The 72,089-nt window shown below is 48.2% G+C and overlaps 1 long non-coding RNA gene across 1 annotated transcript; it reads left to right on the forward strand.

The window, feature by feature from the left end:
- Positions 1 to 21,396: 21,396 nt before the first annotated feature.
- On the forward strand, positions 21,397 to 57,719 carry LOC140393203 (uncharacterized). The gene is made up of 5 exons (XR_011935592.1): positions 21,397 to 21,504; positions 37,615 to 37,708; positions 55,421 to 55,622; positions 55,745 to 55,939; positions 57,476 to 57,719. It is a non-coding gene; the product is annotated as an uncharacterized lncRNA (long non-coding RNA).
- Positions 57,720 to 72,089: the final 14,370 nt, after the last annotated feature.

Below are 72,089 nucleotides of genomic sequence, written 5' to 3' on the forward strand. Positions count from 1 at the left end.
AGAGCACCCTGTCCAAGGCCACACCTCCACCCTATCCCCATAACCCAGTAACTCCACCCAACACTAAGGGCAATTTTGTAGTGTCCTGTCTGGTGATTGGCTGCACTGTGTTGTGAGCTTACTGGTCATCCTGTGTGTCAATCACTGCCTGTCTGCATCTCATTATATACATGCGTGGATATTATGACATCTCTCCCCTTTTTTTTTAGACAAATAAATACAAAGGTGTGCGTGCGTATATATATATATATATATATGCCTGATTATATACAAAAGGTGTCTAAATGAACGTATATACATAGGAAGGTATCGATAGTGCAGATACATGACAAACAAAACAATATTTACAGAGGTTAAATCGATGAAGTCACAAAATGTACAAAAGTTCAGCCTACAGATTCAGTGTGGTGTGCGACAAATTCCTGTCGATCGCCGCAGAGGTGGATCAGGAGCCACCTGCATGTGGAGAGGCGGGATCGCTGCCGTTGCTGTGGTCGCATGGGCTGGCAGAATTGCTGGTAGATCGGTGGCCTCGTGGCAGGGTACGTCCGGAGGAAGCATCGTAGGCGGCGGGGCACTTCGGTCAGGTAGCGGGCGTGGAACTCTTCGCAGGGCCCGTCTGTTGGGCCATAGCAGGGAGCCATCAGCCATGCGGACAAGTAACAATCTTGGGGCCACTTGTTTGATCACACAGCTGTGGCTGACCAGCCGCCGTCAGGCAACTGGACACAAACATGATCAGTTGGGGCCAGCTCGGGTAGATCCATGGCATGAGCATCGTATGTGGCCTTCTGTTGGGGCCGTGACTGCTGCATTTTCTGTAAGGCCGTGGGGTGGTCAAGGTCTGAAAAATGGATGGCTGGAACTGTGGTCCTCAGAGTGCGATTCATGAGCATCTGCGCTGGAGACAACCCAGTGGACAGTGGGGTTGCCCTGTATGCCAGCATTGCCAGGTTGAAGTCGGAGCCTGAGTCTGCAGCTTTGCACAGCAACCGCTTTACAATATGGAACCCTTTCTCGGCCTTCCCATTTGACTGCGGGTAGTGGGGACTGGAGGTTACGTGACGGAAGTTGTAGGACTGTGCTAAATCAGACCATTCCTGGCTGTAAAAGCAAGGACCGTTATCGCTCATTACCGTGAGTGGAATCCCATGCCTGGCGAACGTTTCTTGGCAGGCTTTGATTACCGCCTTCGACGCGAGGTCGGACAGTTTCACCACTTCTGGGTAACTGGAGAAGTAGTCGACCAGGAGTACGTAGTCACGCCCCTTGGCATGGAAAAGGTCTACACCTACTTTGGACCACGGAGAGGTCACGATCTCGTGCTGTTGCAGCGTTGCCTTGGGTTGAGCTGGTTGAAACTTCTGACAGGTCGGGAAGTTGAGGACTGTGTTGGCAATGTCCTGGCTGATGCCCGGCCAATAGACCGCCTCCCGAGCTCTGCGTCGGCATTTCTCGACCCCAAGGTGACCCTCATGGAGTTGGCCCAGCACCATAGCCCGCATGCTCTGAGGAATTACAATCCTGTCGGGTTTCAGAAGGATTCCCTCCACCACCATCAGGTCATCTTTTACGTTATAGAACTCGGGACATTGTCCCTTCTGTCAGCCATTGGTAAGGTGCTGCAGCACAAGCTGTAGTAGAGGGTCCTTGGCCGTCTCCTCATGAATTTGGACCACCCGTTCGTCAGAGACCGGAAGGTTGGTGGCACACAACTGCACTTGCGCTTCGATGAGGCAGATGAAGTCACTTTGTTCACACGGTGTGGTAATGGACTTGGATAGGTCTTTGCCTGGCATGTAGACAAGTTTGAAGTCGTAGCGGCATAGCTTAAGAAGAATTCGCTGTAACCGAGGTGTCATGTCGTTTAAATCCTTCTGGATTATATGGACTAGAGGCCTGTGGTCCGTTTCTACCGTGAATTTTGGCAGGCCGTAAACGTAGTCGTGAAATTTGACTATCCCTGTCAGGAGGCCCAGACACTCCTCAATCTGAGCGTACCGTTGCTCAGTGGGTGTCATGGCCCTGGAGGCATACGCCACTAGAGCCCAGGACGAGGAGTCATCTCGCTGAAGGAGCACCGCCCCAATGCCGTCCTGGCTTGCATCAGTCGATATCTTGGTTTCCTTGGTTGGGCCGAAGAACGCTAGAACCGGGGCTGTGGTGTGATTTGCTTTCAGCTCACGCCATTCCTCTGCATGCATGGGCAGCCACTGGAATTCCGTCGATTTCTTGACGAGATAGCGGAGGGCCGTGGTGTGGGATGCAATATTGGGAATGAATTTCCCGAGGAGGTTGACCATCCTGAGGAAGCGGAGGACTGCCTTCTTGTCCTCCCGGGTCTTCATGGCGTTGATTGCCGAAACCTTGTCAGCATCTGGCCGCACGCCCTGCTGCGAGATGTGGTCTCCCAGGAACTTAATATCCGATTGACCAAATGAGCACTTGGCCCTGTTGAGCTGGAGACCATGTTCATGAATTCTCTGGAAGACCTTCTTGAGGCAAGCGATGTGTTCCTGGGGCGTTGTGGACCAGATAATTACGTTGTCAATGTATACTCGCACCCCCTCGATGCCCTCCATCATCTGCTCCATGATGCGGTGAAATACTTCGGAGGCAGGGATGATCCCAAAAAGCATCTGGTTGTAGCAGTAGCGACCGAACGGGGTGTTGAACGTGCACAGCTTGTGACTGGACGTGTCCAGCTGTATTTGCCAAAAACCCTAGGAGGCGTCCAGCTTAGTAAAGAATTTGGCATTAGCCATTTCACTGGTCAACTCTTCACGTTTTGGTATCAGGTAATGCTCCCGCATGATGTTGCGGTTTAGATCCTTAGGGTCAATGCAAATGCGAAGCTCCTCTGACGGCTTCTTTACGCAGACAATGGAGCTGACCCAGTCTGTTGGCTCTGTGACCTTCCTATATGATGCCCTGGTCCTGGAGGTCCTGTAATTGCTTCTTCAGACGATCCTTGAGGGGTGCCGGCACCCAGCGTGGTGCATGAATTACAGGGGTGGCGTTCGGCTTGAGCAGGATTTTATATCGGTATGGGAACGTGGCCATTCCATCGAAAATGCTGTGGTACTGCGTGATAATGTCATCTATGTCAGCTTGCAGGTTTCCATCAGGCGAGGCCGTCGCCGGTGATGATGACATGGTGTGGACTAGCTGAACTAGGTTCAGGAGCTTGCAGGCTCGAGCACCGAGCAGGGACGCTCTGTAAGGCCCGACGATTTCAAACCGCAGTGTTGCCTTGATTGCCTTGTTGGATACCCCTAGTTGACAGGAGCAACTCGCAGCTATGGCATTGCCATTGTAGTCAAGGAGCTGGCAGGCCGGTGGAAGAATGCTTGGTCTGGCGCGGATGGTGTCGAGGTCGGGTTTTGAGATGAGGTTCGCTGATGCGCCGGTGTCCAGTTTAAATTGGATGTGAGCCTTGTTAACTGAGGACAGCAGACCACTCATCGTCGGGATCCACACTGAGGATCAAGAGGCGTTTCGCCATTGTGGTGGAAGGCAGCGCATGTGTAGTTATGATGCCCACCCGGTATGGGGACTTGAGGCACTCAGCATCAGGGTCCGTTGGGCTGTCGGGATCAGAATCTGGCATGCCTTGTTGTATTGAGCGGACACTTCTGCGTCGCAGCTGGGATTGCTGGCTGCTGAGCGGTGGAGCAGATTTGCAAAGGGCTGCGTAGTGGCCAAGCTTGCCACACTGTAGACCGGCGTCCTTTTGCCAGACATTGCCGCTTTAAATGGGCGGAGCCACAATTCGGACACGTCATGACGCCGACGCCAGCGCGTTCCGTGCGCCATCGCGCATGCGCAGTGTGGTCGGTCGGCGTACATACCTGCGCAGTCAAGTTGTTGGGCTCATCGTCCACTCGGTTGTGGCACACATGCACAGGGACCCAGGAAAAGCACCGAAATGGCCACGCTCCTCGATGCTCAGGCCCTGCATTTGTGCAATTGCCTGCACCCGTTCCGCCTCGTGGGAGACCAGTTTTGCAGTTGCTGCCGCCCGGATGTGGGAGTAACGATTCTTAGCATGCTCATGGACAACGCACGTCTCGATAGCGACAGAGAGGGTGATGGGTCACGAAGGACTGAAAAGGTTCATCCTTGCCCTGAATCCTCTGCTGGAAAATGTACCGTTCAAAGCTCTCATTCACCTCAATGTCGCAGTGGCTGTCGAACTTCAGCAGGACTGTTTTGAATTTTGTTTTGTCTTCGCCGCCAGCGAACGTAAGGGAGTTGTAGATGTGGATGGCGTGGTCCCCCGCGATGGAGAGAAATAGCGCGTTCTTCCTGGCATCCGATGCTGCTTCGAGGTCAGAGGCCTCGATGTACAGGAGGAACTTTTGCTTGAAGATTTTCCAATTGGCGCCGAGGTTGCCGGAGATGCGGAGCTGCGGAGGAGGCTGGATGTTTTCCATTTCACCGGATGGCTGCTTGCTGGTCAATGCTGATTCACTCGAGGTAGGTCCGTCAAGATCAGTATCACTCTGGTACCATGGTGTGTTTGGCAGGTAGGTTCGATGTGGACTGCACGCGATGCAGGGAAGCTTAAACAGACATCTAACACAGGAGAAGATCCAACACTGTTTAATTCAACAATAAAATTGATGTACATATTCAGCTGTGGGTCGACACTATATTGAACTGACTGGAGACCTTGTACTAGCCTGACCAGACTTACTAGCTACCGCATGGTGTTTACACTGTGCTAGCTCGTGGACTCTGACTGTCTCAGTGGCTGGGTCCCGAGAGAACGGGAAACCTAGTGCCCTCTGGCTTTATAGTGGTAGTGTCCTGTCTGGTGATTAGCTGCACTGTGCTGTGTGCTTACTGGTCATCCTGTGTGTCAATCACTGTCTGTCTGCATCTCATTATATACATGAGTGGATATTATGACAGTCACATCCCTTAAAAGACAGGTGCAGAAATCCCAGAATCAATGATCCTGACCTTTTTCCAGTGGGTTCCACTGGAATCCTGACGTCATTCTGTAGTCTAGCGGAACTCTCAGATATGTTTAAAATGTGCACTTTTAACATAAACATTCATACTTTCCTCCGGGAGTCCATAAGCACCCACCTCTTGATTTGCATTTTTGTCACATTTCGGCATTTTAAAAATAATTTCTTTTCTTCACAGAAAGGAACATGAGACTGAGTTCTTCTCAGTCGCTGAAAGCAAAGTATATCTGTCCATGTTTAATTGGACTTTCTTTTAGGATGGGAATAGAGGGATACGGACCAAGGAAGTGTAGAAGATTGTAGTTTAGTCGGGCAGCATGGTCGGCAAGGGATTGGAAGGCCGAAGGGCCTGTTCCTGTCCTGTACCTTTCTTTGTTATTTGTTCTTTACAAGCATTGGAGAATATGTTTTAAAACGAGAGGATCCAGGGTGACCGGGAATGTTCAACGATTTGTCACCTCATAGTACGTTGCCAAACATTCGCACACATTGTGGTGACCGATGATTCATTTCATGTGGGTAGGGATGAGGTAGAGGCTAAAATTACAGGAGGTCAGTTCTTGTATTTGGAAATACCCACAAAGATAAATACCAAAAACAATTCATCACCCGTGGAAAGGGGAAGGACATTTCATGAATTATTTTTCTCATGGTTTTGAGCGTTAGTAAGACTGCTCTAAGAAGTGCAATGCACTTTGACTTTTATAAAAGAACCCAAACTTACTTAATGTCAGTCATGATCTAAGCTGTCCCAAAATGTTTTATAACTAATTAAGTATTTTTTGAAGCCTAGTAACTGCTGTAATGTAGAGACATTAACTTGTCTGTGAAATCAAATAACTTAATAATTCATTCCTGGCCTCATCTCAGCAGGTTTTTCAGTCTGCTTTTCAATCGATTGGAAAAGCTCATACCAAGTCATGTGTGAAAGACACACTATCCAGTTCGGATCATAAGGGTTGGGATGTTTTGATTATGTCCCTGGTTTTGTTATAATTCAGAGCATATGGACACACCCAGATGGTCAATTCACTGAGAGGAATGGCCATCACCAATGTTCCGAAGAGAATATCTAAAACAGACCCAAACCTTGTACAGACTTCACAGCTCTAGGGACCCAGGTTCAATTCTGGCCTCGGGTGACTATCTGTGTGGAATTTGCACATTCTCCCCGTGTCTGCGTGGGTTTCCTCCGGGTGCTCCGGTTTCTTCCCACAGTCCAAAGATGTGCAGGTTAAATTGCCCCTTAGTGTCCAATGGTTAGGTGGGGTTACAGGGACAGGGTGGAGGTGTGCGCTTAAGTAGGGCGCTCTCTCCAAGGCCCGGTGCAGACTCAATGGGCCGAAGGGCCTCCTTCTGCACAGTAAGTTGTGTGATTCTATGATTCTGTAATTTGTATTTCCCCTTCAGATTTTTATGTATTTCCAATTGATTTTCTTTCAATGCAAGTGGAGCAGTATTATTCATATATACCAACCATGAACAGCAAATCTTTCCATAAATCTCTTCCATACAATTATTCCCAATACCTTCAGTATTCGATGGCAATATCTCATCTGTTCCAGTCATATTTATCATAATTATTCTATGCGAATGGGATTAAAACACCATGGACAAATTTCTCTGTTTGGGAGACTAAGTGTTGATGCTAGGAGGTGCAGGAGAGCGCTATCTCCGAGGTGGACAACCAGGTGAGCTCCCAATATAGAGTGATGTCCCAATAGCAAGTGAGTCACCCCTCGCCACCACATCGCTCCTTCCCAAGATCTTGCCATGTGTCATATGTTTTGTCTTGCAGGATCACCAAAAGACCACGCTGGCCCATCTGGGGCACCTCGCCCCAAGCCACAACCCAGCACACCCCTGAGGCCCAGTCCGGGGACGACACCGACTTCTCAGCACTGCATTCACCTGCACCCTCCACCATCGCAGAGATATTGAACGCGGTGGGGCATTTTAGTGATGAGGTTCCTGGGTCACCTTCTGGTGCGCACATCACACATGCTGTAGCACATCAGGTGGATGTAGGAACACCCTAGGGAGCAGACAGTCAGAGGGCTGTCCGATCCCAGGAAACAGCTCTGGTTCAGGCACGTATCGTGTTTCTGGAAAGTCCGAACCCATCACTGGTGGAGATGCAGACGCAATGGCTTATTTTCAGGAAGGGGTGTCAGCAACTTTTCAGCAGCTTCAAGTGCAGCTGGAAGAGTCCAATGACCTTCAGGTGCAGGAAATCATGCCAATAATACATGGTTCCCAGGCCAACACTGAACAGGTGATGTCCACGGTGGAAGCCGGGAGCTGACTGACCTGGGCCAGTCACAGGGAGTCATAGAGTCAGAGAAGTTTACAACATGAAAACAGGCCCTTCGGCCCAACTTGTCCGTGCCGCCCAGTTTTTACCGCAAAGCTAGTCCCAATTACCCGCATTTGGCCCATGTCCCTCTATACACAGCTATCCCATATAACTATCCAAATGCTTTTTAAAAGACAAAATTGTACCCGCCTCTACCCACCTCTGGCAGCTCATTCCAGACACTCACCACCCGCTATGTGAAAACATTGCCCCTCTCTCCCCTCTAGTTTTAGACTCCCCTAACTTTGGGAAAAGATGTTGACTTTCTACCTTATCTTTGCCCCTGATTGCTTTATAGACCTCTATCAGATCGCCCGTAAGGCTCCTACCCTCCAGGGAAAAGAGACCCAGTCTCTCCAACCTCTCCTTATAATTCAAACCATCAAGTCCCGGTAGCATCCTAGTTCATCTTTTTTGCACTCTTTCTAGTTTAATATTATCCTTTTTATTATAGGGTGACCAGACCTGTACGCGCTATTCCAAATGTGGCCTGATTAATACTTTGTACAACTTCAGCAAGACGCCCAACTCCTGCATTCAATGTTCTGACCAATGAAACCAAGCATGCCGAATGCCTTCTTCACCACCCTGTCCACCTGCGACTCCATTTTCAAGGAGCTGTGAGCCTGTACCCCCAGATCTCCTTGTTCTATAACCATCCCCAACTCCCTACCATTAACTGAGTAGGTCCTGCCCCGATTCGATCTACCAAAATGCATCACCTCACATTTATCTAAATTAAACTCCATCTGCCATTCATGGGCCCACTGGCCCAATTGATCAAAATCCAGTTGCAATCCTAGATAACCTTCTTCACTGTCCAATATGCCACCAATCTTGGTGTCATCTGCAAACTTACTAACCATGGGCGTCATTCTCCGACCCCCCAGCGGGTTGGAGAATGGCCGTTGGCCGCCGTGAATCACACCCCCGCCGGTTGCCGAAGTTTCCGGTACCAGAGATTGGGCGGGGGCGGGAATCGGGACGCGCCGGTTGGCGGGCCCCCCCGCTCGATTCTCCGGCCCGGATGGGCCGAAGTCCCGCCAATAAATTGCCTGTCCCGCCGGCGTAAATTAGAGTAGCTATTTACCGGCGGGAGCAGGCGGCGTGGGCAGGCTCCGGGGTCCTCCGGGCAGGGCGATCTGATCCCGGGGGGTGCCCCCACGGTGGCCTGGCCCGCGATCGGGGCCCACCGATCCGCGGGCGGGCCTGTGCCGTGGAGGCACTCTTTCCCTTCCGCCTCCGCAACGGCCTCCACCATGGCGGAGGCGGAAGAGACTCTCCCCACTGCGCATGTGTGGGAAACTGTCAGCGGCCGCTGACACTCCCGGCATGCGCCGCCTGGAGATGTCATTTCCGCGCCAGCTGGCGGGGCAACAAACGCCGTTTCCGCCAGCTGGCGAGACGGAAAACTCTCCGCCGCCGGCCTAGCCCCTCAATGTTGGGGCTCGGCCCCCAAAGATGCGGAGCATTCCGCACCTTTGGGGCGGCGCAATGCCCGTCTGATTGGCGCCGTTTTGGGCGCCAGTCGGCGGACAACGCGCCGTTTGGGGAGAATTTCGCCCCATGTCTCCTAAATTCGCATCCAAATCATGAATATGAATGACAAATAATATTGGACCCATCACTGACCCCTGAGGCACACCGCTGGTCACAGGCCTCTACAGCCACCCTTTGTCTTCTGTCGGCAAGACAATTCTGTATCCAATTGGCAACCTCAGGACCCTGGATGCCATGAGATTTAACCTTATGCAACAACCTACCATGCGGAACCTTGTCAAAGGCCTTGCTAAAATCCTTGTAGACAATGTCAACTGCACTGTCCTCATCTACCTTCTTGATTACCCCTTCAAAAACTCAATCAAATTTGTGATTGATTGAATGATTTTCCACTCACAAAGCCAAGCTGACTGTCCCTAATCAGTCCTTGCCCTGCTCAATGCCTGTTGATCCTGTCTCTCAGAACACCTTCTTACAACTTACCCACCATAGATGTTAGGCTCACTGGTCTGTAGTTCCCAGGCTTTTCCCTGCAGGGACCTCACCTGTAGCTGTCGACAATCCAAATATCTCTGCAATTTCCTCCCTAGCCTCCCACAACCATCTGGGATACATTTCATCAGGTCCCAAGGATGTATCTACCTTGATGTGATTTAAGACTTACAGAACCTCCTTCTCTGTAATATGTACACTCCTCAAGACATCACCATTTATTTCCCCAAGTTCCCTAACATCCATGCCTTTCTCAACAGTAAATACCAATGAGAAGTAATAATTTAGGAGCTCAACCGTCTCTTGTGGATCCGCACATAGTTGACGTTGTAGATCCTTAAGAGGCCCTACCCTCTCCCTAGTTACTCTTTTGCCTTTTATGTATTTGCAGAAGAAATGTGACACAGTCCCAGAGGGACATGAACGACGCAGTGAGGCACAGAACTCACTCACTGAGGGACGTGGCCCAGCCTCAGTGTTCCATGGCTGAGGGCATCGAGACCCTGGTTGAGACAAGGGTGAACCTCCAGGACTGGTGGTGCCAGGTGGTGGTGAAGCCTCCGGAGCACATCTCTGTCCCATGGAGTAGACTGGGGGCATCGAGCACCCCGAGGGAGGAGGAAGTGATGGGGCCAATGCCGGTGCCTCCTGTAGGGTTGGTTCTGGAACACCTCAACTCTTCTGAATCCCCCCAACTGACAGTGGCGCATCTGTTGGGCAGCAGGCAGAACAGGGTGGCACCTCATCACATGTGACACCTGAAAGTCGGCCGGGCCCATCCAGGTCCAAGCCCTCCAGACGATGGCTGCCAAAGGCATCTCAGGTCAGAGGGTGAGATACGCAGCAAGCCTTCTCCACGTATACTGTGCCATCTAGGGTCACACCTAGAAGGAGCAGTAGGCCACGTATAATAAGGAAGTTAAACACCGGTTAAGTTGGCACGGGTACAGCACATAAGTTAGAGATAGGGGTGAGGGCACAATAATGTATATAGTCACTATTAAAGACCTTTTCACCAACATTCCGCCCTGACTCAATCCTCTGTCTGAAGGGTGTGAGGGATGGGCAGGGCTGGGTGTAGAGGGTGTGCTGGGTAAGTGGTGTAGGAGGTAGATGATGTGGGGTGTGGGTGCTGGAGGATGACATGGGGCAGAGTCCCCAAGATAATTGAATGTTCCACCCGGGGTCACTCTCAGAGGTGGTAGGGAACCAGGCCAGAAATGTGAGGCTGCCTTGTAGGACAGCTTACCCAGTGAGTGACCCATGACTGCTCATCATCTCCATAACCGTCCACCCTACCCACCCTCCCCCAAAGGATATATGGGCCTGTGAAATGGAATGGCCAGCACACATGTCGAGATCACCACACAGACAGTGGAAGGTGATCCTGAAAACAGGAGTCAGACTTTGTCAAACGATGAGGAGCACTAGAGCTCATCTCACAGCGAGTCGTCATCATCCTCCGTCCCATGGACAAGACCCGCTGATACTGTCTACCCTGGACCAACAACCTGTAGTGATGCTGGCATGGACCCTTGAAGGGCAGAGGGGGAATTGGGATGGTGGGATGGAGTGAAGGGAGAAGGGACGGGAAGGATGTGAGGAGCTATGAGGAATGGGGCACCACTTGGAACAGGGTGGACGGAGTGGGGAGAGTATTTTTTTATTTTTCTCTTGGGATGTGGGCGTCGTTGGGCTGGGCTAACATTTGTTGCCCATCCCTAATTGCCCTTGGACTGAGTGACTTGCTAGGCCATTTCAGTGGCAGGCCAGTTAAGAGTCAGACGCATCACTATGTGGGTCTGGAGTCACATGCAGGCCAGACCGGGTAAGGACAGCAGATTTCCTTCCCTATAATAATAATCGCTTATTGTCACAAGTAGGCTTCAATGAAGTTACTGTGAAAAGCCCCTAGTTGCCACATTCCGGCGCCTGTTCGGGGAGGCCGGTACGGGAATTGAACCCGCGCTGCTGGTCTTGTTCTGCATTGCAAGTGAGCTGTTTAGCCCACTGTGCTAAACCAGCCCCAAGTGAACCAGGTGGGTTTTTACGACAATCAAAATGGATGGGAAACCTAGCACTTTGGGGTATTGTTAAATAGTTGTTTTGTAGAAGAACTACCGGGAAGGGTTAAAAAAATAAGGAGACTCGTGACAAGAATTACCTCAGAAGAAATTATCTGAGTTTCCTGTTAGAGGATAGATTCGTCAAGGAAATGGCCAGAAGTGAATCCTAAATAGGAAAACAAATGGCTTTAAACCTGTCCCAGTCAAATCATTTGACTGAAAAAATTGATTTATTGTGATAGTATTAGAAAAAGAATCCATCGGGGAGCGGAGAGCTGAGGTTAAATGGGTTTGTTCTGTAAGTGTAACAATTCAAATCTTTACATTTGATATATTATAAATATCTTTGGCAACATGGGGTGAGGTGTTAAAAGCTTGTTTCCAACTCCAGGTTTCATTTTGTTGGAATGATTCAAATCAGACTGACCAGAATTTCAGCTGGATATTCCTCAGTTAAAAAATTGCAATATCTCATCTTGGAACAATTATATATTTTTTAAATTATATTAAATCCAATACTTACTGATCAGTCAACTTTTATTTATTTATTTATTTATTTATTACATTTTAGAGTATCCAATTCATTTTTTCAAAAAAAGGGCCAATTTAGCGTGGCCAATCCACCTACTCTGCACATCTTTGGATTGTGGGGGCGAAACCCACGCAAACACGGGGAGAATGTGCAAACTCCACACGGACAGTGACCCGGAGCCGAGATTGAATCTGGGACCTCGGCGCTGTGAGGCAGCAGGGCTAACCACTGTGCCACCATGCTGCCCTATCAGTCAACTTTTATGAATGGTAAATTGCTGCCTTACAATATAAGGTAAGTTAACATTTGGCACCAGGTCCATGATTTATCCAGTTGTGGCAACATTGGTAGAATTGTGGATGGCAAAAAATCTTGTACAGAATTAAATAGAAACTGTCCTGTTTTTTTTGTGTGTGTGAGGGAGAGGGGGGGGGGGGGCGGGGGGGGGGGGTTGCGGGGGGAGGGGGGGGGGGTGCTTGTACTTAATTTTATCAAACATAGGTAAGAAGCAGGCCATTTATCCCCTCAAGCCTGTTCTGCTATTCATTTGTATCGTGGTCGATCTGTATCTTTGATCCATGTCCCTTGATAACTTTGCCGAACAAGATTCTCTATGGTCGGGATTCTCCATTGTGAGTCCGCCTCGCTATCACTGACAGTGTGGACGGAGAATTTGGCACTCAGCCAAACCTCCATTCGCTGCGTTGGGAACAGAGAATCCCGACGGCGTGAAGGAACAGAGAATCAAAGTCAATATCCAAAATGGTTTAATTGGCAGCACATATCCTGTGAAATCTTCAGGGCTGCTAATTGGTTTGCTTGATTTTCTTCAATTAAGCAGTAGACAAAGTGAAGTTGTCACTTCCCATCTTTTCACTATCTTGGAAACTGCATTGCAGCAATCAATTGAGTGGACCGACTTGATGCAGATGTTTACAAAGTAGATGATTATGGTTTCCACCCCACCAGTTCTCCGTGGCCTGCTTAGTTGGAAGAAACAATCTACTCCCTTCAAGCAAATCAACCTTCAATTTAGGCACCTTGTAGAGTTCCAATCTCAAACTGGGAATTAATCTTGTGGCTCTCCTCTGCGCACTTTCAAGACATCAATACATTGTAATCTCTCAAAACCTGAAGGTAGGCATTCCTGGATTTTGTACATTTTTCAGATTGCCCTTACACAGCGGTTCCTAAACTGTGAAATGCGATCGACTTGTACAGGTAGTTTTGGGCCTGTGAGCCTTTAAAAAAAGAACAAATCCTGTTGTTTGTGTCTCTCATTACTTAAGCAAATTCCTAGATTTTCTTGATTTCTTAAAACAAACTTAAGCCAATTCCGAATTTCAACATTGCTCATCTCCAGCACCAAAACCCAAGCCAATTATTAATATAAAAATAAAATACTGTGAATGCTGGAAATCTGAAATAAAAACAGAGTGCTGGAAATGCTCAACAAGTCAGTCAGCATCTGTGAAGAAAGAGACAAAGATAGTCAAATATAACTCTTCTTCAGAGCACGTCCCATCTAATTGTTTCCTTTTGTATTCTCGATTTTTCTCAAACTCATATTATAGCCACATTGATTTATATATTAAATTGTAAACTTGCGTAGAAAAAATATGAATTTTTCTATAATGGGGGCTGAGTTACAGATCTTGGAATATGATGAATCTAACTTCTACACTCTGGTAGCTTGGCTGTCAATGGTCTAGAAAATACATTTTGCAAAGTGAAAGTTAACCATTGGCTGAGCTTCTGTAATCGTATTTCTTACTGTAAGATGATATGAAAAGCATGACAAGCAAGGCCTCTGCTCCCGCTCGCCACATTCAGATGCATAGAATTCTAAAATGTCTCAGTGCGACCACCATAACACAATGTTGGGATGGGATATTTCCTATCATGTTGCAAATTTGCAGCACCACAAGTGGCCAGTCGTGGAGTTACATGTGTGCTCAAAAAACTCCTGGAGGACCAGTGTTTCTGGATTTGAGAGGTTACAGTGTAGCATCTACCTTGCAAGGAAATCAAAGCGGGCACAGTACTCTAACTGAGGCCTGACCGTTTTGAGACAAAATAATATGCTTTGTCTTATAGTGAATTGGCCTATATAATGCATCCCAACATTTTATTCTCTCTAGTGATTTTGCTCATGAATTGTTATAGATCTACGCACTAGAACACCCTGATCTCTTTCTTTCTTCACTTAATTTACTGTAATTCCCTGGAAGGTGTAATGTTCATGCAGCCACTCTACCTATACGCATACCTCTGCAATTTTCTAAGTTCTAATTTTGAGCTACAGTAGTTTTCTTATTATAGGTTTGGCTGTAGGCCATTGCATAATTTGCTTTTCATGACTGTTACCTTTGGTTTGCATCAACTTCCATTATTTCAGTGTTTCAGAGATTTACAATGGTAGAAATGTACAGAGTTCACTCATCTATATCTATGGCGGTAATAGAAACTGTCTATCAAACTACATCTAGGAGAAAGGGGCAAGTCCTGATATGCGTGTAAGGCAGATGTCGTAATACATGAAGATCAGTGCTGTACAAGGCAGAAAAAGCCATCTCTTCTGATTCTAGCTTGCCTCAGCCACAAAATAGCTTAAGGACCTGGACTGATTGGATGTACGCCAAATATTGCCTCCTTCAGAGATAATAAAAGAAAAAGTGTCCTACTTGCTATGAAATAGAGCCTTTAAAATAAAATTACTTTTTAGTGCAGTCTTTCTCACCAAAATTACTAAAAATAAACCCAGCCCCATAAGTAAATGATTGTAGGGCAGACAAGTGCCAGCAATACATCTGAATTGCCACTTGAAATTATCTGCCCCATGCTAATGAGGGATCCCACTACTGCCCCACAAATTCTACTGAGATTGGTACTGGAGGTCACCATCAAGTGTGACCTTGGCAAAATTGACACAAACCAACTCAAGGAATTTTGAAATCATTGGGCAGAATCTTCCCCATAAAGGTGGGAAACGAGAGGAGGAATTATTTTCAGGTCCAAAAGCTGTAACTGTTGGGAATGAACTGATTAAAGTTGAGATTTTCACATGGGTAAGCCATGGCCAATGGCCAATCTGAGACCTTCCCACTTCAGTGGACCACCTGCCTGCAATGCAAGCTAAGTAACTGAAAATATGTAGATGCCCTCACAGACACGTGATTGAAAAAATTAATTTGAAAAACTCAACAGAAAAGCCAGGCCAGAACCCTCTACATGGCAGCCTGAGGCAATCAAGGAGGCCTGTAGGCCGGTCAAGAGCAGTGGCACTGCAGCCCACTCTAAGGCAGTTAAAGTACACCCAACGTGCCACATTGCGTTGCATCAGGAAAATCCCGACTACTTTAATCTCTACTCAATGTGGCTCTTAATGAGTCTGATCGCCTACCCACCTTGTAGGGGCTGGCAGATTTCCCAGGCCCCAAACCTGCATCTGCCATCGTGATGAATGTCGGGAGCAGGGTTGGGAAACTGGCGTGCTGGCCAGCCTTGAAAGTTTCAGACCCCCATCCACCTCAGCTCCTGGCTTCAGCAGGGCCCTAACATTTGGCCCAATATTACGTTTGTGTTGATATTCGTATCTGTAGTTACATTGCACAGGCTCTGGGCTGTGCGTCATTCTTAGATCACACTGAAACTTGTGCAAATTCAGATCCCTAAACATTTACATGATGCCTTCCCCTGAGTTTTTTTTGTTTGTCCTGCCTGCCGGATATGCTATTTTACAGAGCTGATACTGGCAAATTTGTTTTGTAAGCTCTGATTTCTGGATTCATACGAGCATAAACTTGGCAATATAATATTAGATTAGGCTGTTGATTTGCCACAATAATTATATGATTAATTTTCTCACAGTTATCATATACAACCTTGTGCATTGGCTGCTGGCCAAGCTCGCAATGATGGCAAAATTGGAGGTGACAACTTCACACTCAGTAGCTATGTAAGGTTAACTGGGTTAAAGATACTTTAATCCTGTAACAACTGAGCTGCAAACTATGAGTCAGAATATAGTGTAACTTAGAGGCATTGTTGACACTTATTATTGACTAAGATATATTAAGCATGTGCCTTATTTTTCTTTCATACATTCTTGATATGAGTAAGATATTTTATGTCTCTTCTTGTTCCTATACATATATGGTATGCATCATACCATATTGGTTAAACTTGCTCTTATTTTGGGTGCTAAGAAATATATCCTTTGCCCAGTTTGTCTGCTGTTATTGGAAAGAACACTTTGTTTCTGTGCATTAGTTTGCACATTGGCATTGCTGAAAGCGAGTAATCGCTGGGGTAGATGTTGATATTGTGCGATGATATAAAACAGATGGTAAATGAGTCCGAAGCTCTCTTCACATCTTCCCCCCATTTTCATTCCCATTGACCTCATTGGGTTCAGTAGCCTAGCCCCTGTTTCCATATCCAGTGTCAGTATGCCTGCCAATGGCCTTTAATTTTTAAAGGTGGTTCATCAACAGTCTCTATTCAAAGCAATTTATAGGTCTTTTATAGAAGCATCGCAGGAGAGGGATTAGAATGGTGACGATTATATGAAAAGGCCAAAGTCAGAACAGCAGATGGCCATGCAGAAGTAGGTAGGGTACAGCACTCAAAGCATTTACAAGTACAGATACAGAATTTAAACTCAATCCATTGGAGAAGCTAGATCACAAGCCGATTGTAAAACATAGACATCTTTCATTGAAATCAGTGGAATGAAAACCGGGAGTCTTTTATAAAGGGCAGGCAGTTTTCTGCTAGTTAATGGACCAGATGGCAAAAGTTAAAAATTGCTGCCAGAGGACTTTATGTAGGGTAGGACATTGCAGACAATTGTGGAAAGTCAAGCGAGGAGATAACAGGGGTGTAGATAAGGCTTTATCTTATCTAACATCAGTGGATAGAGGCAGGGCAATGTTGCGGAGATGGAAATGGGTGTCTGAAGAGATAGGAAAAAATGGCTTGAAGATGAGCTTATTGCAACTTCAGTTTTTGCCTGAGCCAACAACCATATAGTAGGGTGGAGTCAGGGGGTTGGGTGCAGAGTTTTGCTGGAGCTATAACAACATGGAGGAAAAATTAGTCTGCTCCGTCCTTTGGACTTAGACTCAGTATTGTGTGAGTGGAATAGGCCCAAGCAAAAAATGCCCAAAGTCAGCCTGAAATTAGACTTTTGCCCTTAATTAACATAGAACATAGAACATACAGTGCAGAAGGAGGCCATTCGGCCCATCAAGTCTGCACCAACCCATTTAAGCCCTCACTTCCACCCTATCCCCATAACCCAATAACCCCTCCTAACCATTTTTGGTCACTCACTAAGGGCAATTTATCATGGCCAATCCACCTAACCTGCACGTCTTTGGACTGTGGGAGGAAACCGGAGCACCCGGAGGAGACACGGGGAGAACGCGCAAACTCCGCACAGACAATGACCTAGTGGGGAATCGAACCTTGGACCCTGGCGCTGCGAAGCCACAGTGCTATCCACTTGTGCTACCGTGCTGCCCGTTAACTATTGTGGACAATCTTATGTTGCCTGTTGTGCCCCACCCACCCCCAAGTCAATTCCCCTTTGGCAGGATTGAATTTTGAGGCAATGCCAGAGGGCCCTGAGGTAGGATCGGGAGGAGAATTTGGAAGTTGTAGTTGGCAGTGAGCTGGGTGAGGTCGGGGCGAGTGGGGCCTGCTCACCGTGTCTCCTCAGAAAGGTTTTAATTAATCAAAAATAAACAGAACAACGACAGCCAATAGAGAATCCTGAGTGCCTAAATTTTTCTTTGTTCTGGGAATCCCTGCAGTGCAGAAAGAGGCCATTTGGCCCATCGAGCCTGAACTGACCCCTGAAAGAGCACACCACCCAGGTTCACTCACCTGTCCTATCCCCATAACTCCACCTAAAGTGCACATCATTGGACACTAAGGGAGTTAACATTGCCAATCCTGTGGGAGGAAACCAGAGCATCTGGAGGAAACCCCACACAGACACGGGGAGAATGTGCAAACTCCAGTCACCCAAGGCCAGAATTGAACCAGGTCTCCTGATGCTATGAAGCAGCAGTGCTGACCACCGTGTCACTATGATGGGCAGGTCATTAACAGCTAGTTGATGCAAAATGTTTCAAGTATGTAACAGGTGTGTCTCGCAGTCACAGGTTACTGAGATGAAGCGCAATCGGAATGGGTTCTTCCTCCGCTTCATTCTTCCTCCTACCCAAGTCTGAAAGAGCACAAATGTCACCAGGTTGAGCAGCAGGTGGCGAGGATGCATCATTCAAACTGTCATCAAGGAGCTCAGAACTGGCACAACATTTTCAGAATGGCAAAATGCATCATTCCTATCTGATCCAGTTTGTAAAGAACTATTCCAGGACAGAGTTGAAAACCAGGTAAAACAGGGTATTCAATAGACAAGAGCATGAGTGAATCAGCAAACTGCTGGTTCAGGCTGGAATAACAAACACAATTGTGTTCCCCAGGAGTCAGTATGCTCTTTTTTCTTAAATTACTGACCTGGAGTTGAACATACAGGGCATAATTCCAATGCTTTAGCATGACAGAGATTGACAAGATGGGTAGACACACAGCTCATTAAATTTAAGGTCGTAAAGTAGTGCACAAAATGGGGGGTTGAGGCAGAGTGATGCGAATGGCACATTTGTACAGAGGCACAGTGGTTAACACAGTCGCCTCACAGCTCCAGGGACCTGGATTCAATTCCAGCCTCTGGTGACTGTGTGGAGTTTCCACTTTCTCCCTGCATTTGGAGGATTTCCTCCAGGGTGCTCTGGTTACCTCCCACAGTTCAAAGATGCGCAGGTTAGGTGGATTGGCCATGATAAATTGCCCCTTAGTCTCCAAAAGGTTAGGTGGTGTTACTGGGTTATGGGTCAGGGCGTGGGCCTAGGTAGGGTATAATAATAATAATCGCTTATTGTCACAAGTAGGCTTCAGTGAAGTTACTGTGAAAAGCCCCTAGTCGGAACATTCCGGCACCTGTTCGGGGAGGCCAGTACAGGAATTGAACCCGCGCTGCTGGCCTTGCTCTGCAATACAAGCCAGCTGTTTAGCCCACTGTGCAAAACCAGCCCCTGACTCTTTCTAAGGTGCAATGCAGATTCAATGGGCCGATGGCCTCCTCTGCACTGTAGAGATTCTATGTTTCTAGGGTGCAGCACAGCATGCGGAGGGGGAGAGAGAGAGAGCATGGGATGGAGCAGAGGGCGCGGAGGGGCAAAGAGCACGGAAGGGGCAGAAAATTTGATCTAGAGAGGTAACGTGGCATGCCTATTTTCACATGTTTAATAGAAAAACACATATATCAATTTCTAATCCCAGTTTTAATATTAATGGTGTTAGGTTGGCGAAGTTCAATGATTTAAGTCCCAATATAGCTGTATTCACTAACATTCCTCCCAAAGGAAATGACCTAATAACTGGAGCAGGACATTGAGTAGGAGGCCGATGCCACCGGACACCTGAGAAGTGGTCCCCGAAAACTGCTGGCAATGGTCTGCTCCATCAGCAGTGGGCTCCCTCTTGGTGAGAACCTTGCCTGGCGCTGCTCATAATTTATCCATTGATGCTGGAAAAAGTCTTGGGATGGTGGCAGTATTGAGGCAGCTGGCAGAAGTCAAACCCCCCACTCCACCATTCCCCAAAACCCTCACCTTTACCCAAACCTCCCAGAGCAGAAGAAGGAGAATACAACCTTGTATCACTCATTTGTTCCACTGAACTAGATCCCAGCTAATAAAACTGGCTGCTGTCTTCCTTTGACACTGAATAAAGGCATTAACAGCAATACAATCAGATCCCGTGCCTAAGCCATTTGTAGTGAGTAATTTGTCAACCAAGTAGTGGGTTTATGTCATCCACTGACTCAGTGGCAGTGACTGTCACCAACATCACTTCATGTTTCCAATCGATCAGCAGCAAGTCCAGGCTATTTTTTTAAAAAGCCTTCCTTTCAAAATCTGCCCTATTCGCCTGGCATTGTCATCACTTTTGCATGGTACCACTTTGTTCCCTTAAAAAAACGGGTGACATCACCTAGTTACTCATTAGCCAGCACTATCGTGTCAGCCAAATATTACAGAAGCGCTGTTCAAGTTGTTGTTCCCACATTGCTTGTTACCGACAAATATGTCAGTCAGGAGCCTAATCACAACCTTATCCAACATTGGCAGGAAACGGATATTCTCGCCACTGGCATCTGCATGATTTGTAATCACTATTTAGCCACTAATTAAAGATCTAAAGTGGTAAACGATTAACCATTTCCTGCCTGTTACAACAAGGTCCATAGCAAAGCTATTAGCTGATTGCATTATTTAGAAAAGCTTTTTCCCCCTGTTTCTTCTGTTTCCATTATATCCATTGATATTTCTCCACACCAAAGAAAAACCTTTCACATTAGTGCAAACATGTTCATATTTTGTTTAGAGCAATAGTTATCTTTTCAGAAAATTCATAACAAATAATTCTGCCCGACTCAATGGCTTGCGGGAATGTTGATGCGGAGTTAGTGCAGTGCACAATATTATGGGAACAAACTCTCAGCGGGTGGGATTGACATAAATTCCTATTTTCCCATATAAATTTTACAGCTGTCCTGATCTCTTTCACACTCTGAATGATGTCTGGTTCAACGTGTGCAGAATACTTTTGAGAAGCTGCAAAACACACCACAGACCCTGACCCACAATGAATAGAAAACAGATCGGAAAGGCTTTTCAACCCACCCCCTTCTGCTGGGGGTAATGTTAAACCAAACTAAACTGCTAATCAGCGGCAGAGAGTTCCCGAAATCCTGGTTTGTGCTGGACAGTCAGCACTGTAAATGTGTAATATTGATTTAGGTCTGATATCTATAAAAGCTGTCATCTGTATTAGAGATGACAATCAAACCCTATACATGTCGATCTTGAAGTGATGCACTTTAATTACGATTGGAAATTCATAAATAGTGGAATTACGTTTAATCCCGAAACCCCAAATCGGAATTGAATTGACAGTGGTAACAATGGCTAATATGAACATAAATCGCAGTGCTTTCCTGTGGAGCTTCAATGCACGCATTTCATTGAAGTGAATTTTAAAGAGCCTTTAATGGAGCCCATAATTAGCACTTCAAAAAGAGTTTGAGGAATTTGAATGGAATTATTTGAAATGTTGCCCTCGAATTGCTGGAAGGAAGAGGGGAATAATTGCCTTTCATGGCCAGCCAGTTTTGTAGATTATCAAATCATGCCCTGTGATGCTGCGACAATCATTTGTTTGATAGTAATTAAACTAATCAACGGGCCAGATTTTCCTACAGCGCAGTTATCAACAATGTACACGGCAACTCTGGCCGTCTGACGTGCTGATCTTGCCGTGGCCAACTTGCTCCAGGTTTTGCTGGTTTTCTGATTAGAATTCATTGCAGCAAGCACAACAGTGAATCAGCCCCTCAGCACCAAACTGAGAGCTGGTATGACAGCACATTCACCGAGGCAAGACTTTCAGTGACCCAAGTGGAACTTGTTTAAATGATATTTAATCCACAATTATTATAAGGTGTGTATGCTTGTTTTCAAGTTTGGGGATTTTTGTGGTTTCATTGCTTTGTGGGTGATCCAAATGACAGCATAACAAATTACGTCAGTGGACCCGTAGTCCTGAGGCCTGGAATAAATATCCAGAGTCAAATCCCACCAGCTGGGGAATTTAAATTCAGTTAATCAAATAACTCTGGAATTAAATGCGAGTATTAACAGCAGTGACCATGGGACTACCAGCTTGAAAACATATTCGGCTCACTAAAGTCCTTGAGGGAAGAAAATCTGATGTCCTTATCCCTGCTCTGTGACTCCAAATTCACAGCAATGTGATTGCCTCAAACAGCCTTCTGAAATGGACCAGGAAGCAATTCAGTTGTACCAACCACTAGAAAATGCACAATAAGACAAAGTGGCACAGTGTCTAGCACTGCTGCCTCACAGCTCCAGGGACCCAGGTTCGATTTCGGCCTTGGGTGACTGCGTGGAGTTTGCAAATTCTCCCCGTATCTGCGTTGATTTTCTCCCGGTGCTCCAGTTTCCTCCCACAGTCCAAAGATGTGCAGGTTAGGTGGATGCTAAATTGCCCTTAGTGTCCAAAAATAGGTTAGGTGGGGTTATGAGGATAATGGGAAGCTGTGGGCTTAAGCAGGATGCTCTTTCCAAGGTGTGGGCTTAAGTAGCGTACACTGTCCAAGGGCCGGTGCAGACTTGATGGGCCGAATGGCCTCCTTCTGCACTTTAAATTCTATGACCAGTGACAGTGCTATCAAGGGGCTTTTACTCACTACAGGTTGAGAATCCCTGATGCAGGGGTGTCTCGGATTCTGGAATTTTTCAAATTTTAGAATACCAAGCTGCAAAGACCCTCAGATGCTGCTCGGAGTTGCCAGTCAGTGCCATGTCCGACGGGGGGGTACGCGGCTTCCCTCCCAACTGGGAATCAGATATCGGGTTCCACTCTTGCAGTGCAACAAACTCATTCCATCAATGGGAAGGATACACACATGCACATGTGTTTGGCCACAGGAACGGGACACAGTGTTGACAGTGAAAAAGTGGGGATTTCACCGTTTTTCCAATTTCGGAATTTGGAGTAAGGGATATTAAACCTGTAATAATTTTCTCACTAATATTTCATTTGAGTTCCTTCAGGACAACTCAACTGCCGGCCTCATCAAAGCTTTACAAAGAACAAAGAAAATTACAGCACAGAAAAAGACCCTTCGGCCCTCCCAGCCTGTGCCGATCCCGATCCTTTATCTAAACCTGTCACCTATTTTCCAAGGATCTACTTCCTTCTGTTCCCCGCCCGTTCATATATCTGACTAGATGCATCTTGAATGATGCTATTGTGCCCGCCTCTACCACCTCCGCTGGCAAAGCGTTCCAGGCACCCACCACCCTCTGCGTAAAAAACCTTCCACGCACATCTCCCTTAAACTTTCCCCCTCTCACCTTGAAATCGTGACCCCTTGTAATTGACACCCCCACTCTTGGAAAAAGCTTGTTGCTATCCACCCTGTCCATACCTCTCATAATTTTGTAGACCTCAATCAGGTCCCCCCTCAACCTCCGTCTTTCCAACGAAAACAATCCTAATCTACTGAACCTTTCTTCATAGCTAGCACCCTCCATACCAGGCAACATTCCGGTGAACCTCCTATGTACCCTCTCTACAGCATCCACATCCTTCTGGTAATGTGGCAACCAGAACTGCACGCAGTATTCCAAATGTGGCCTAACCAAAGTCCTATACAACTGTAACATGACCTGCCGATTCTTGTACTCAATACCCCGTCCGATGAAGGCAAGCATGCTGTATGCCTTCTTGACCACTCTATCGACCTGCGTTGCCACCTTCAGGGTACAATGGACCTGAACTCCCAGATCTCTCTGTACATCAATTTTCCCCAGGACTCTTCCATTGACCATATAGTCCGCTCTTGAATTAGATCTTCCAAAATGCATCACCTTGCCTGGATTGAACTCCATTTGCCATTTCTCTGCCCAACTCTCCAATCTATTTATATTTTGCTGTATTCTCTGACAGTCCTCCTCACTATCTGCAACTCCACCAATCTTAGTATCATCTGCAAACTTGCTAATCAGACCACCTATACCTTCGTCCAGATCATTTATGTATATCGCAAACAACAGTGGTCCGAGCACGGATCCCTGTGGAACACTAGTCACCTTTCTCCATTTTGAGATACTCCCTTCCACCACTACTCTCTGTCTCCTGTTGCCCAGCCAGTTCTTTATCCGTCTAGCTAGTACATCCTGAACCCCATACGACTTCACTTTTTCCATCAACCTGCCATGGGAAACTTTATCAAACGCCTTACTGAAGTCTACGTATCTGACATCTACAGCCCTTCCCTCATCAATTAACATTGTCACTTCCTCAAAGAATTCTATTAGGTTTGTAAGACATGACCTTCCCTGCACAAAACCATGCTGGCTATCACTGATAAGTCTATTTTCTTCCAAATGTGAATAGATCCTCTCCCTCAGTATCTTCTCCAACAGTTTGCCTACCATTGACGTCAAGCTCACAGGTCTATAATTGCCTGGATTATCCCTGCTACCCTTCTTAAACAAAGGGACAACATTAGCAATTCTCCAGTCCTCCTGGACCTCACCCGTGCTCAAGGATGCTGCAAAGATATCTATTAAGGCTCCAGCTATTTCTTCCCTCGCTTCCCTCAGTAACCTGGGATAGATCCCATCCGGACCTGGGGACTTGTCCACCTTAATGCCTTTTAGAATACCCAAAACTTCCCCCTTCCTTGTGCCGACTTGACCTAGAGTATTTAAACATCCATCCTTAGCCTCAACATCCGTCATGTCCCTCTCCTTGGTGAATACCGATGCAAAGTACTAATTAAGAATCTCACCCATTTCCTCTGACTCCACGCATAAATTCCTTCTTTGGTCTTTGAGTGGGCCAATCCTTTCTCTAGTTACCCTCTTGCTCCTTATATACGAATAAAAGGCTTTGGGATTTTCCTTAACCTTGTTAGCAAAAGATATTTCATAACCCCTTTTTGCCCTCTTTATTGCGGTTTTGAGATTTGTCCTACTTTCCCGATATTCCTCCAAAGTTTCATCAGATTTAAGTCGCCTAGATCTTATGTATGCTTCCTTTTTCATCTTAGCTAGTCTCTCAATTCCACCCGTCATCCATGGTTCCCTAATCTTGCCATTTCTATCCTTCATTTTCACAGGGACATGTCTGTCCTACACTCTAATCAACCTTCCCTTAAAAGACTCCCACATTTCAAATGTGGATTTACCCTTAAAGAGCTGCTCCCAATCCACATTCCCTAGCTCCTGCCGAATAGTGTTGTACTTGGCCTTTCCCCAATTTAGCACTCTTTCTTTAGGACCACTGTCGTCTTTGTCCATGAGTATTCTAAAACTTACGGAATTGTGATTGCTATTCCCAAAGTAATCACCGACTGAAACTTTAACCACCTGGCCGGGATCATTCCCCAATACCAGGTCCAGTATGGCCCCTTCTCAAGTTGGACTATTTACATACTGCTCTAAAAAAACTCTCCTGGATGCTCCTTACAAATTCTGCTCCATCTACGCCTCCAGCACTACATGAGACCCATTCAATGTTGGGGAAGTTAAAATCGCCCATCACGACCACCCTATTGCTCCTACATTTTTCTATAATCTGTCTACATATTTGTACCTCGACTTCACGCTCGCTTTTGGGAGGCCTGTAGTAAAGTCCCAACAATGTTAGTGCACCCTTCCTATATCTTAGCTCTACCCATATTGCCTCAGTGCTCGAATCCTCCATCGTGCCATCCTTAATCATAGCTGTGATATCATCTCTGACCAGTAATGCAACTCCTCCACCCCTTTTACCTCCCTCTCTATCCCTCCTGAAGCATCTATACCCTGGGATATTTAGTTGCCAGTCTTGCCCTTCCCTCAACCAAGTCTCCGTAATACCAATAACATCATATTCCCAGCTACTAATCCAAGCCCTAAATTAACCTGCCTTACCTTCTACCCTTTTTGCATTGAAACAAATGCACCTCAGACCACCTGTCCCTTTGCGTTCATCATCTCTTCCCTGTCTCCTCTTCCCCTTAGTCACATTGAGTTTATTATCTAGTACCTTACTGGCTTCAGTTGCTGCCTCTTTAGTGACCTCTAACTTCCTAATCTGGTTCCCATCCCCCTGCCACATTAGTTTAAAACCTCCCCAACAGTGTTAGTAAAAACACCCCCTAGGACATTGGTTCCAGTCCTGCCCAGGTGTAGACCATCTGATTTGTAATGGTCCCACCGCCCCAGAACCGGTTCCAACGTCCAAACATCTGAACCCCTCCCTCCTGCACCATCTCTCAAGCCACGCATTCATTCTGACTATTCTTGAATTTCTACTCTGACTGTCTCGTGGCACTGGTAGCAATCCTGAGATTACTACCTTTGAGGTCCTACATAGAACATAGAACATAGAAAATACAGCACAGAACAGGCCCTTCAGCCCACGATGTTGTGCCGAACCTTTGTCCTAGATTAATCATAGATTATCATTGAATTTACAGTGCAGAAGGAGGCCATTCTGCCCCCTGAGTCTGCACCGGCTCTTGGAAAGAGCACCCTACCCAAACTCAACACCTCCACCCAACACCAAGGGCAATTTTGGACACTAAGGGCAATTTATCATGGCCAATCCACCTACCCTGCACATCTTTGGACTGTGGGAGGAAACCGGAGCACCCGGAGGAAACCCACGCAGACACGGGGAGGATGTGCAGGCTCCGCACAGACAGTGACCCAAGCCGGAATCGAACCTGGGACCCTGGAGCTGTGAAGCAATTGTGCTATCCACAATGCTACCGTGCTGCCCTTAAGAACAAATAAATCTACACTATATAATTTTACCGTAATCCATATACCTATCCAATAGCTGCTTGAAGGTCCCTAATGTTTCCGACTCAACTACTTCCACAGGCAGTGCATTCCATGCCCCCACTACTCTCTGGGTAAAGAACCTACCTCTGATATCCCTCCTATATCTTCCACCTTTCACCTTAAATTTATGTCCCCTTGTAATGGTTTGTTCCACCCGGGGAAAAAGTCTCTGACTGTCTACTCTATCTATTCCCCTGATCATCGTATAAACCTCTATCAAGTCGCCCCTCATCCTTCTCCGTTCTAATGAGAAAAGGCCTAGCACCCTCAACCTTTCCTCGTAAGACCTACTCTCCATTCCAGGTAACATCCTGGTAAATCTTCTTTGCACCTTTTCCAAAGCTTCCATATCCTTCCTAAAATGAGGTGACCAGAACTGTACCCAGTACTCCAAATGTGGCCTTACCAGAGTTTTGTACAGCTGCATCATCACCTCACAGCTCTTAAATTCAATCCCTCTGTTAATGAACGCGAGCACACCATAGGCCTTCTTCACAGCTCTATCCACTTGAGTGGCAACTTTCAAAGATGTATGAACATAGACCCCAAGATCTCTCTGCTCCTCCACATTGCCAAGAACTCTACCGTTAACCCTGTATTCCGCATTCATATTTGTCCTTCCAAAATGGACAACCTCACACTTTTCAGGGTTAAACTCCATCTGCCACTTCTCAGCCCAGCTCTGCATCCTATCTATGTCTCTTTGCAGCCGACAACGGCCCTCCTTACTATCCACAACTCCACCAATCTTTGTATCGTCTGCAAATTTACTGACCCACCCTTCAACTCCCTCATCCAAGTCATTAATGAAAATCACAAACAGCAGAGGACCCAGAACTGATCCCTGCGGTACGCCACTGGTAACTGGGATCCAGGCTGAATATTTGCCATCCACCACCACTCTCTGACTTCTATCTGTTAGCCAGTTTGTTATGCAACTGGCCAAATTTCCCACTATCCCATGCCTCCTTACTTTCTGCAGAAGCTTACCATGGGGAACCTTATCAAATGCCTTACTAAAATCCATGTACACTACATCCACTGCTTTACCTTCATCAACATGCTTGGTCACCTCCTCAAAGAATTCAATAAGATTTGTAAGGCAAGACCTACCCCCCACAAATCCGTGCTGACTATCCCTAATCAAGCAGTGTCTTTCCAGATGCACAGAAATCCTATCCTTCAGTACCCTTTCCATTACTTTGCCTACCACTGAAGTAAGACTAATTGGCCTGTAATTCCCAGGGTTATCCCTAGTCCCTTTTTTGAACAGGGGCACGACATTCGCCACTCTCCAATCCCCTGGTACCACCCCTATTGACAGTGAGGATGAAAAGATCATTGCCAACGGCTCTGCAATTTCATCTCTTGCTTCCCATAGGATCCTTGGATATATCCCGTCAGGCCCGGGGGACTTGTCTATCCTCAAGTTTTTCAAAATGCCCAACACATCTTCCTTCCGAACAAGTATTTCCTCGAGCTTACCAGTCTGTTTCACACTGTCCTCTCCAACAATATCGCCCCTCTCATTTGTAAATACAGAAGAAAAGTACTCGTTAAAGACCTCTCCTATCTCTTCAGACTCAATACACAATCTCCCGCTACTGTCCTTGATCGGACCTACCCTCGCTCTAGTCATTCTCATAGTTCTCACATATGTGTAAAAGGCCTTGGGGTTTTCCTTGATCCTACCCGCCAAAGATTGTTCATGCCCTCTCTTAGCTCTCCTAATCCCTTTCTTCAGTTCCCTCCTGGCTATCTTGTATCCCTCCAATGCCCTGTCTGAACCTTGTTTCCTCAGCCTTACATAAGTCTCCTTTTTCCTCTTAACAAGACATTCAACCTCTCTTGTCAACCATGGTTCCCTCACTCGACCATCTCTTCCCTGCCTGACAGGGACATACATATCAAGGACACGTAGTACCTGTTCCTTGAACAAGTTCCACATTTCACTTGTGTCCTTCCCTGACAGCCTATGTTCCCAACCTATGCACTTCAATTCTTGTCTGACAACATCGTATTTACCCTTCCCCCAATTGTAAACCTTGCCCTGTTGCATGCACCTATCCCTCTCCATTACTAAAGTGAAAGTCACAGAATTGTGGTCACTATCTCCAAAATGCTCCCCCACCAACAAATCTATCACTTGCCCTGGTTCATTACCAAGTACTAAATCCAATATTGCCCCTCCTCTGGTTGGACAATCTACATACTGTGTTAGAAAAGCTTCCTGGACACACTGCACAAACACCACCCCATCCAAACTATTTGATCTAAAGAGTTTCCACTCAATATTTGGGAAGTTAAAGTCACCCATGACTACTACCCTGTGACTTCTGCACCTTTCCAAAATCTGTTTCCCAATCTGTTCCTCCACATCTCTGCTACTATTGGGGGGCCTATAGAAAACTCCTAACAAGGTGACTGCTCCTTTCCTATTTCTGACTTCAACCCATACTACCTCAGTAGGCTGATACTCCTCGAACTGCCTTTCTGCAGCTGTTATACTATCTCTAATTAACAATGCCACCCCCCCCCCACCTCTTTTACCACCCTCCCTAATCTTATTGAAACATCTATAACCAGGGACCTCCAACAACCATTCCTGCCCCTCTTCTATCCAAGTTTCCGTGATGGCCACCACATCGTAGTCCCAAGTACCGATCCATGCCTTAAGTTCACCCACCTTATTCCTGATGCTTCTTGCGTTGAAGTATACACACTTCAACCCATCTCCATGCCTGCAAGTACTCTCCTTTGTCAGTGTTCCCTTCCCCACTGCCTCATTACACGCTTTGGCGTCCTGAATATCGGCTACCTTAGTTGCTGGACTACAAATCCGGTTCCCATTCCCCTGCCAAATTAGTTTAAACCCTCCCGAAGAGTACTAGAAAACCTCCCTCCCAGGATATTGGTGCCCCTCTGGTTCAGATGCAACCCGTCCTGCTTGTACAGGTCCCACCTTCCCCAGAATGCGCTCCAATTATCCAAATACCTGAAGCCCTCCCTCCTACACCATTCCTGCAGCCATGTGTTCAACTGCACTCTCTTCCTATTCCTAGCCTCGCTATCACATGGCACCGGCAACAAACCAGAGATGACAACTCTGTCTGTCCTGGCTTTTAACTTCCAGCCTAACTCCCTAAACTTGTTTATTACCTCCACAACCCCTTTTCCTACCTATGTCGTTGGTACCAATGTGCACCACGACTTCTGGCTGCTCCCCCTCCCCCTTAAGGATCCTGAAGACACGATCCGAGACATCCCTGACCCTGGCACCCGGGAGGCAACATACCTTCCGGGAGTCTCGCTCGCGACCACAGAATCTCCTATCTATTCCCCTAACCATTGAATCTCCTACAACTATTGCTTTTCTATCCTCCCCCTTCCCTTCTGAGCCCCAGAGCCAGAGACCTGGCCGCTAGGGCCTTCCCCCGGTAGGTCATCCCCCCTAACAGCATCCAAAACGGTATACTTGTTTTGAAGGGGAACGGCCACGAGGGATCCCTGCACTATCTGCCTGTTTGTTTTTTTTCCCCTTGACTGTAACCCAGCTATTCTTGTCCTGTACCTTGGGTGTGGTTACCTCCCTGTAACTCTTCTCAATCACCCCCTCTGCCTCTCGGATGATCCGAAGTTCATCCATCTTCAGCTCCAGTTCCCTAACACGGTCTTTGAGGAGCTGAAGTTGGGTGCACTTCCCGCAGGTATAGTCAGCGGGAACACCGGTGGTATCCCTCACCACCCACATCCTACAGGAGGAGCATGCAACTGGCCTAGCCTCCATCCCCTCTTACCTGACAGAATATAGCTGCCCTGTGGACTAACTAGATCTCCGCCCTCAGACTCTGCTCCCAGTCAGCTACACTTTCTGTAAACTCCTGGCTCTCTTCTCACTCTTTGCGGAAATGTCGGAAACAAAATGAAAGGAGCACCTTACTCCCTCCTCTCCTAACTCCCTCGGTCACCAAACTCTTACTATAGCACTCAAAATGCACCAAATTCAGCACTCAGTGCAAGCAGAGTCTGCACTGTAGGGGATCACTTTTATACTGTGAATCTAGCCTCTGAAAACTGGCCTAATCCAATTAACTAATTAACAAGCTCCAGCTGCAAGTGCCTACAAGTAGAAGCTTGTTTAAAGCTGATTGAAAATTCACCTTCTTCTAAACCAAACAGCAACTTTTAAGTTAATTAACTAAATAAAAGAAAGACTAAACTTTAGATAAAAATGAAGCCTTATACTCCCTCGGTCACCAAACTCTTACTATAGCATTCAAACTGCACCAAATTCAGCACTCAGTGCAAACAAAGTCTGCACTGTAGGGGATCACTTTTATACTGTGAATCTAGCCTCTGAAAACTGGCCTAATCCAATTAACTAATTAACAAGGTCCAGCTGCAAGTGCCTACAAGTAGATGCTTGTTTAAAGCTGATTGAAAATTCACCTTCTTCTAAACCAAACAGCAACTTTTAAGTTAATTAACTAAATAAAAGAAAGACTAAACTTTAGATAAAAATGAAGCCTTATACTCCCTCGGTCACCAAACTCTTACTATAGCACTCAAACTGCACCAAATTCAGCACTCAGTGCAAACAAAGTCTGCACTGTAGGGGATCACTTTTATACTGTGAATCTAGCCTCTGAAACCTGGCCTAATCCAATTAACTAATTAACAAGCTCCAGCTGCAAGTGCCTACAAGTAGAAGCTTGTTTAAAGCTGATTGAAAATTCACCTTCTTCTAAACCAAACAGCAACTTTTAAGTTAATTAACTAAATAAAAGAAAGACTAAACTTTAGATAAAAATGAAGCCTTATCCTCCCTCGGTCACCAAACTCTTACTATAAGACTCACAATGCACCAAATTCAGCACTCAGTGCAAACTTTTTAACTTATCTCCTAACTCCCTAAATTCTGATTGTAGGACCTCATCCCGTTTTTTACCTATATCGTTGGAGCCTATATGCACCACGACAACTGGCTGTTCACCCTCCCCCTTCAGTATGTCCTGCAGCCGATCTGAGACATCCCTGACCCGTGCACCCGGGAGGCAACATACCATTCGGGAGTCTCGTTTTCGACCACAGAAACGCCTGTCAACTCCCCTTACGATTGAATCCCCTATGACTATAGCCCTGCCAGTCTTTTTCCCGTCCTTCTGTGCAGCAGAGCCAACCACGGTGCCATGAGCCTGGCTACTACTGCCTTCCCCTGGTGAGTCATCTCCCCCAACAGTATCCAAAACGGTATATCTGTTTTGGAGGAAGATGACCGCAGGGGACAGCTGCACTGCCTTCTTGCTCTTTCTCTGCCTTTTGGTCACCCATTCCCTGTCTCCCTCACCAACCTTAATCTGTGGTGTGACCAACTCGCTGAAGGTGTTATCCACGACCTCCTCAGCATCGCGGATGCTCCAAAGTGAGTCCATCCGGAGGTCCAGAGCCATCATGCGGTCTAACAGGAGCTTCAGCTGGACACACTTCCCGCACATGAAGGAGTCAGGGGCATCGGCCGTGTCCCTGAACTCCCACATTGAGCACGAGGAGCATAACACGGGTCTGGGATCTCCTGCCATTTTTACACTTTACCTTAACTGATTACAAATATAATATCAAATAATGAATAAGTGAAAGGAATAAGGATTTTACTTCCCAATCACAATACTTACCAACCCACGAAGAGTTAAATTTCTCCCAGCTACTTACCTTCCCAATAGACCCCTGGCCACTGCTCCCGCCGAAATCTGAAGGCCGCTTCTCCTGCAAGATAAGTTTTTAAAGGGTAAACTTACCTTCTCGACAGACCCCTGGCCACTGCCCCCGCCGAAAATCTGAAGCTGTAACTTGCGGATAAAAGAAAAAGAAAAGAGAGAGCTTACCTGATATTCACTCACCCTCTTATGTTAGAGGAGGTGGAAAGGTGGGAGACACTACAAGTGTAGTGTCTCAGGTTTAGCAACCGCCCAACTTAAATAGAGTTAATAATCAAACACTTAAGCACCTACCTGATTCCCAAGCTGCACTCCGGCTCCCGGAAATGAAGGCCACTGGCACCTGGGGGCAAGCTTAAACACCTACCTGAATCCCAAGCTGCACTCGCTGCTCTCCGGCTCCCTCTCTCTCTCCCGCTCCCGGAAATGAAGGCCGCTGGAACCTGGGGGCAAGTTTAAACACCTACCTAGTTCAAAGATGGACAAAAGAGGCAAATTGCAGAGATGAGGTGTTAATACCGTCCTTAGAATCAAGGCGGTATGATCGAGAGTGCCACCAAGGAGCCCTAGTCCACTGAAGTCAATGGGAATTGGGGGGCTGGGGTGAATTGCAGTTACACTGGGGCAAAGGAACATGTTGTGGGGATTGTTGGAGGCCAATTATCCCAGTGCAGAACTGGAGGATTTAAATTAGTCTGGCGGTGGGGGGGGGGGGGGGGACCATGGCACCAGTTTAGAAGGCGTAATAACTGAAGGGGAAATAGAGAACAAAAATAAGAGAACAACAACACCCTGTCTGCTCAACAACTGTGGTTTGAAGTGTATTTGTTTCAACGCCAGAAGTATAGCGGGTAAGGCAGATGAACATAGAACACTTATTAGTACTTGGAATTACATGTTGTGGCTATCACAGAAACATGGTTAAAGGAAGGGCAGGATTGGCAGCTGAAAGTTGGAGGATATAGGTGCTTCAGGAGATATAGAGGGCATGTAAAAGGGGTGGGGGAGTAGCATTACTGGTTAAGGAGAATATTATAGCCGTAAAGTGGGAGGACACCTTGGAGAGCTCATACAATGAGGCAATCTGGGTAGAGCTCAGGAATAGGAAGGGGCAATCATAATGTTGGGCGTTTATTACAGGCCTCCCAATTGCCATCGAGAGATAGAGGAGCAGATAAGTAGAGAGATTTTGGATAGGTGCAAAAATAACAGGGTTGTTGTGGTAGGGGATTTTAATTTCCCCTATATTGATTTGGACTCACTTAGTGCTAAGGGGTTTGGATGGGGCAGAGTTTGTAAGGTGTAGCCAAGAAGCCTTCTTGATGCAATATGTAGATCGTCCAACTACGGAAGGGGCAGTACTGGATCTGGTACTGTGGAATGAACTTGGACAGGTGGTTGAGGTTTCAGTATGGGAACATTTTGGGAGTAGTGACAACAATTTAGTAAGTTTTAGGGCATTTTTAGACAGAGATGAGGGTAACCCTCGTATTAAAGTGCTAAACTGGGGAAAGGCAAATTACGATACCATTAGACAGGAATTGAAGAATTTGGATTGGGTGCGGCTGTTGGAGGGTAAATCAACATCGGACATGTGGGAGTCTTTCAAGCGACAGTTGATCAGGATTCAGGAAAGTCACGTTTCTGAGAGAACAAAGGAAAAGTATGGGAAGTTTAGGGAGCCTTGGATAACGAGGGATATTGCGAACCTCGTCAAAAAGAAAAAGGAGACTTTTGTACGGTCTAGAAGGGTGGAGAACTGTCAAAACCCTTGAGGAGTATAAAGAAAATAGGAAGGTACTGAAGCGGGAAATTAGGAGGGGTCATGAAAAGGCATTGGCAAGTAGGATTAAGGTGAATCCCAAAACTTTTTATTCATATGTAAAAAGCAAGAGGGTGGCCAGGGAAAGGATTGGACTACTTAAGGACAGTGGGGGGAATCTATGTGTTGGGCCAGATGAAATGGGTGAGGTACTAAATGAGTACTTTACATCAGTGTTCACCAAAGAAAGGGATTTTGTGGAAGATGATTCTTTGGTAGGGTGTGTGGACAGTCTGGAACATGTTAACATCGAAAAGGGGGAGGTATTGGGTCTTTTAAAACATATTAAGGTAGATAAGTCTCCTGGGACGGATGGGATTTACCCCAGAAGACTGAGGGAAGCAAGGGAGGAAATTTCTGGGGCCTTGGCTGACATCTTTGTATCTTCATTGGCTACAGGTGAGATACCAGAGGACTGGAGAATAGCTAATGTAGTACCGCTGTTTAAGAAAGGGAGCAGGGATAATCTTGGAAACTATGAGCCGGTGAGCCTCACGTCGGTAGTAGGTAAATTATTGGAGAGAATTCTCAGGGACAGGATTTATACCCATTTGGAAACAAATGGACTCATTAGCGATAGATAGCATGGTTTTGTGAAGGGGAGATCGTGCCTCACTAACTTGATTGAGTTTTTTGAGGAGGTGTCAAAGATGATTGATGAGGGGAGGGCAGTGCATGTTGTTTACATGGACTTCAGTAAAGACTTTGACATGGCAGACTGGTGCAAAAGGTGAAGTCACATGGGATCAGAGGTGAGGCGATAAGATGAATATAGAACTGGCTCAATCACAGAAGGCAAAGGGTAGCAGGAGAAGGTTGTTTTCTGAATGGAGGGTTATGAGTAATGGTATTCCACAGGGATCTGTGCTTGGGCCTCTGTTGTTTGCAGTGTACATAAACGATTTGGAGGAAAATGTAGCCAGTCTGATTCGTAAGTTCGCAGATGTCACCAAGGTTGGTGGAGTAGCAGATAGTGTTGAGGATTGTCAGAAGATACAGCAGGACATAGATAGGTTGGAGACTTGGGCAGAGAAATGGCATATGGAATTTAATCCGGACAAATTGGGGGACACGGTAGCATAGTGGTTAGCACAGTTGCTTCACAGCTCCAGGGTCCCAGATTCGATTTCCGGCTTGAGTCACTGACTGTGCGGAGTTTGCATTCCCTCCTCGTGTCTGCGTGGGTTTCCTCCGGGTGCTCCGATTTCTTCCCACAGTCCAAAAATGTGCAGTTTAGGTGGATTGGCCATGCTAAATTGCCCTTAGTGTCCAAAAATGTTGGGTTGGGTGGAATTACGGGGTTACGGGGATAGGGTGGGGCGTGGGCTTAGGTGTGGTGCTCTTTCCAAGGGCCGGTGCAGACTCGATGGGCCGCATAGCCTCCTTCTCCCTGTAAATTCTATGATTCTATGAAATGTGAGGTAATGCATTTTGGTAGTTCTAACACAGATGGGAAATATACCGTAAATATGGGCAGCACGGTGGCACAGTGGTTCGCATTGTTGCCTACGACGCTGAGGACCCGGGTTCGAATCCCAGCCCTGGGTCTCTGTTCGTGTGGAGTTTGCACATTCTCCCTGTGTCTGTGCGGTTTCGCCCCCACAACCCAAAATATGTGCAGGATAGGTTGATTGGCCACGCTAAATTGCCCTTGAATTGGAAAAAGTAATTGGGTACTGTAATTTAAAAAAAAAAAATACTGTAAATGGCAAAACTCTTAGGAATATATAAAGTCAGATAGATCTGGGTGTGCAGGTCGACAGATCTTTAAGGTGGCAACACAAGTGTTCAAGGTAGTCAAAAAAACATATGGGATGCTTGCCTTCATTGGACGGGGCATCGAGTATAAAAACTGGCAAATCATCCTACAGTTGTTTAGAACCTTGGTAAGGCCGCACTTGGAATATTGCACACAATTCTGCTCACCACACTACCTGAAGGATGTAGAGGCTCTGGAGAGGGTGCAGAGGAGGTTTATCGGGATGTTGCCATGTCTGGAGGGTGTTAGCTATGCGGAGAGGCTGAATAGACTTGGACTGTTTTCATTAGAAAGACGCAAGTTGAGGGGATGACCTGACAGAGGTCTACAAGATTATGAGGGTCTTGGATAGAGTGATGAGCAGGCACTCTTTCCCAGGGTGAAGGGATCAGTCTCCAGGGGGTATAGGTTTAAGGTCCGTGGGACAAAGTTTAGAGGAGATGTGCAAGACACTTATTTTACAGAGAGGGTGGTGAGTGCCTGGAACGCGTTGCCAGGGGAGGTTGTGGAAGCAGATACATTAACGGCATTCAAAAGGCATCTTGACAAATACATGGATAGGATGGGTATAGAGGGATATGGCACAAGGAAGTGCTGAATGTTTTGGCAAAGGTTAGTATCATGACCGGTACAGGCTTGGAGGGCCGAAGGGCCTGTTCCTGTGCTGTATTGTTCTTTGTTCTTAGAACATTGCTGCAGAAGTTCCTTAGCTCAGCATATATAATAACCCTCACAAGACTCAAGGGAACACATCGATAGATCTCCCCATCGGACTTGTGGAGTACGAACTCCCCCACTAGCCTGCCAGCTGGGCCTTGTAACCTTGCCCTTTAAAAGCCGACCTGGATTAGGACTGGGACTTCCGGTAGACCCAACTGGGATCTGTGAGCTGTAAACTGGGTTGCGACCTTTAATTTATGTTGACTTCTTAAAAGTTGTGTAATTTATCTTCTCGGGGCCCCCTAAGCTTTTACAGTGCCCTCGGTCCAATTATCTTCAGTTGCTTCATCAATGGAGTTCCCTCCACCATATGTTCGGAAATTTGAATTATTCTGATGCTTGCACAGTTTTCATTTCTATTCACAACTCGTTGGAAAATGAAGCAATTTGTGCTTACACACTGCACGATCGGACAACATTTAGGCTTGGGCTGATAAGTGGCAAGTAACATTCACGCTAAATAAGTGCCAGGCAATGGCCATCTTCAACAAGAGAAAGTCCAACCACCTCCTCTTGGCATTCAGTTGCATTGGTTTGTCTCAATCCCCCAACAATTATATCCTAGGTGTCAAGATTGGCCAACCACAGACATACTGTGGTTACAAGAACAGGATAAAAGCTGGGTATTCAGAAGCAAGTGACTCATCTTCTGACTCCCCACAGCTTTTCTGAATCTACAACGCACAAGCCAGGAGTGTGATGGAGTACTCCATCCATCCGAGTCTGTAGCCAGGGCCTTGGTTTCGTCTCATTAGCAGGAGAGGGACTAAAACCGGGGGGGAATAAAGCCAATACCTCAATATTAACCTACGTCCCACCTCCTTCCTGACAATCGGGAGGGCGGGCGGGCGGGCGGGTGGGGGGGAGCAACTCAAAATGTAAAAATGTTGGCGCACCTCCAATCAGTTGCAGACATGTCTGTTGTCATTTCAAAATGATAACTCTCAATTTGTGTTCCTCTGACGAGACTAAGGGCATTCAAATGGTCATTGGATAGACATATGGACGATAAGGGAATAGCGTAGATGGGCTTTAGAGTGGTTTCACAGGTCGGCGCAACATCGAGGGCCGAAGGGCCTGTAGTGCGCTGTAATGTTCTATGTTCTATATTTAAATCAGGCTGTCATAGTGCATTTGGGGCCTAATTTCAATATTTTAATTGCCAACCAGGTTTCACAGGCCTCAGGAGACTTGGCCATTAAAGGAAGCAGGAGCTGCCAGGTCAAGAAGATAAGTGTCTTTTCGAGCTCTCTTTGTGAACTGGGTGAGATCAGGAGTATTTCCTCCAACCTTTCTTGTGGCTGCACGCTTCCCCTCCGTCCCACAGCACCTTTCCCCAGTCCTCCCTCACCCTGTTGGTTTCATCTTGCCATCCCTCAACCCCAGTCTCCAGCAACCCCACTTCCCAATTGACGGATCATCCCCGAGGTGCCAGGTTTTCTGTCTGACAGCCGGTCAGCTTGTCAATTATGGTGGATCCCAGGTCAGGAACGAAAGAAAACAAATTGCAACGAGATACTGCCATTAGATTTGGCAGCACGTCCAGTGCCCCGGCCTTGCCAATTTTGGGCTCTGCTCCCCCCCCCACCCCCCCCCCGCAACAAATCCTTCCCTCCTCCCTGTTATTATAGGAGCTAAAGTGTAAAATATTTGACCATGAGTAATAGCTGTGGTGACACTGATACAAATTAAATGGAAGTGATGGAGTTAAATTGAACCGGGTTGTTAACATATATTAGCATCATCTTAAGGATTCATGGTACTGTCCACATGTTTATTATTAGAGGTATACTCCCAGTAAAATAGGTAAAGGGAAAGTGAGTTTCAAGTCTCATCTCATTTCTCATAGAAAGGAAATAAATGCATCGTATAGGTGTAAAACAAATTAATCTCCTATGCCATTACACATAGGAAGTCAAGAGCAAGTGTAGGTCTCATGTGAAATGGGGTGAGAGGGTGTTAAATATTTAGATCGGGACCCACAGATATTAGTCAGTTACCATTTTAAAATCATACATGCTGTCCTTATTTCTATACTTTATTAAAAACCCCAATGCCCAGACTAATAGGCTGGAATTTTCAATTCTGGGTTGGGAAACTGGCCTTCAGCACATCATGTTCCACTCATGGCCACCACAATTTTATAGGGAAAGGCTAATTAATGGCAGGGAATGGGGTGTTGTATTATGGTGTCACCACTGAGCACCATGTTTCATTATTGGTTCAGCTGTGGTGTCTCAATGATGGGATCTTGGGTGGGATTTACCGGCTGTTCACAGTGGAGGGAAATTCTGGTCCACAGCGGCGCACAGGTTTCCTGAAAACGAGGAGTGTTGTCATTGGGAAATCTGATTGACAATGGCAGGGCCGGTAGATCCCACTGGTGGGCCACCTCCACTGCTGCAAAACACGCAGCAGGGTGGTTTGTAAATCCCACCCTTTGAGATTTGTATGTCTAAACATGAACAGTTTATTGTTAATCTTTAACTATTTGTAGAACCCGATTAACGTTATGCATGGTGTTGCTTCTCCATGCAGACTGTTTCTAGAGTGTTCACACGACTCCATTGCCATGCGACTCTATACATCATACCGTGGGCGGTGTCGTTCTTCGGTCCCAAATTAACCCTTGCTCTGCTGAGCACCTTTTCATTGCAAGGGCGTACAGGCACATAATACTCACAGTCCAGCTAAGAATGATGGGAGGGCTTGTGAGGCTGGAGAGCCTATGGGAGGCTCGCCACACTGAAATATCAACAGTCCACAGCTGTGGTGGGAGCTACAGATCCTTAATGGAGACAGAGAGGGGCAGCTCAACATGGAGGCACCTCTGAAGAACAAGTTAGTGTTTTCTTAAATTTTAAATGGCAACATCTGCCTGACAATGATCTGGAGGGACTACTTTTCCATAGGATGGCTAGCAGTCACAGCTGTTGCCCAGGAACTGTTATGGATCTGGTGGGAAGGGGTGGTCTGTCACATGATCCACTGCCCTTCTTCCATTACTTCTCTCTCTGAGTCCACCATGTAGGCCTGGACATAATCCAGGTCATGGTTGGCCACCTATCTTACCAACTGAAATACTTAGTTGATACAGGTAGGGGCCTTAATCGACCCTGCAATTAACACTAATTTGCCTTAATTGATTGCTGGCTGTAATGCAGGTGACAGCAGTTAAAAATGGCTATGGAACTGTAGTGACGCCATGAACATTCAGGGCCCATCTGATTCAATTTTCAGGCAAGTTTGTTAATGGGTGCCCAGCACTCTTGTCTAAAGCTACTGGGGGGTGGGGGTGAAATTGGGGTTCTACCCTGGTTCAAGTACCATTCGCAATGTCCGGTACAAATGGATGTATCGTGCACCACAGAAATTCCATTTATTTGTACAAGTGGTGACCAATAACAAAAGAGACCATAGGATTTGATGCCAGGAGGGCTTGTAAAATGTTTAAGGGGAAGCATTAAAGAGCAGGGGGTCCACATCTCTGCCTTTTCCAGTGCAGCCAGCCCATACATCAACATAAGGTGGTGGATGGGATACTGACCAAGCAGGCTATTTCATCCTGGACTATGTGCAACTTCTTGAGGGTTGCTGGATCTGGACTCATCCAGGCACATGGACAGAATTCCATCACACTCTTGACTAGTGTCTCACAGATAGTGGACAGGTAATGGTAATGCCATTGAACAGCGAGGAGAGGCGGTTAGATTATCTCTTGTTGTAGATAATTATCGCCTGACACTTGTGTGGTGCGAATGTTACCTGTCACTTATTGGCCCAAGACTGAATGTTGTTGACATCTTGCTGCTTGCTGTCACAGGCTATTTTAGTACCTGAGAAGTAACAAATAGTATGGAACACTGTGCAATCATCAGAGAACATCCCACTTTTGACCTTACAATAGAGTGAAGACCATTGATGATGCAGCTGAAAATAATTGAACTTGGGGCACTATTCTGGGGAACTTCTACAGCAATGTACTGGAACTGAGATGATTGACATCCATCTTCCCTATTACTCCAGGGGTGAGGGGTTTTCCCCAATTCCCATTGCTGTGATATAATGTACATGGGGCTGGATTCTCCGCCAGCGGGATCTTCCGCTTCGCCGGCAGCGCAGTCACACCTGTGGATTTCCCGACGGAGTAGGAATGCCCACAATGGGAAACCCCATTGGCCAGTTGCCGGGATGGAGGATCCCACTGCCGGCGGGGACGTCCCGCACCAGAAAACTGCTGCGGCAGGACGGAAAATTCCATGCATGCACGTTAAAAAAATCATTAATGGGATGTAGGCTTCCCTGGCTAGACCAACATTTATTGCCTATTGTTAATTGTCCTGGAGGTGGTGAGCTGCCATTCTGAAGTGCTGTTGTCCATATGGAATAGGTACACACACTGCTGATAGGGTGATTCTCCCAAGGAAACATCTTCTTCACATCCACCCTGCCAAGACCCCTGATTTCAGTCCCACTGACATGCAGGGATCTGTCCTTGGCCATCATCCATGATATTGTCAAGACAATGATGAGGACAACAGACCATACTGGAAACTGTATGCTTACACTGAGCATAGATCGTCTAATTCTGCTAAGCGAATCATGTGCCATATGCTGAGTTGCATAATTTGAACCAAATATGTTTATCAAATCTTCATCGCGGAACCAATGGGGAATACCATTTGGCAGATAAGAGCAGACAAACCTTCCCAGATATCACTCTTTGATATTCCCAGGAGCATGTGATTCATTCATTTGAAAAACAGGGGAAATGAAAGGCGCCCATGACCTGCGTGTGGGTAACAAATCATCCAACCTGAATATCAGACAGAAAGCTTGAGTACAACACCCAACTGATGGCACACGGAAAGCATCAGGAAAGGCCTAGAATCAAGATCATACCAAGTACAAGTACCAAAGGGCATGACTGTATGACAAAATAGATGCCATGTCAGAACAAAAGAAAACACAACGAGAAGCAGGAAGTAATCCTATTGAGACTGGAACAAACAAAGCAATCCTAACCAGCATTCTGAAAACATACATCAGCCTCCAGCAAAGATCACCGTAACTAAGTCCAGACAAATAAACAAACCATCACAGCCTTTCGGAGACTTGAAACTGTATTGCTTTGTATAATGGTTTATTCAGACACAATGTTATTTTCTTTTGTCCTATGTAAATCATTTGATTCTCCAAGGGTAAACCCTTAGTTATTAAAAAGGGAGATGTTGTGATATGAGGTATGTGTACCTTTACGGTACATATCTTAAAGAGCTGTCCATCACGACCACCTCAGCAGGTTGTGATGTGTTTGTCCAATACTTGTAGTCAGTCTACAAGTGGCAGCAGTAGGAATCAAATGTATATGCTTAGCCTTTGAGTTAACTTTAATTGTAGATTGACTTATCTTCAAATAAAGCACTCATATTATTGTTTCGCCAATCTTATGTGTGATTGGCAGGTTTACATCGAAGAGAAGAACGTCTACAATTTTGCTAGGGTTTCTCAATGCCACACACAATCAAATGCCAACTCACCTCTGGGTTCAGCTCTTTTTTGCACAGCCGTAGATTAGATTCAACTTCCTCGGGAAATTCATTCCCAACCTTGCCTCCCACACAACGGCTCTGCGCCATCTCGTAAAAAAATCCACAGACTTCCAGTGGCAACTCACACACCAGCTGGAATGGGAGAAGCTCAAACACAAACTTGCCACGGCACCAGTGTTGGCGTTCTCCGACACGTCTCGTCCCACCAAAATCTCAACTGATGCCAGCCAATCCGGCATTGGAGCAGTGGTCCTGCAGAGGGATGACACGTCGTCATGGGCCCCAGTTGCCTATGCATCGCGGGCTATGACCCCCACAGAGCAGCGCTACGCGCAAATCGAAAAAGAATGCCTGGGCTTGCTAACTGGTTTGGACAAGTTCCACGATTATGTATATGGTCTTCCACGATTCACGGTCAAAACTGACCACCGCCCCCTGGTCAACATAATAAACAAGGACCTGAACGACATGACCCCTCGCCTCCAGCGCATCCTACTTAAACTCAGGAGGTATGACTTCCAACTGATCTACACTCCAGGGAAGGACCTCATCGTGGCGGATGCCCTATCCCGAGCAGTGAGTACACCACCGGATGCGGAGGGGTTCGTATGTCAGGTCGAGGCACAGGTGGCCTTGACAGCGGCAAATCTGCCAGCTGACGACTCCAGTCTGGCCCGCATACGCAGAGAGACAGCGGCCGACCCCCTTTTACAGCGAGTGATGCGCCACATGACGGGAGGATGGCTCAAAGGGCAGTGCCCGCAGTTCTATAATGTACGGGATGACCTAGCCACCATTGATGGGATCCTTCTGAAGCTAGACAGGATCGTCATTCCGTACAGTATGTGCCAGCTGGTTCTCAATCAAATACACAAAGGCCACTTGGGGGTCGAGAAGTGCAGACGGAGGGCCCGAGAGGTGGTATACTGGCTGGGCATCAGTGACGATATTGCCAACATGGTGATCAATTGTACAATCTGCCAAAGATTTCAGCCGGCGCAACCTCCTGAGACGCTTCTGCCCCATGAGCTGGTGACGTCCCCCTGGGCGAAGGTGGGTGTCGACCTATTTCACGCGCTTGGCATGGACTATGTTATCATCATGGACTACTTCTCCAATTACCCAGAAGTCATACTCCTACACAATCTGACGTCGTCTGCTGTTATCAGGGCCTGCAAAGACACCTTTGCTCGCCACGGCATTCCGATGACTGTAATGTCGGACAATGGGCCCTGTTTTGCCAGCCATGAATGGTCGTCCTTTGCCGCCTCATATGGCTTCACACACGTGACGTCCAGCCCTCTGCATCCCCAGTCCAATGGAAAGGCGGAGAAGGGAGTTGACACTGCCAAGCGGCTCCTCTGCAAGGCTGCTGCTGCCGGATCGGACTTTCACCTCGCCCTGCTGGCCTATCGCTCGGCCCCGCTAGCCACGGGTCTCTCGCCAGCACAACTGCTGATGGGTCGCACCCTCAGAACAACTGTGCCTTCCATCCTCGCACCAACAACAGACCATGCTCCGGTACTGCATAAGATGCAACTGCAGCGTGATCGCTAGAAGAGTTCGTACGACACAAGGGCAACTGATCTTCCCCCCCTGGCCCCTAGAGACAAAGTCCGCATTCATCTACCAGATGGTGGCTGGTCAGCACCTGCCGAAGTTCTCCGACGCGTGGCTCCCCGCTCGTTCCTGGTACGCATGCCGGATGGAACCATGCGTAGGCGCAGTCGGCGAGCCCTTCGCTTACTTCCACTCTCGCAACGGGACCTTACACAGACGCCGGGTCCTCCACTGGTTCCTAATAGTGACTTTGTGGAGCTGCCACAGACCATGCCCCTTCCATCGCCACCCGTGGCCAGGCTCGCACCTCAGCCGGTGGTTCTCGACCCACCCTTGAGGCGGTCAACCCAAATCCGTCGCACACCTACTAGACTGGACTTATGAGACTGTTCACAGGTCAAAGTTTAGCAACTATTGTATTGTAACATGTTGCTGTTTTATCATTCCAGATCTCGTTTGACCGGACCACACTTCAAAGTTTTTCTTTTTTGTTATGGTACAACCTCGTTAGCATGACACACCCGACATCGCCCCATGTATATAGTTACGCCACATGTACATGCTGTAAATATCACGCACACACACTTTTAGCTGCACTCAGGACACATTCATATTTATAACCACGTAGGCACATAATCTTGTAAAAAAAGGGGGGGATGTCATGATATTCAAACACACACATCATGATAGACAGACCAACAGACCAATTAGCACACATAACATGACAGCCAATCACAGACAAGGACAGAGACAGTATAAGACAAGAAACACAACACCTGGTGGTCAGTCCATCTAGAGACCAGGACAAGGACAGGACCGGATTAACAACACACTCCGAGAGTCACCATGTGCAGAGTATCAAGACAGATCTGTAAATAGCAAGTTGGAATAAAACAGCGTTGTACCAATTGCAACCGTGTTGGTTCATCTGTACCTCAGAGCACCCAACACCACAGTTGGGACAGTATTTGGCTGATTTAAATTTGTCCTACTTTTTCTAGAGAGGACATACCTGTGTAGTTTTCCACTCTGTCGAGTAAATGCCAGTTTTGTAGCTGGAACAGCTTGGCGAGGCCTCAATAGTTCTGGAGCACATGTCCTCAGTGCTACATCCTCAGAACATCTCGGACATCGATGTCTTGCCACTGCTTTCACCTGCACCATCCACCATCGCAGAAACTATGACCTTGGTGAGTGATGTTAGCTATCAGGCTCCAGGGTCACCCAGTATTGGGCTGCCATTTTAAGCCAGTGATCCGATCGTGAGGGCCTTTGGCTGTGCCCCCTCCTTCACAGTGCCATTCAGCCCCCCTGGATATTCTGGGTCACTCCCCCCTCCCACCCAGTACGGGGGTGACCTGACCCCCCCCCTCCCCCCACCACCGAGCCCTCCCCATCAGAGACCCCCTAAATAAAGAGACCCCTCCACAGAGTCCCCCGAGTAAAGAGACCCCTCCCCCGAGAGCCCCCCTAAATAAGGAAACCCCTGAGAGACTCCCAAAACAAAGAGACCCCCCAACAGAGACCCCTAAATAAGGAGAACCCCCCTAAAAAGTCAATCCCACACTGACCCCCAGAAGAGGGACTCCTGTCAGGAATCCCCCCAGAAGAGAGACCCCTGCCTGGGAACGAGAGAGTAGTCCAGACAGAGGCAGTGAAAAAAAATCACTGCTTTAACATTCACCTGTGCAATACACCTGCTGGCTCAGGCAGAGGGAGCAGTACCTGTCAATTTCTTGAAAGAGAAAACCAGTCATCTGGGTTCAAACCCCCTCAGATCTTTGGTCTGCAAGACTTTCATTTCTCTGGGGGGCTTCCTAACAAGAATATCACTTCTGGTGGGCTTCCTGACAAGGGTCTTTCTTCTGCAGGGTCTGTGGCGGAGTCTCTTTATCCAGCCGGTCTCTGTGGTGGGCGCCTTGTTTAGAGAGTCTCTGTGGGGCTCTCTTTAATTAGGGGGTTTCTAGTTTGGGGACAATTGGGGGGGGGGGGGGGGGGGTCTGCTGGGGGTGGCGTGAGTAGGTCTTGTACTGTGGGAGGGGGATACGATGGCCCTCCGATGGGCTTTTGGGGCACCTCCCTCAAAGAGTTATCCCCTTGGCCCACTGCGAGGTTCACTGTGTCAAAGACACGTTTGTCAGGGCCAGCACCAATTCTCGCCCACGCTATTCCCGGCTCAGAGGATCGGAGAATCACGCAGGCACGGAGAATATGGTGCCCGGCCCGGTAAGTAGACGCAAATTTGTTTTCATGACCCATTGTGTCCTCCCGCTGACGCGGGTCGTGAACCACGATCCCGATGCCAGCAGGGGGCCTGAGCATTGGAAATAGATCAGCGCCTAGTACCAATCCCGTTTTCCTTCGACGCTCAATGCTCCGGCGCATCAGGAACTCCACTGGCATGGCGGCGAATCTAGCCCTCTATTTCTGTGTGAAGTCAAGATGGCTGCTTGGCGAGTTTCAAGTGTCCCCATTTCTGGCTCAGACCTTGGTAAATGCCAACTCTTCATAGAACAGAGAATATTAACCAAGGACAAAACAGCCACATAACTTTGCTGGTGAAAACATCTCCAAGGAAGAACTTCAGGGGCGAAATTCTCCGTTATCGGCGGAAACTCCGCCGATCGGCGCAAAAAACGGCGCAAATCCCACTTGCGTCACGTCATAAAAATGGGCCGATAGTCTGCGGCCCGAAATGGGCTAGCAGCGACGTAACGGGATCCGCGCTTGCGCAGTGGTTCACGCCGTGCAGCGTCATACGCGCTGCACGGCGTGACGGCTCATAAGGCCGCGCAGCTCCCCCCACCCGACCGGAACACCCGACCGCAACACCCGACTTGATGGCTGGCCGTTGCTCAGCCCCGAGGTTCGAGTCACGCGATGTGGAGGCGCTCCTGGACGCGGTGGAGCAGAGGAGGGACGCCCTGTATCCCGGGCACGGCCGCAGAGTTGCCCCACGCCACAGCCGGCGTCTGTGGAGGGAGGTGGCAGAGGCCGTCACCGCTGTGGCCCTAACACCACGGACAGGCACCCAGTGCCACAAGAAGGTGAACGACCTCGTCAGAGCAGGCAGGGTGAGCCTCCCCCATATCCCCCCCCTCCCCCATATCCCCCATATCCCCCCTCCCCCATATCCCCCCTCCCCCATATCCCCCATATCCCCCTCCCCCATATCCCCCCTCCCCCATATCCCCCCTCCCCATATCCCCCCTCCCCCATATCCCCCATATCCCCCCCTCCCCCATATCCCCCCTCCCCCATATCCCCCTCCCCCATATCCCCCCTCCCCCATATCCCCCCTCCCCCATATCCCCCCTCCCCGAAATCCCCACCTCCCCATATCCCCCCTCCCCCATATCCCCCCTCCCCATATCCCCCCTCCCCCATATCCCCCCTCCCCCATATCCCCCCCCCATATCCCCCCTCCCCCATATCCCCCCTCCCCATATCACCCCTCCCCCATATCCCCCCTCCCCCATATCCCCCCTCCCCCATATCCCCCCTCCCCCATATCCCCCCCTCCCCCATATCCCCCCCTCCCCCATATCCCCCCTCCCCCATATCCCCCCTCCCCCATATCCCCCATATCCCCCCTCCCCCATATCCCCCTCCCCCATATCCCCCCTCCCCCCATATCCCCCCTCCCCCATATCCCCCATATCCCCAAGTGAATCCAGCCCTAACCTTAACCTCTGCAATGCACGCGCAACCGATGGCGTGCATTCATATACCTGCCTAACACTGTTGCCTTTTACCCCTGCCACCACGCCCCCCTCCCCCCCCCCCCCCCCCCCACAGGAGAAGCGCGCACACAACAATAGGGAGCATGTGAGGACTGGAGGAGGGCCCGCTGATGAGAGGCCACTGACCGTACACGAGGAAAGGGCCCTGGAACTGGCTGGCGGACCTGAGGACCGGGAGGTTGCTGATGCAGAGGTCGGGGCCCCACAAGCAAGTGAGCCACCAACAGCCCGTCCCCATATCCCCCCTCCCCTATATCCCCCTCCCCCGTATCAACTGATCACTGCCTGATGTCTAACCATGCATGCTTCATTGTGTATCGCAGGACCAAACGTCCAGGCACCCATCCCCGCAGATGCAGACCGCCCGCAGGATGCCCCTCGGAGACCACAGGAGACGGAGAGACCCGCACCCTCCAGCATGCGACGCCCGCAGGATGCCCCTCGGAGACCACGGGAGACGGAGAGACCCGCACCCTCCAGCATGCGACGCCCGCAGGATGCCCCTCGGAGACCACAGGAGACGGAGAGACCCGCACCCTCCAGCATGCGACGCCCGCAGGATGCCCCTCGGAGACCACGGGAGACGGAGAGACCCGCACCCTCCAGCATGTGACGCCCGCAGGATGCCCCTCGGAGACCACAGGAGACGGAGAGACCCGCACCCTCCAGCATGCGACGCCCGCAGGATGCCCCTCGGAGACCACGGGAGACGGAGAGACCCGCACCCTCCAGCATGCGACGCCCGCAGGATGCCCCTCGGAGACCACGGGAGACGGAGAGACCCGCACCCTCCAGCATGCGACGCCCGCAGGATGCCCCTCGGAGACCACGGGAGACGGAGAGACCCGCACCCTCCAGCGTGCGACGCCCGCAGGATGCCCCTCGGAGACCACGGGAGACGGAGAGACCCGCACCCTCCAGCATGCGACGCCCGCAGGATGCCCCTCGCACACCACGGGAGACGGAGAGACCTGGAGCAACAGGGAGACGACACCCCCGTCACGTGCGGGAGCGACCACCCAGCGATGAGGGGGGCAGCCACAGGCCCCCGTCACATCCAAGCCAGGACACCACTACCCAGGACACCACTATCCGGGACACCCCTACCCGGGACACCACTACCCAGGACTCCCCTACCCGGGACAGCACTACCCGGGACAGCACTACCCGGGACAGCACTACCCAGGACACCCCTACCCGGGAAGACGAAATACCGGACAGTGACTCAGAGTGGATGGGTGGAGACGAACCCCCACCCCAAAGTGCCATGGACTCAGAGTGGGACGAAGAGCACGACACAACGCCACTGCTGTCACCAACACCCTCCACCATCGCAGAAACACTCACCACGGTTGGGCACTTTAGTGATGAGGCGTCTGGTACACTCACTGGTGCGCACAACACAGCCGTCCCGGTACAGCAGGTGGAGGTAGGAGCAGCAGAGGGACCGGGTGGTCGGAGGGCAGCCCAGGCCAAGCGAACATCTGCCGCCCAGATGGATCCCGGGTTCCTGCAGTTACCACACCCACACATAGATCCGATGCAACCACCGACACGGAGACGAGCGAATAGGGTGACGGGTGGCTTGCGGCGGCTGCGGTCGCAGGTGGAGGAGTCCACCCGCATCCAGGAGCTGGGAGTGGTCCCGGTCATGCGTGCCACCCAGGCTGACACCGCACGGGTGGCGTCCGCGGTGGAGGCAATGGGTGCGACGGTGTCAGACATGGGGAACGGTTTGCGAGGCCTGGGGCCTTCCGTGCAGGCGGCGTCTGTGGCCCAGGAAATGGCTGCCCTCTCACAGGAGGCCATGAGCCAGTGCCAGCGTCAGATGGCAGAGGCGCTCAACGCCATAGCCCAGTCTCAGCAGGCCATGGCCCAGTCTCAGCAGGCCATGGCCCAGTCTCAGCAGGCCATGGCCCAGTCTCAGCAGGCCATAGCCCAGTCTCTGCAGGCCATGGCCCAGTCTCTGCAGGCCATGGCCCAGTCTCAGCAGGCCATCGCTGAGGGCATCGGCGCCAGTGGCCATGTGCGAGCTGGCGTCGCACTGTCACAGACAGGGTTCGACAACCCCCTGGGCTCCATGGCTGCAAACCTGCAGACCCCTGTCGATACCAGCACGGGCCTCCAGGACTGGCAGCGCCAGATGTCGGGGGCGCGTCGGATGGCCAGTCCGTTCGCATCCCCCACCCATGTAGAGGCCTGGGGGCCATCGGGCACCCCGAGGGAGGAGGAGGTGGTGTGGTCCGTCCCGGCTCCCTCTGTAGGGGAGGTCCCGGTACACCGCGACACCTCGGACTCCCCCCCTTCCGTCCCAGGTGCATCGGGTGGGCAACGGGCAGGACAGGCTGGCAGCTCGCCATCCCAGTCGCCCGGGCCGCAGCCTGGCCCATCTAGGCCAGGACGCCTCAGGAAACGGCCGCCAAAGGGATCCGGTGTCAGAGGGCAGGAATCACAGGAGTCCACCTCCAGTTCTGCTGTACCGTCTGGGGAACCACGTAGACGTAGTCAAAGGGCCCGTAAGGCCAAACAATTAGACACTGAGTAAGTTGGCACGGGTGCAGGGCACAGATGAGTTTTAGGGGCTAGGGCACGTGCATGAACTCCTTTGGTTATTAAAGTCAATGTTACACCTACCGAAGCTGCCTTTGTGCTCTGTCATGTACGTTGAGCGCAAGTGTGTGTGTGACGGGTGGTCTTACCTCAGCCCCAGGTGAGTCTGCCCCCTTCCCCCTGGGCCGCCATCAACATCCCCCGGGCAGAGGACGGGACCGTGCGCTGCAGTGTCACAGCCGCATGCAGGGATGGTCCGGGTGGATGGTGGTACTATGGCCATGGGTCAGACATAGTCCAACGATGTAGAGCCAGGAGCTCATCGGAGGCGGGTTGTCATCATCCTCCATGGCCTGCGATAGACACGCGTCCACTGGCAACTGGGTGAGCCCGGCCCGTTGTGCCGCCGGTGGATCGGCAATTGGGGGTGGGGGGGTGGTGTGCATGCGGGTGGGGTGTGTGGGGTTGGGGAGGGGGGGTGAGGGTGCTGGGTGGGTGGATGGGTGGGGGGTGTGGGTGGTCGGCTGTTGTCATGGTGTGCGGTCTGTGGCCATACTACCCGATTCCCACGCCCATCTAGTCAGTGAAGCGGGCGTCTATCAGTCTGTCCCGTGCCCGCTGGGCCAGCCGGTAACGGTGGACAGCCACCCGCCTGTGTCTACCCCGTCTGCCCTGACCATTGCCCCCATCCCCCTCATCTGGGGAGGACTGGGCCTCTTCCTGCTGCTCCTCCACTCCGCCCTCCTCTGCCTGCGGCACATCGCCCCTCTGCTGGGCTATGTTGTGCAGGACGCAGCACACCACAATGATGCGGCCGACCCTATCTGACCGATACTGGAGGACGCCCCCAGAGAGGTCCAGGCACCTGAAACGCATCTTCAGCACGCCAAAGCACCTCTCGATCACTCCCCTTGTCGCTACATGGGCATCATTGTAGCGGTTCTCCGCCTCATTGCGTGGCCTCCGTATAGGCGTCATCAGCCACGATCGCAATGGGTAGCCCCTGTCGCCCAGCAACCAGCCCCTCAGCCGGGGATGGCGTCCCTCGTACATGCCGGGGATGGATGACCGCGACAACACGAATGAGTCGTGTACACTGCCTGGGTGACGGGCGCAGACGTGCAGGATCATCATGCGGTGGTCGCAGACCACCTGTACGTTCATTGAATAGGTCCCCTTCCTATTAGTGAACACGGCCCTGTTCTCTGCAGGTGGCCGCACGGCGACGTGCATCCCATCGATCGCGCCCTGGACCATGGGGAACCCGGCAACGGCAGAGAAGCCCACGGCCCGGGCATCTTGGCTGGCCCGGTCCACGGGGAAGCGGATGTACCGGTGCGCCATGGCATAAAGGGCATCTGTCACTGCCCGGATGCACCGATGCACCGATGTCTGTGATATGCCGGACAGGTCCCCACTCGGTGCCTGGAATGACCCCGTTGCATAAAAGTTCAGGGCCACCGTAACCTTGACGGACACGGGGGGAGGGTGTCCCCCGCCAGTGCCACGCGGTGACAGGTGTGCCAGCAGGTGGCAGATGTGTGCCACGGTTTCCCGGCTCATCCGGAGTCTCCTCCTGCATTCCCGGTCCGTGAGGTCCTGGTATGACTGCCGGGGCCGGTACACACGGGGCGCCCTCGGGTGCCTCCGTTGCCGTGGGGCCATGACGTCCTCCTCCCCCTCCTCGTCCTGTCGGTCAGGTGTCCCTCCAGCCTGAGCGGCTGCCGCCTGCCCCTCTGCGGCAGCCTGCGCCGCCTCTCTGGCATGCTCCTCCTCCTCCTCCTCCTCCTCCTCATCCAGGGCAACATAGACATGAGCGGCTGCCACCACGGCGGCCAACATCGCTGGATGGTCTGAAAACATGACGGCCTGGTGGGGGGGAGGGGAACGACGACATGTCATCATTGCCCATATCCCCTCCTCCCCCCAGCCAGGTGGCATGGACCGCATGAGTCCAGCTGTTGGAGGCTGGCACCTGGCCAGGTGGACCAACTCATTTGCCCTCCCATCACCCACCCCGGCACGGACCCCCTCCCCAACCCCCAACCTCCACCCCAGCATGGACCCCCCCCCCCCAACCTCCACCCCGGCACGGACCCCCTCCCCAACCCCCAACCTCCACCCCAGCACGGACCCCCCCCCCAACCTCCACCCCGGCACGGACCCCCTCCCCAACCTCCACCCCAGCACGGACCCCCCCCCTAACCTCCACCCCGGCACGGACCCCCTCCCCAACCCCCAACCTCCACCCCAGCACGGACCCCCCCCCCCCCCAACCCCCAACCTCCACCCCGGCACGGACCCCCTCCCCAACCTCCACCCCAGTACGGACCCCCCCCAACCCCCAACCTCCACCCCAGCACGGACCCCCCCCAACCTCCACCCCGGCACGGACCCCCTCCCCAACCTCCACCCCGGCACGGACCCCCTCCCCAACCCCCAACCTCCACCCCAGCACGGACCCCCCCCCAACCTCCACCCCGGCACGGACCCCCTCCCCAACCCCCAACCTCCACCCCAGCACGGACCCCCCCCCAACCTCCACCCCGGCACGGACCCCCTCCCCAACCCCCAACCTCCACCCCAGCACGGACCCCCCCCCAACCTCCACCCCGGCACGGACCCCCTCCCCAGCCCCCAACCTCCACCCCAGCACGGACCCCCCCCCCCCAACCTCCACCCCGGCACGGACCCCCCCCCCCACCTCCACCCCGGCACGGACCCCCTCCCCAACCTCCACCCCAGCACGGACCCCCCCCCCAACCTCCACCCCAGCACGGACCCCCCCCCCCCAACCTCCACCCCGGCACGGACCCCCTCCCCAACCCCCAACCTCCACCCCAGCACGGACCCCCCACCAACCTCCACCCCGGCACGGACCCCCTCCCCAACCCCCAACCTCCACCCCAGCACGGACCCCCCCCCCAACCTCCACCCCAGCACGGACCCCCCCCCAACCTCCACCCCGGCATGGACCCCCCCCAACCCCCAACCTCCACCCCGGCACGGACCCCCCCCAACCCCCAACCTCCACCCCAGCACGGACCCCCTCCCGGCACTCCCCCGGAGCCCAGCCTACTCTAACCAACCCCCCCCCCCCCCCCCCGCCGCACACACACACACACAAGCCGAGACACACCTCTCCTCACGCAATCAGTCTGCGGCCACGCCATTTCCTGCCCAGAGCCAACCCCCCAGGCCATCACTCACCTCCTCGCTGGTCGGCGTGAGCCTGGAGCACCGGGTCACGCCGATGAAAAGGAGGTTTGATTCACGGCGACGTGAACGGTCATCACGTCGACGGGACTTCGGCCCATCCGGAAGGGAGCATATCGGCAGGCCGAAAATCGGCTGCCTTGCGCAGACCCGTGACATTCTCCGCGGCAGCGGCGCCATTAACGCCCCGCCGACTTTTCTCCCTTCGGAGACTTCGGCGGGGGCGGGATTCACAGCGGCCAACGGCCATTCTCCGACCCGGCGGGGGGTCGGAGAATGACGCCCCTGATATCAGTCTGCATAACAGCCCTCAGTACAATTAACAGGTCAAGGGCTGGGAATGCTATCAAAAAGAAAGGAGTTGTCAAATAAATGCTTCTAAAACCATTAAAACAATCTATCTGTCGAGTAAATGCTTCAGTGAGTCTGATAGACAAGAATAAAACAGTCCAGAGTTTTACTATAAAGTCCTACATTCATACTAATGAGGTCTGTTGGAAGTCAAAACAAACTTAAAGTGGTTTTAGAATACCTCCATCAAATCTCTTAACCTTCTCTGCTTTAAGGAAAACAACCCAGTTTCTGTAGTCTCCCACATAACTGAAGTTGCATATCTTCGGTGCAAATCTTGTAATTTTCTTTTTTATCATTTATAAGAGATTGACATCCTTTTAAATTGTTGAATTAAACACCGTGGATTTTTTTCCCTCTCTGGTGGTGAGATTGAAGGCCGGAACGGCATTTACTTCGACAGCACGGTGGTAAACCTGAACCCCACCCCTTTCCTCCTCTGTCAGACTATGATTGACCTTCCTGCCCCACCTCCAAATGAGGCCCTTAAGTGGCCAATTAAGGGCCTCATACTGCTACTGCTGGTATTAACCGAGCTGAAGATGGGCGTGTTTTTTATCTGCATGTGCATGAGAGATGAACCTATGCAGCAAGTTTATCACCTCAGGGTGGGGTCACTCAATCAAAGGCAATCAGTGCCTGATCAACGGGACTGGACATTGGCAAGGGAGGAACCACTGAGACCTACACCCCAGCCCATGCCCTTGCTTCTGAAATCCCTACCCCCTCTCCTCATTTAAAAATATATATTTTACGGGATGTGGGTGTTGCTAATTAGGCCAGCATTTATTGCCCATCCCTAGCTGCCCTTCAGAGGGTGCTGCTGAGTTGCCTTCTTGTGCCATTGAAGTCTTGAAGTGTAGGTACACCCACTGTGCTGTTAGGGAGGAAGTTCTAGGATGTTGCCTCAGCGACAGTGAAGGAATGGCGGGCCATATATTTCCACGTCAGGGTGGTGAGTGACTTGGAGGGGAACCTCCAGGTGGTGGGGTTCCCAGATATCTGCTGCTCTTGTCCTTCTAGATGGTAGTGATTGTGGATTTGGAAGGTGCTGTCTAAGGAACTTTGGTGAGTTACTGCAGTGCATCTTGTAGATGGTACACACGCTGCCACTGTTCATTGGTTGTGGAGGGTTTGAATGTTTGTGGAAGGGGAGCAATCAAGCGGGCTGCTTTGTCCTGGATGGTGTCGAGCTTCTTGAGTGTTGTTGGAGCTGCACTCATACAGGCAAGTGAAGAGTATTCCATTACACTCCTGACTTGTGCTTTGTAGATGATGGACAGGTTTTGAGGAGTCAGGAGGTGAGTTACTCACCGTAGGATTCCTAACCTTTGATCTGCCTGGTAGCCACAATATTAATATGGATAGTCCAGTTCAGTTTCTGATCAATGGTAACCCCTAGGATGTTGATTGTGTGGGATTCACAGTGGTAATGCCTTTGAGTGTCAAGGGCCGGTGGTTAGATCCTCTCTTGTAGGAGATGGTCAATGCCTGGCACTTGTGTAACTTGCCACTTGTCAGCCCAAGCTTGGATATTGTCCAGGTCTTGCCGCATTTGGACATGGACTGCTTCATTATATGAGGAATCACGCACGGTGCTGAACACTGTGCAGTCATCCGCAAACATCCCCAGTTCTGACCTTGTAATGGAAGGGAGGACATTGATGAAGCAGCTGAAGATGGTTGGGCCTAGGATACTACCCTGACCCCCAAACCATGAAACTTCCTCTTCCTCTCACCCCGCCCCGCCACATTACTCACCTGTAGTTCTTCCCTCCTGCCCCCCCACCACATTACTCACCTGTAGTTCTTTCCCCCCCCCATCTCCGCCCCCCCCTCCCCCCCACGCCACATTACTCACCTGTGGTCCGGGCCCTACAGCAGCTAGCTCATATCATGGTAACTATGAGTTTCAGTTTCTGGAGAGCCAGAAGAGCTTGAACAGCGACTGTCAAATTTCAAACATTTTGATATTTGGGTTTTATTTTGCAATTCTATATGCAGACATCTGGGGCAAGATCTTCCAGCTGTTCACACCAGCAGGATCTTCCGGCCATGCTGACAGTGTACCCCACCACGGGTTTCCCAGCGGTGTGGGATAGGTTCCATGGGAAATCTCATTGACAGCGGAGGGACCAGAAGATCCCGCTGTATTCGCAGAATCCTTGGGGGAATAAGCGCTCCCCTGCAAAGAGGGTGGGACAATGTAAGTACTTCCAGTATAAAGCCAGCCGGTCGGTTGGGTAGCGCCAAGTGCTTTGTGTCCAGAACTCTTGAAAACACCATTGTTATTTCATTCAACTTGGTCTGGACTCCCCCTTCTTGCAGATACACCATCACCATCTAGAAGGAAAAGGACAGTGGGTGCAGCAGAACAAAATCACTTCCTAATTTCCCTTCAAGTCACACACCAACCTGACTTGGGCGTAGATCGCTGTTGCTTCACTGGGTCAAAATCCTGGAACTTCCTGCCACCCTACTGAGAAACCTTCACTATTTGGGCTGCATTATTTCAAGATAAAGGTACATCACTACCTCCTCAAGGATAAGTAAGGATGGACAGTAAACATGAGCTAGCAACAGCTGTATCCTGAGAATGTATTAAAATAATTCCCCCCAAATCATTGGTGAATGCAATTTTTTTTATAGTGCAACAGTAGTGCAGTTTAACATGTTGAAATTTCCTCTATTTGAGAAATAGGAAGGTCCAACATACCCAAGGAAAATTGTCCACATTTGCACATATATTATAAAGTATCAACGTAAGAGTAGGAATGTTTTGACTTTGTGAGTTGACATGTGAGTTGTATTTACTCCACCATTCTTCAATTACCTACAATTTTGTTGTTATTTCAGAGGTGAATCTTTTTGACTAATTCAATTGGTTCTATAATTTCACCTGTTTTTAATTTAATGGTAAATTCTCTTCAGACTTGTGACAATAGAAGTTAATTTTGTATTTCTTTTATTTTTATTATACAAGGTGAATATCAATCTGGGCTACGTTCAATATTATTGAGCCCCAACGAGGAAACTCTAGCATAAAATAATCTCAATTTTCCAATGCGTTGTCCTCACAAAATCATCATTTGACCAGGGTTAGAAGACACCGTAACCCAGACGAAGCACAGGGTGACAGCCATATGCTGATCAATCAGATCTCTGAAGCTGCTCTTTTTGCTGTGTGTCTGTGTGCTGTATTGAGAGTGAAGTGAAGCAAAATGAAGTCATGTGGCGTCATTCCAATTGGCTAGTGTAAACGCATCCCTAAGCATCAATTTCAATTTAGATAGCGGTCCTCTCCAGCTATACAGCATACATCCGAGGTCAGACTCAGGAAGAAGGTAACAATACATTTGAGTGGCATTAAGATGCCATGATTGCACTTCAGACTGTCCTATCATTGCATTAAAATTGTTCCCTTCCAACAGAGCTTCAACATGACTTTTACCCATTGCTGTTCATAAATCTGCATTCTACAAAATAACACGTTATTTGCTACCTTTGTGAGGTTCACAAGGGAAAAGCATTAGAAATTTGGGATTTCCATTACTGTTGTTTGCAATGTAAAGCAGAAAGAGCAGTGTAATTATACCGAGCTTTCAGACTCTGACCCAGGCTCAGTACATCTTCATTAGACCTCAGGCAATTTCAAGTCATATGGAAATGCTTTTATGAGACTGAATAGTAGTGATTGAGGTTACTGTACAGTCAGTCTGCTGGAAGCACTATGACGCAGTCTGCAGAGCAATTGACAAAAAGGCATGATGTACATACAAAAAATAATAATTTCATTTGATATACTCTTCCCTGTTCACTACCTTGAAGGTCTGGCTGGACTTTATTTCCAAACTGAACAAGCTGGCCAAGTGCTATGTAGAGATATATTGGTTCCTAAACACAGAAGTGACAGCAAAAGTTGGACTCTGCATCTACCATATTGATAGTTTCCCATTCAGATTATGTAGGAGCCAATGGCCATTTTCATTCTTTTTTGTGAAAGCAATGAAGATTCTAATCACATTGGTTTAATGTTGAATTTCCTTTATAATTCCACAGCTTCCAGGACTTGTTCCCCGAACATTTGCGGATGGATGATAAATGCATCAATGTTCTATCTTATCATTGTTTAGATCTGGACCAAATCCACCCCCTGTATATGGAGTATTTGTGATCCTGTGGAAGAAAATTAGAAATGTCAAAGACTACAATTTCCCTATATCTGTGCTGGTTGAAACATTTATAAATTAGCTTGTTTATTCAATAAGACGCTACCTGTTTCTCCTTTGGAAACTAATAAAATGCTGGATAAAGACCAATGTGTTTAATTTTCCATTGATGTTACAAATATTCAAATACTAAATATCAAGCGCCAGCTAAGCTTGGAATTTCCCGAAATATGCTTTTAGTTACATCTCTGTAATGTTTTGCTCAAAGTATAATGGATGGAATCTTCCCAAAAAGGCATAGAGTGCTGGCTCAGGTGCCAAAACCGGTGTGATGCTCGCAGGCTGCACAGCTGTCTTTTCTCGCTGTATTGAACAACACTCTGCATTTTAAAAAGGGAAGCGAGATTCACACCGTCAGAAAGTGGGGTGGGGCCTAAAGGCAAGGCCAGGAATCCCGAGATCAGGGCGGCGTTAAAGGATTTCAATGAAAGACGCCTCCACAACCCCCCCCCCCCCCCCCCCAACGAACCTCCAAGCATCGGAGCATCACAATGCCAGCATCTGGGCACTACCCCAACCTCACCATAATGCCACCATCGGGCACTCCACCTTACTACAACGCCAACAACAGAGCACCCCCCCCACAAAGCCAACATCGGACAACACCCCCCCCCTCACAGGCATCAGGCTCGCTAATTACACCCCCCCCCACCCCGCAAGCATCGGGTCTTTCCCCTCCCCCACCACACATATGTGCAGCAACCTCCCCACCCCCCAGGTTGGCACTATCATGCTGGCAATGTCAGGTTGACCATGCCAAATCGGTACTGCCGGGAGGCTTACCTCCGTGCCTCCGGCATGGTCATCCTGACTGGTTTTCATTTCTGAAAGCCAGTAGTGGATCGCCAGCTGGGTGGGAAGATAAGGCGTGGGCAGACGTCACAGCATCAAGGCCAGTACGTTGATGTTAATTTATTAAAATGTGTGGAAATCAGGTTCATGCCAGAACATGAACCTGATCACATCAACAGCTGCGGGGCGGGGGGGGGGGGGGGGGGGGGGGGGGGGGGGAATCTCAAACTGAGATTTTTCCACGCAAATCCTGTTTTTGGCTGCTCGTGAGGTTTGGCGGCCATTACAGGATTTGCGGCCATGATCAACAGAGCCTCTGAGTCGCGGTCAGTTGTGTAAAATATGTCATGTAGGGCTGAATGATTCATTTGCCACACTTATTGTGAAAATGTCGACTGTGCTTACATTTTTTTGTCACAAGGCACCTTCATGGTGATAGGTTGAAAGTTTGAAGGGCATTGACATTAACACAAACATGTCAATCCTGCATCCCAACTCATGTGTAAGTAAATGAATCATGTTCCCTGGTTTTATTGGAAGCTTACTTCATGCATACAGCCTTGCAAACCTAAGCGTCACAACACAGGCAGCACGGTAGCACAGTTGCTTCACAGCTCCAGGGTCCCAGGTTCGATTCCCGGGTTGGGTCACTGTCTGTGCGGAGTCTGCACGTTCTCCCCGTGTCTGCGTGGGTTTCCTCCGGGTGCTCCGGTTTCCTCCCACAGTCCAAACATGTGCGGGTTAGGTGGATTGGCCATGCTAAATTGCTCTTAGTGATCAAAAAAAAGGTTGGATGGGGTTACGGGGAGGGTGGAGGTGTGGACTTGGGTAGGGTGTTCTTTCCAAGGGCCTGTGCAGACTCGATGGGCCAAATGGTCTCCTTCTGCACTGTAAATTCTATGATTCTATGTATCTTAGTTGCAGATAGAGAGTTTTCGTTATCGTTATACAAGTGAATCCAACAAACATTGTCTGGGTGCTTTTTAAATAGCCTGTATCAAGATGAGAGTTGAGAAGAACTACATAATTTATATCTTGTTCATTCGCTTCGTCTACTAAAATACTGATAGTCTTATATTTTCAGGAGCAGAAAACTTCTACTAATCAAAAGGCATTTGCCCTGCATGTCAGAGGCTTGATTGATCCTTTTTACCATGCAATGGCTGTGCTCATTTACTTCAAACAGCCTTCCTTTTTATTTCCAGTTGGTATAAAAACCCTTCAGCTCTTGGTCATATGTAATTAGTAGTGTTTGGTGATTTCATTTACCCACAAGGTAAAGAATTTGTTCCCATAAATCTTTGCTTGTCTAATCTAACAGGAAAACGTGTAAAGATTGACTTCGAGCCAGGGCGGCACAGTGGATAGCACTGGGACTATGCTGCTGAGAATCTGGGTTTGATCCTGACCCCGGGTCACTGTCTGTGTGAAGTTTGCACATTGTCCCCATGCCTGCGTGGGTTTCACCCCCACAATCCAAAGATGTGCAGAGTAGGTGGATTGGCCACGCTAAACTACCCCTTAATTGGGAAAAAAATAATTGGACACTCTAAATTTATTTTTAAAAAGAAAAAAAGACTCATGGAAAACACTCATGGAAAACAGGTGATCAGAGTGACAAAATAGGAACTAAAGAAAGTTGTTGGAGTCAAACCTCATGAATTAAGAACCCAACCTAGCGGCCACGCTGCGCCCCACTCGGGAGGCGATGTGGCCATTAAATCTCACGAGAGGCTTCTTGCAAGATTTACCCGGCTCACTATGCCTCGTGAGATCTAACAGGATGATGTGCTCTTGACCCCGCCCACAGTGGGCGATACCTAAATTTGGATATTAATGTGTGCAGTAAGCCACACTTTAATATGCACTCGACGGAATTACCCAAGGCGCAGGATCTAACACGGGTGCCTCGGAGACTCTGAGTGATTCTTCACAAATGTGGACCAGGTGTTCCAGCCCTAGGGGGTCTTCCAAGCGATCGGGGGCCCCTGGGTGGTTGGGCTCTTGGCAGGGTGGTACCCTGGCACCCCTGATGCCACTTGGTCACCCTGGCAGTGCCACTGAGGTGCCACGCTGGCACTGCCAGGGTACCCATGTGGCGCTGGCAGATTTCGAGTCACTGTGCCTTAACTGGGCAGTTCATTCTCTAGTAAGCAGTATAAACCTATTCTCAGCTTCCAATTACTTGCTTCCTTTTCCTTTTGCAGCCAGGTAAATTCTAATCTCCGACTGACTATCTTGGTGAGGGTTATCCTGGAGATCCCTCTCTCTAGCCAAAGCCAGGCAAATCTTCCAAGCTTGTATAAATCCTCTAAATGTGGTCTATTCAATCCAAACACAAGCTCCCACCCACAGGTTGCATGGTGAACAATGGAGACTGGTGGCCTCTAACCCTCTGTACTCTCTCTCTTAGATTTATGTGGACTGATTGTGTCTGTTCAGGAATTTCTGAGTAAAACCTTGCAACTAAATACTACAATGGTTTCCTATGGACTCTCCCCTCTCAAAGTTCACCTCCATGGCAATGTGAATCCCATTGGTCTTGTATCCAGGTAGAAATGTTAAAGAGCTTTCCTTCAAAGCCTCAACTCCATTCTAAAAATTAAATAGACAGTTTAAACTATAACTGTTAACAAAACCTTATTCCTACCACTGCCCTGTGAGACTTGAATATTTAGAGTCTACCCAGAGTCATCACAGATGTTCCTTTCTTTCTTTACAGGTATGAATATCTTGCACTTCCTTCCCAGTCAATCAATCTGGACATCACTGCCCCCATAGCAACCAAGTCACCCATACCTTTCACTGTTCCATTTTCCCTTAAATTAAAGAGTATCCCAAAACTTAAGAAACTTAGAAACTTTGCATTTGTAATACTCACTCAGAACACAAGGAATGAAAGCCTAGGATGGACTAAACATTGTTAGGATATTAAATAGCTGCTTCCTCATTTAACCACTGGAAAATAAGTATTTATGTGCCACATTTTGTATGGAAACACCCTGCTTCACCAAAGGATTAGGTGGAAATGGGCACTGAATCAATGGAGATTGTAGGGTTGACTATCAAAAAGATAGGATTGAAGAATGATCTTCAAGGAGGCAAGGGAAATCGGAATCATGGATGTTTGAGGAGGAAATTTCAGAGTGTGCGGTCCGAACATTGCTGTCAATGGTGGCATAAAGAGGATGGGGAGGATTCACAGAAGACCTCAGTCAAAGTAATGGAAAGTTCATGGTGGGAGTTATTATAGCTGGAGGAAATTACATAGAGGGAGGAAAGCCCATGAAGAGTTTTAACTTTGGATATTGGGTGATGGAGAGCCAAAGCTTCGTTACCGGTAAGTTTGAGGGCCAAGAAGAAACAGAAACATGTGGCCCGAGAAAAGTAATCAAGCATTACCCCTTGGGGTATTACATGGTTCTGTATTCCTAAACTCAGAAGTCACTTGGCAGTTTTTCCTTTCCTGCAATGCCTGTGGGAACATTCAAGTCTCCCGGTAGCTATGTAAGATAAAATGCTGATCAAACATAGAAAAATTAAGGTTTTTTTTCTTTCCTCCAGAGCTTGCAAGCCAAGATGTAGCAAAAAAAGACAGCTAAAGTACAAAACCTTCTATTCCCCTCTACCTCATTTAACCATTCACACTGTCCCTTGCACTCAGTAACCCTCTGAGGGATTGACACATGATCCAGCACAAGGGAGCCAAAGGATATGGATGTGGAAGTGAAGTCTGAGGTTGCCAACTAGAGATGTAAGGCATATTAGCCCCTGGTTGCAGAGCAAATGGATAATGATCTCAAAGGTCCTGCCATGAAGAGAAGAACACTAGAAAAGAACAGAAGTAGATGGAGGTTCTGTGTGGTCTCTTGCAAGATGTGCAACAGATGGCTGAGTCATTGATAGAGCTCACTGCCCAACTGCATACCAGCAAAGGATATAGGGCTGCAAGATAGAGTAACTAAAAGCCCCTGGTTGGCTTTCAAAAGGATTTAAGTACTTTTCTGAATCCAAAGAGTCCACTCCCCCAGTAATCGCTGCTCATCCTATTTCCACAACTTGTGGAGAAACTGATGTATATCCTTCGGAAGCTACTCCTCTCATCTTCGTGGTGCAGAGAAACATTCCATTAACCCTTCACTGAAAATGTCACCTTTGCTGAGCTGGACTGTCAAGGAGCCCATGGCAATGATTCAGCTTGCTCTCTACCTGCCCCACAGAGAAAGGCCACCACCATTCCAATCGTAAAGTATCTCATTAAGAAGCTGTCATTAACAAAGATGAAGTTATTTACATATTTGCAATTATATGCTTAGCACAGCATTTCACTCACAGTGCAAACCTTGCTGGGAGGATAGATCTCAACAGGCCCAGAATTGAGCCTACTTTTATCCCCTGCCTTAACGAGCCCCAGGTGGTTGACCTCTGCCCCTTATCTGGGAGATCAATGGTTATTTCCCCGTGGTCCTCGGGGCGGTTATAATAAATAGGATAGCCTATTAGCAGAAATCTGTATCTCAGACTTCAGAGCCTCGGGTAACATGTTTAAGTGTTAGCATCAGGTCGAAAAAAATTCATATTTTCACAAGAGGGCTGAATGGTGAAAATAAAATCGAGAAATATTTTTGTAAATAGTTGTAATAAACAACTAAAATATATATATTTTTTTTATAAATTTAGAGTGCCCAGTTCATTTTTCCAATTAAGGGTAATTCAGCATGTTCAATCCACCTACCCTGCACACCTTTGGGTTGTGGGGGTGAAACCCACACAAACACAGGGAGAATGTGCAAACTCTACACGGACTGTGTCCTAGAGCCGGGATTGAACCTGGTACCTCGGCGCCATGAGACTGCAGTGCTACCACTGCGCCACCGTGCTGCCCCCTAAAATATTGATGTAAAGATAGCTTATTGTTTATTTCTCAGGTAATATTGGGAAACAAAAATAAGCTAACATTGAGGCTCAATTTTAGGGAGTAATGGAGAACTGTAAGGAGTAGAGGTTTTATTTAGACCGTAGAGAAGTTAGTGATGCTTTACTCAGAGAGCTAGAACTTTCAATTCATTTCCATTGACCAGTACCAGCTACACAAGGGGCTGCATAATTCACTGGGCTGTGTTGTAAATATAGGAGATGACTGATGGCACCGATGTGGCCTTTCAGCCTCTGATTCATAATACAATCAAAATGGATGCAAAATGGTTCTAATCAATCAATGAGCAGCTAGATAGTGAAGAGCAACACAGTATTATTCAGATCAGTACTTGCTCCTCAGGCAGCTCCAAAGACACCTTCATTCTGCACTTATTCCCTATGCCAAGCTCATTTGACAGAGAAGGAAAATTTATAGAAAGACTTCCGAGAGACCTTTCAGTTGTGCTGAAAGTCACAATCAGAAGCAAGGCTTTCATCCAAATAGAAAGATACCCAAGGTTGTTACTAAGAATTTGACTGGAATCTTGGAGCTGAAGATCAGCTCCGAATTATAACCTATCTTCCTTCCCCTTTGCCATAGATTTTAGCACCTTCAGGTTGCTTTTGTGAAGTCAGGAACCTGAAAGAACATGTTCTACAGGAGAGATATTTGCTTTGCAGGGACAAATTCTACAGGGGCAGAGAGGTTTATTGGGCGGGTGAGGAAAGTTTGAGTGTGTGGAATCTCAATCTTGAGCTGGAAGATTGTGATTGGGCGTTGCGGACCAGCTACAAGCGGGATCCAGATTTCAGGGATAGGTCGAGATCAGGGCCGTCTGTTGGTTGATGCAGAAAGGTTCCAATAGGGGTTGGGGAGGCTGGACATACTGGCTGTGGTTTGTGTCCAATATTGGTCAGGTGTCCAATGGTAGATGGGGGCTCCGATGGTGACCTAGGGGTGAGCAGACAGATCTTAGTGGTGTGGAGGGAGGGGCAGAGGGATTTACTGGTAGTTTGTTCAGCCTGGTTGAAACATTCCTGTCCCTCCTGGCTCATAAGCAATGTTGTAAAGCCATATTTTCGTATGGAATCAGCCGTCCAGCCTCCTTTTGCTGGGATACCACGCCGACATGAGTTAAATGTAGAATGACTATTATAATGAAGGTAGGCAGCCTCATTATAATAAATAAATGACCAAGCCGCTTCCTGCGAGTGAATCCCCATCCCATTTCTTTACAAATTGTAAATCAGTAGCTTGAGGCAGGTTTGTTTTAGAATATTTTTGCATTTTAACTTCTGACATACAAATATTCAAATTATTATGCTCTGACATTCAATAGGATAATGGCTGATCTGATTGTAACCTCAACCCCACATTCCCATCTATCCCCAATAACCTTTCACCCCCTTGCTTATCAAGAATCTATCTACCCCTGCCTTAAAAATATTCAAAGGCTCTGCTTCCACCGCTTTTTGAAGAAGAGTTCTAAAGACTCAGTATCCTCTGAGAGAAAACATTTCTCCTTACCTCTGCGTTAAATAGGTGGCCCCTTATTTTTAAACAATGGTTACGAGGTCTAGATTCTATCAAAAGAGGAAACATCTTATCCACATCCTCTTGTCAAGACACCTCAGGATCTTATGTGCTTTAATCAAGTCTTCTAATCTCCAGTGGATACCAGCCTAGTTTGTCCAACCTTCCCTCCCTTTCCAGGTAGGAGTCTGGTAAACCTTCTCTGAACTTTTTCTCATGCATTTACATCCTCCCTTAGAAAAGGAGCCAAATATTGTACACAGTACTTCAGATGTGGCCTCACCAATGCCCTGTACAATTGAAGCATAACCTCACTACTTGTGTATTCAATTCCCCTCCCAATAAACAATAACATTGTATTCACTTTGCGAATGACTTTCTGTCCCTGCATACTAGCCTTTTACGATTCATGCATCAGAAGACCCAGATCCCTCTGCATCTCAGAGCTCTGCAATCTCTCACAATTTAGATCATATGCTTTTTTGTAATTCTTTCTGCCAAAATGGACAGTTTCACATTTTTCCACACCAAGCTCCTTTTTTCCCGATCTTTGCCCACTCAGTTAATCCATCTCTATCCCTTATGTCCTCTTCACAACTTACTTTCCAACCAATCTTTGTGTTTTCAGCAAATTTAGCAACTGGACCGTCCCTTCATCTGAGTCATTTACATAAATAATAAAAAGTTAAGGCCCCAGGACTAATCCCTGTGGCACACCACTCGTTACAATTTGCGAACCAGAAAATGACCAAGTTATGCCTACTCTCTGTTAGCCAGCCAATCTTCTATCAATGCAAATAGATTAACCCCTAAATCATGAGCTTTTATTATCCACAATGACCTTTGGCATGATCCAAGCCCATTCATTTTTGGGAGTTGACATTTAACCAATCATCGTTGGCGGCATGTTCCATTACTGCTGTAACAAACATATCTAATCAAGGAGGAGTGCACGGAAAATGGTCAAATGAGGAGGCAGGTACTGATTGTGAGGTCAATGATAATTAAAACAACAATATGTCCAAGTAAAGATTAGTACAGCAGGAGATTATGTAAGGTACATTTAGCCAAGTATCTGAAATGTTGTTTCTAAAGAACTCTTTATGTTCATAGTGCACCATCAAGTTGCTCAAAGCACCTTCATTAACACTGTCATTTGCTGCTCAGCTATCATCAGTGCCCTTTTTCTATATGAATGCATTCACATGAACAATCACAAAGAAATCCTCAATTCAGGATAGAAATAGAGACTTAAAAAATTATATTATTCCAAAAGAAAAATAATGCAATTCGTGGAAATTTTAAATTAGAAACAAAATTCTGGAAATGATCAACAGGGCGGGCAGCATCTGTGGGGAACGAAACAGAGTTAACGGGGAATCTTCTACTTGCGTTGAGGGCTGGAAATTGCTTATATTTTTAAGAGTCTCAGGCTCTGTCTGAAAACAGGCGTGTAGCTCTCCAGCTGCACAGCCAAGCTTTGAGACCAGATTGTCTGGCACTCAGTGGGCGTTTCTTGGCAGGACGGGGTCTGAACATGCCGGCAAGGTGAGATCTGCAGAGATTGGGATGCCATCTTTGAAACACAGAAAGTAATCGCCCTCCAGCCTCCACCCCCCCACCCCCTCCCCCCACCCCACCCCTCCCCCCACCCACCCCCAAAACACAGAGCGGGAACCCCTCCCATGGGCTTCCCAGAGGGCCTACTCCTGGCACTGCCCCCTGGCATAGGTAGGCACTGCCAGGTTGACACAGATTGGCCTGTCAGGTTGTGTGCCATATCCCTCTCCCCTCGGGCCTATACTTACCTTGGTGCCCCGGGAGGGATCCCCTCAACTGTTTCCCGTCTTCACAAACCTGTTGTGAACCTCGCCATCGTGATGATATTAATATTCTGTGGGCGGGGGGGGGGGGGGGGGGCGGGGGGGGGGGGGGGGGGGCGGGGGGGTGGGGGGGGGGGCGGAGGCGGAATTATTTGTAAATGCATATGCAAATACATCAAAATGTATTTAAATGAGATGCCTGCCCTTTCTGGGAGGGAACCCTGTTAAATCACCAGCAAGAGATGGGAAGAATTGGGAAACGGGATCTCGCCGGCGAGAATCGCATATCTCGATTCTAGCGACACTTTGTGCCCATGCCTCCATTCTCGCTGATGGTGAACGTGGGCACAAAATCACCCGAGGGTTCCAACGGTGAGACTGACAGAATTGTGCTGCAACATTCTGTATGAATGATGTGTGATATGTGGGTGATGCTGCATCTTTTAAAATATTGATTATCCTCGATGCTCATGGATTGTGTGTGATATCCAAACCCTACTACTTTGTGTTTTTCCCCAAAGATATACTTTATTCATAGAAATTGTAGAAGTAGGTTACAAAACAGTCCAACTTGAAATTTACAAAAAGTACAATAAAATTCAACTTGTCTCCATGGAGCATGTTCCATTCTGAGTAAAACTGTAATATATTTGATTTTTATAATATGCATCCCTTGTTAGGCATGCAGCCAAGGGGTTTGACATAATCTCTAGCCCCTCGGTGGCTGAAAGTTTTTCGATCTTCATCCGAACTATTCCGATTTGGAAGCAGTAGGTTTGCTCCTGACTGCAGAGATGCATTGGCAACCATTTGAGATTCTTGTTTTTCTTTATCATTCCTATAACTGTATGGTCAGAAACTACCTCAGAATGGATCCCAATCTGCCTCCAATAATTTTGTCAGAGTTACAGCGAAAACCCTATTTACATGCATTCATGGGGGTTGAAGATAGGGGGCGTCATTCTCCGCCGGCGGGAGTCTCCGTTTTGCCGGCGCCCGGGGGTTTCCCGACGGCGTGGGGCTGCCCCACAATGGGAAACCCCATTGACTGTCCGGTGTTACGGAGACTCCCGCCGGCCGATCGGGGCAGAAATGTGGCGGGGCTGATAGGAGAATTTCGCCCAGGAAGAGGGTTTCAATTTTGAAAGCCTGGCACAAACCAGGTCTGTACGAAGTTTAAATCCTCCCTGGGACCTATCCACCAGTGTATCACTCTCTTCCTGCAGGCCTCAATTTAACCAACTCTTTTGAGCAGGTAAGAAGGGTGCCTGCCAAAAACTGGTAGTGTCATTCTTTAAATATGAAAATAATAACATCACTTAGCTGGATCTGGTTGCTATTTTAACCATGAAACTGAGCGAGGAAGCAGTTCTGGCATTCCCACCAGGTCAGCCTAGTGGGAACAGAAGATGGAGCCTGAAGAGGTCCAAGTTAAATGTATTAATATTCCTGAGAAGGAGCAATTTTGAACCCTAAAACTGTTTCTACATTTGCTGTTGAAGAGCTTTCCTTTCCATATTTTACGATTCAGTGGCATTAAGCTCAAAAGGTTATGCGTTCCCAGGATATTTCTATATAATCTAGCCCTTTTTTATCTATCCATTGTTTTTCTCTGACATGTTCCCAATTCACTACGTGTGAGCACATACACTTACATCGTAATGGTGTTATCTACGCATATCTCCAAGGTATGAACCATAACAACTGGCAACAAAGATGGAGAATAGTTTAAATTTGCCAGCTCCGGCTTTGCTTTCTCCACCTGGAGATCCATCCATAAAGTGGGATGGATGCATTTGGGGTTTCAAAACCTACTTGCTCCCTACAGGGATGAACAGCCCAAATGTAGTGACTACCTGCAAGAAGGCAATACTTTACATCATCTTGGAGCAGACGGCCCATGATTATTACAGCAGCTCATAAATGATTCATCTACGTTTAATATGGGTGATAAATGTTCTCAAAAAATACTTCAGGCCCAAGAAAAAAGATAATCGAAGGATATACATTCTGCCAGAGATGCCAGAGTGCCCATCATGGTCAGATGCCTTCAAAAATATGCTCAAATTGTGGAGGTACCCATCGATTCACAACACCATGTTCAACTTGAGGGTAAAAGTGTAACTCATGCTTAAATTGGAATCACTTTGCAAAAGTGTAGAGGCTGTTGAAGAAGAGGACTTATGCCCAACTCATATCCACTTTCCATGACTCAAGAACTATCAGTATCATTTCATGACTCAACAGTCTTCTTGCAACTCAACAGGTGATGTCGCTATCTTCAGATACAACAATTAGAAATAAGCTGATATTTCACAGCTTTTGTTACGTATGAAGTTGTGTTTCACTGGCAGAGGATTTCCTACTGACTAAGTTGAGCTTCTAGTGCATTCCAGAAGATTGTTTCTTCAGGCTTATCAGATATTGAGAGGACACTCAATCTACTTGCAACAACGTTATACATGACACAGACCATGCAGAGCATGGTCACTGGTTGACCGTGATGCTCACTGGACTCACACAGCTCAATTTGACACTCCCTCAGACAAATGAAGGTGTGCAGAAGTTAAGATTGGCGTCCTAGAGTATAGAGTGACAGTGGCTAAAGTAAAGTATACAAACAACAACATTAAAACCATTCATGCACTTCTGACTCTGCTTAACATTCCTCAGTACTACCAATTTTTATCACAGATTTGTTGCTAAATTTGGTGCAGAGATCATGGAGCCTATTTGAAAGTTAGTGCAAGATGCAGAATGGGAATTGACAACCACAACAAACAGCGTTTGGCATGTTAAAGTTGATGTGTTGGATGCTCTGGATCCGTGGAACACATACAGGCCACCAACACTTAAAATAGTGCAACACTATTTTATTAAGTTAGAAACTGTTGAACATACTTTCACTGTGGGTTAACACGATGTTAGATTAAACTAAAGACCTATGCCTGTCCGAACCAGTCTATGCACTCAGCACATGGTGAGGATCTGTGCTGTAAGCTGTAAGCTCTGTCCTTGAGGCTGTATCCCGAATGAGCAGGAACTCTGATGCCCCCTGTCTTTATAGTGAGTGTGCTCTAACTGGTGATTGGCTGCAGTGTTGTGTGTGTTGATTGGTCCCGCTGTGTGTCCATCAGTGTGTGTGTATCTGCACCATGATATACTGGTGTATATTATGACAAAAGTGTTATAAACAATGTATCATCTTTACATTGACTATAGATATATGTGTGCCTGTGTGTTAAGAATATTAAATGGTTTCAGTCACATTTAGGTTGTTTGTGAACCTTGGTGCCTGGAAGTCTGGATGGACTCTTGACTAAAGGTTAGGTCTTTTGGGTTTGTTTGTACATATAGATTTTAAATTAGGTTTTATAATCCATGAAGTTAAAGCAATGGGTTAAAGGGTGGCACGGCAGCACAGTGGTTAGTACTGTTGCTTCACAGCGTCAGGGTCCCAGGTTCGATTCTCGCTTGGGTCACTGTCTGTGAGGAGTCTGCACGTTCTCCCTGTGTCTGCGTGGGCTTCCTCCAGGTGCTTCGGTTTCTTCCCACATGTCTGGAAAGACATGCTTGTTCGGTGAATTGGACATTCTGAATTCTCCCTCAGTGTACCTGAACAGGCGCCGGAATGTTGTCACTGGGGGATTTTCACAGTAACTTCATTGCAGTGTTAATGTAAGCCTACTTGTGACACTAATAAAGATTATATTATTTTAAAAGTTTAATGATTGTGGGAAGAAAAACGCAAAGTAGATAAGGACTTAATGTTGCCGAGCAGCAGTGGCTAAGTGACGCAGACACAGAGAAAAGACAGGGAAAGAGAGGAAGGTTAAGGTGTGTCAGAGAGAGAACAGGAATTGCATGCTCTCTGATCAGAAATATTACAAGGCTATTTGGGACAGTAGTTGGTTGAATAGTCAGTTATTGAACTCAGCAATATGATTAACCTAGAAGAGGTGCTACTGGATGACTGGGCTTACTTAAGTTCAGTTTTTGTGGTTGCAGGAACAATGAGTTTAGAGTACAATTTTTGGGTGTCTCAGGGAGAGATATGTGTTGGGTAAGAAACATTAATGCTCAGGAATCCTCCAGAACAAAACCATTTGTAACTGTGCCAACCCCAAGCGAGAAGCCGTTGTGTCATGTTAATGATAATTCTTCGCTGGTTTATAGGTCTGTAAAGTTATTGCTCAGGTAAAGGGATAGTGAGAATTTGAATTGTTGCTGTGTTTGTCTTGTGAATATTCTAATCTTTCTGTATGGTGCGATAAAGTTTATTTTTCTTGCATAATAAAGATTTTATTCTTGATGTTAAAAAAGTTAATTTGCAGACTCCTGTGAATTTGTCCTGTGAGTAACTTTCCCTCGCAATTTCTAAAAAAAACTAGGAGCTATCAAGCCAGGTTTCATTCTGACATCTGACTTGTCCAGTATTATCATCAGCTGGGATCATAACAAAAGATGAAGATAGCATCTCAACAAGTCCTTGCACATTCCAAGCCACATGCGAAAACATGTGCCACAATAGGTTCATCAAGAATTTCAATTAGAGGTGTACTTTCATAGTATATCGAAGGAAGTGAATTACCAATCACTTACATGTTATTCCTATTGTATGTTAAGATCCCAGGCTGCCCCCAACATTTGTTAAGATACTGGACAAGGATCACAAATACTTTTCTTTACTTTTTAATACTGTGAGGAAAGGATACTTCACTCCAGGAGTAATTTCCCTGAACAATGGGTACCTTTTATACTAAAACAAACTTTATTCTTAACACAGGATTAAACAAATTAAAATCACAGAAAAAAGCTTTTCAATTAACAGTTAAATAATTTTAAAAATAAAAACAAATCCTTTTTACTACTAACGCATATCATCCCTATCTCCTATTACGCAATAGCCATCACAGGTCAAAAGCCACTTATAAATAAAGATGGCAAACACATGGTTACTTGCTGTACACTTGCATGGAAAGACTGCTTGAAGGAAGAGACAGAGAGTCCCTTTCCAGAAAGATCCTTCAGACTTTGTCAGACTACTGCTCAGCCTGACAGCATTTGGCGAAGCTGCTGCTCAGCTTGAAACTCCTCGCAGACTGCCAAACCTATATAAAACTGCAAAACTACAGACAGACCTGTCTCCTCCCATCACTTACATAATCTTTACCCCACTCAGGTCCCATGACCTGCTTACCTAAATCTAAACACAATGGGCGGGATTCTCTCTTACCCGGCGGGGCAGGGGGTCCCGGCGGGACGGAGTGGCGAGAACCACTCCGGCGTCGGGCCACCCCAAAGGTGCGGAATCCTCCACAACTTCAGGGGCTAGGCCTGCCCCGGAGTGGTTGGTGCCCCGCCGGCCAGCGTAGAAG

The sequence above is a fragment of the Scyliorhinus torazame genome, chromosome 1, assembly GCF_047496885.1.
Source record: "Scyliorhinus torazame isolate Kashiwa2021f chromosome 1, sScyTor2.1, whole genome shotgun sequence".
Classification (NCBI taxonomy): domain Eukaryota; kingdom Metazoa; phylum Chordata; class Chondrichthyes; order Carcharhiniformes; family Scyliorhinidae; genus Scyliorhinus; species Scyliorhinus torazame.